The sequence below is a fragment of the Entelurus aequoreus genome, linkage group LG12 (assembly GCF_033978785.1).
Source record: "Entelurus aequoreus isolate RoL-2023_Sb linkage group LG12, RoL_Eaeq_v1.1, whole genome shotgun sequence".
NCBI classification, from domain to species: Eukaryota; Metazoa; Chordata; class Actinopteri; order Syngnathiformes; family Syngnathidae; genus Entelurus; species Entelurus aequoreus.
In genome coordinates, this window is record NC_084742.1 from 46,571,915 (window position 1) to 46,644,003 (window position 72,089).

At 41.7% G+C, this 72,089-nt stretch overlaps 3 protein-coding genes across 3 annotated transcripts in view; 2 read left to right on the forward strand and 1 right to left on the reverse strand.

Moving 5' to 3' along the window:
• ankrd46b (ankyrin repeat domain 46b) overlaps window positions 1-14,798 on the forward strand; it is a 22,411-nt gene extending 7,613 nt beyond the window's left edge. Inside the window, exon 4 of the mRNA XM_062067036.1 lies at window positions 14,167-14,798. Coding sequence (XP_061923020.1) covers window positions 14,167-14,383 — 217 coding nt within the window. The 3' untranslated portion in view covers window positions 14,384-14,798. The remainder of the gene's footprint in view (window positions 1-14,166) is intronic.
• Window positions 14,799-30,923: 16,125 nt separating this feature from the next.
• On the forward strand, window positions 30,924-38,983 carry tada2b (transcriptional adaptor 2B). Its single transcript, XM_062066126.1, has 2 exons — window positions 30,924-31,239; window positions 34,478-38,983. Exons 1-2 carry the CDS (start codon window positions 30,970-30,972, stop codon window positions 35,663-35,665), a joined length of 1,458 nt encoding a protein of 485 aa, XP_061922110.1. The 5' UTR covers window positions 30,924-30,969; the 3' UTR covers window positions 35,666-38,983.
• grpel1 (GrpE-like 1, mitochondrial) lies at window positions 38,356-44,448 on the reverse strand. Its single transcript, XM_062066127.1, has 4 exons — window positions 44,290-44,448; window positions 43,090-43,237; window positions 39,956-40,037; window positions 38,356-39,876 (listed from the first exon to the last, which is right to left on the reverse strand). The coding sequence occupies exons 1-4, from the start codon at window positions 44,355-44,357 to the stop codon at window positions 39,530-39,532; spliced, it is 645 nt and encodes a 214-aa protein (XP_061922111.1). The 5' UTR covers window positions 44,358-44,448; the 3' UTR covers window positions 38,356-39,529.
• Between the last annotated feature and the right edge of the window lie 27,641 nt (window positions 44,449-72,089).

Sequence of the window (72,089 nt, forward strand, 5' to 3'; positions counted from 1 at the left end):
CAAAGTATATTAAGTGGGATTTTTCAGAAAAACAAATATATACAGTAACACAAAAACAACCTGTCTGTGTGATCACTATAGGTGTATAAATAATAATATAGTGTTAAATAAAATCAGTCCCTTGGGCATAAAACTGAAAATAATACAGCTCTCCAAAAAGTGCACTTCTGCTGCTATTGGAACATACTAACTACACACACAGGCAGACAGCTAATAAACAATCCAAGACGTCTAATAAAGTTCCAAAGCAGATTAATCCATTTAGACTCTTTATTGTTGTTGATCTTGCTTTGTCTTTTCCTATCTTTACTTTTGTCTTGCACTGAACTGTTATTTTTTATTTTTTTAAACTGAAATACACACAATGACAAATGTATAAGCTATGTGAATCAATTAACATACTGAAATGTATTACACAATATGTAAATATTAGCTTCACACAAATATACAGTAATATCATCAAACAAATACTTCTGAGTGTTGAAACTATTTCGATGGTGGAAATACACGACTGGCAGCCATTTTAAGTCCTCAAAACATCCATTGAAAAAGTGCACAACATTTTTTTTTCAATAAACATCTTAGTTTTAAATGTAACCACTTTCCAATATTGAGTTACATAAACAAGTTAAACAGTTTACTTACAGACTTATCTTTTCCAAGGCTTGTAGGAGCTAACACAACTTGTCTACTTCTCAATTGTCTCATGAACTGAACTGACTCGCCAACCCCGGAAGTGGCCAGACTAATGACACGTAGTATTTTCATATCGCCACAAGGTGTCAGTAAGAGTCTACAATCAAATGGGCATAACATTGCCCATTTGGGATTCGTTCCCAGGGATTCGAATAAAGAACCAACTCTTTTTCTTTACTATAGTGGTCTCGATAACGGGTACCGGTTCTCAAAAAGGGATTTGAGTCTGAGGACTCGGTTCTTTTCTTATCGAACAACCGGGAAAACCGGGTTCGAGCATCATCCCTAGTGTGACTGTGAAATAAATAGTGGATACTGGACACCGCAGGTGAAGTTTACTATATTCTTATTATTTATTGTAATGTAATTATGTATAAAGGAATTATGGATACAAACAAGCAAGTAAACAACAATTAATGGCCAATTCATTCACATTTTATTTGAATAAAGTGCAACGAACACTTTAGGCGACAACGACTTAGTTTTTACCATGAATTGATTAACGTGGACCCTGACTTAAACAAGTCTAAAAACTTATTCGGGTGTTACCATTTAGTGGTCAATTGTACGGAATATGTACTATACTGTGCAATCTACTAATAAAAGTCTCAATCAATCAGGTTGAATTAACAGGAGGAAACACTTACTGCTATAATTTTAAACATTCAAGCAATTTTCAATAAAAGTACAGTAACCAACATTTTAACAGTTGATTTACCTGCTAAATAAAGTTCGCTGACCCGGAGGATACGATACAGTTTCTGGTCTCAAACGGTATCTGTACTTTGCCCTGGCGTTGCCGATGACGGACAGCGTCCCCGGTGTGTGGACATTTATGTCCCCTCATTCCTGTTGATGGTGTTGGCCCTCTCTTCCTAATTTCCATAACGTCCTTCATCCATCTCTTCTATTGCTTTCTTTCACATCAAATGACTTCTTGTGTTCCGGAAGTCGTGGGTTGCGGTCAATTGCAGCGCTGTCACTTTCGTTGTGTCTTTTGTGGTTTAAAGTTGTTTGGTGGCTTTTTTATTAGCTGCGTTTCCATTACCCTTAGAAAAGTGCAAAACCTAAATCTCGCTACAAAAAAAAGGTAATGGAAACTCCCATATTTCGCAAAACCTGTCAAATATCACAGAAACATTTCTGCGCTCTCATGAGGTGGTTTTGGAGACGTCGATTTTGCAGTTTTCAAGCAGGACGACCGGGGCAGACTTGTCGTCTTGCTCTCGCTTCCGATCGGTCGGGTAACGTAGAAGGAGAAACACAGTTGGACATACACTCTCAGACGCTTTCTTAACAAGCAGTAACAAATTCAGTGAGTCAAAACATTTATATACAAGAGTTGCTGTTCGCCTCAACTCACGTTTAATATCAATCAATCAATCAATGTTTATTTATTTAGCCCTAAATCACAAGTGTCTCAAAGGGCTGTACAAGCCACAACGACATCCTCGGTACAGAGCCCACATACGGGCAAGGAAAAACTCACCCCAGTGGGACGTCGGTGAATGACTATGAGAAACCTTGGAGAGGACCGCATATGTGGGTAACCCCCCCCCCTCTAGGGGAGACCGAAAGCAATGGATGTCGAGTGGGTCTGACATAACATTGTGAAAGTCCAGTCCACAGTGGATCCAACACATCAGCGGGAGTCCATTCCACAGCGGGGCCAACAGGAAACCATCCCGAGCGGAGACGGGTCAGCAGCGCAGAGATGTCCCCAACCGATGCACAGGCTAGTGGTCCACCCGGGGTCCCGACTCTGGACAGCCAGCACTTCATCCATGGCCACCGGACCTATGCAACTCCCCCTCGCAAGGGACAGGGGAGAAGAGGAGAGAAGAAAAGAAACTGCAGATCAACTGGTCTAAAAAAGGGGGGTCTATTTAAAGCAGGGGTGTCAAACTCATTTCGCATCGTGGGCCACATACGGCCTAGGGAGATGTCAAGTGGGCCGGACCATTAAAATTATACCATACTCTGCTATAAATAACCAAAATATCATGTCTTTCCTTTGTTTTGGTGTAAAGAAGCACAAGAACATTAGGAAAATATTGAAATTTAATGAACTATCCTTTTACAAAACATTTCATGAAACACCTCATATTTCCTTAGACAAATGTGCAATTTACTTTTATCATTCACAAATATGCATTGCAACTGATCCCACTGATTGTACAAAGGCACAAAACTTTAATTGGTACTGAAAAATATAGTAATGCACTTTAAGATTAAATGAGACTTTTAAAGAAAGGAATTTTTAAACCACTTACACATACGCATATAAAATCTAAATGTAATCCCTGCGTACACCTTACAAACTAAGGAGAGTGATTTTAAATGTGTAATGAAGAAAGTGTTCGCCTGTCTTGTAAATCTGTAAACTTCATACATGAAACATACATACACATACAATACATACTGAAAATGTAGGGAGTTGTATGAACAGTAGAATTCCATCACACAACTTTTGTTTTGAAGCTGCTGACTAACATTAAAGTGCACATTTTTTAAATCACCACAGTAAGGATTCATCTTCACAGAGCTGTATTCTTTCAATGCAAACAGTATCTAAGGCAGCATTTTAAAGGTGTTAGTCTAGTCTGGACTTGTATTTGTTCCTGAAACTTGGCATCTTTTGGCCTGTACAAGTGCATCAACACCAGGTGTCATGTCCTGACTAGCTTCACTTTCAGAATGTCATTTAAGTGCTTGTTTGTGAGCCTTGAACGCATTTTTGTTTTATTGATATTCATCACTGAGAAAATTTGTTCACAAAGGTAGGTTGTCCCAAACATGCACAAAATTTTAGCAGCCAGGGCTGTTAATTAGGGGTACCCTGGTAGTAGATACTGATAAAATCTGTCCAGACCTACAGAGGCAAATTTGCCCTTCAAATCTGCATCACACTGCAAATCAATTATCTCTAGCTGAATTTCGACCGGCAGATCAGAAGCTTTAACTGTGAAAGGTGAGCGAAAAACTGAAAATTCTGTCTCAAGTTCACAAAATACCTGAAAACGTTTCTCAAACTCCCGCAGTAGTCCTGCAATTTTGTCTTTGTACCGTTTCATGTCCGCATCAGGTCTGGTCACACACACATCTCTCAGACAGGGGAAATGAGCAGGGTTGCCATTTGCCAGTTGCATCTCCCACAAAGTCAGCTTCAACTTAAATGCATGTATGTTGTCAGAAAACTGTGTGCAAGCCGTCATATTTTTCGCTGTGATGAGTCTCGTAGTGGCGTCGAATATTATATTCCTTCAATACCGAAACTTGTTGCAAACACACCAAGCACGAAGGTTTTCCGTGCATCTCTGTAAATAAATAGGACGTGGTCCATTTTTCTTTGAAAATTCTACACTCCTTATCTACTTTTCTCCGTTTGGATAACGACATTTTGGCTAATGAGGGTGTAGCGGAGAGGTACAGACCAAGGTATTAACAACGTCGTAACAAGCAGCAGATGGCGCATTGATACCGTCTGCTGTTTTCAGTCTGTCTCAGTGATGCGGCTTGTCTTCTACTCTGATGGAAAGAGTGCGCCCCTTAGCGGATAATCCATGAATTGCAGCGAATTTAAAATATTAATTCCATGTCTTTTATGCATTTTTTCCACTTTCAAATTATCCTGCGGGCCTGATCGAACCTCCTTGGGGGCCGGTTCCGGCCCGCGGGCCGTATGTTTGACACCCCTGATTTAAAGGCTAGATTATACAAATGAGTTTTAAGATGGGACATAAATGCTTCTACTGAGGTAGCATCTCTAACTGTTACTGGGAGGGCATTCCAGAGTGCTGGAGCCCGAATAGAAAACGCTCTATAGCCCGCAGACTTTTTTTTGGCTCTGGGAATCACTAATAAGCCGGAGTTCTTTGAACGCAGATTTCTTGTCGGGACATATGGTACAATACAATCGGCGAGATAGGCTGGAGCTAAACCGTGTAGTATTTTATACGTAAGTAGTAAAACCTTAAAGTCGCATCTTAAGTGCACAGGAAGCCAGTGCAAGTGAGCCAGTATAGGCGTAATATGATCAAACTTTCTTGTTTTTGTCAAAAGCCTTGCAGCCGCATTTTGTACCAACTGTAATCTTTTAATGCTAGACATAGGGAGACCCGAAAATAATACGTTACAGTAATCGAGACGAGACGTAACGAACGCATGAATAATGATCTCAGCGTCGCTAGTGGACAAGATGGAACACATTTTAGCGATATTACGGAGATGAAAGAAGGCCGTTTTAGTAACACTCTTAATGTGTGACTCAAACGAGAGAGTTGGGTCGAAGATAATACCCAGATTCTTTACCGAGTCGCCTTGTTTAATTGTTTGGTTGTCAAATGTTAAGGTGGTATTATTAAATAGATGTTGGTGTCTAGCAGGACCGATAATCAGCATTTCCGTTTTCTTAGCGTTGAGTTGCAAAAAGTTAGCGGACATCCATTGTTTAATTTCATTAAGACACGCCTCCAGCTGACTACAGTCCGGCGTGTTGGTCAGCTTTAGGGGCATGTAGAGTTGAGTGTCATCAGCATAACAGTGAAAGCTAACACCGTACTTGCGTATGATGTCACCCAGCGGCAGCATGTAAATACTAAAGAGTGCAGGGCCAAGAACCGAACCCTGGGGAACTCCGCACGTTACCTTGACATAGTCCGAGGTCACATTGTTATGGGAGACGCACTGCATCCTGTCAGTAAGATAACAGTTAAACCAAGACAAGGCTAAGTCTGACATACCAATACGTGTTTTGATACGCTCTAATAAAATATTATGATCGACGGTATCGAAAGCGGCGCTAAGATCAAGAAGCAGCAACATAGATGACGCATCAGAATCCATCGTTAGAAATAGATCATTAGTCATTTTTGCGAGGGCTGTCTCCGTAGAGTGATTTGCCCTGAAACCGGATTGAAAAGGTTCACAGAGATTGTTAGTCACTAAGTGTTCATTTAGCTGCTGTGCAACAATTTTTTCGAGAATTTTGGAAATAAACGGAAGGTGGGAGACCGGTCGGTAATACTCAACACCCAGACGTGCATGGTGCTAAATCTGGTGCAGCCATCTTAATGTAATTGCACATTGTCCTTCAAATAAAAAATACAATACATCCAAGCTCTGGCGGGACTCCATTCACTAGTCTGTCACTATCGCATCCGTCACACACAACAGAACCACCTCTTAAAGGCACACTGGTACACAACACAGATATTACACTATTGTCTTGTGGCATTTGCGTTAGTTATGACCTTTCTCGACCTCTGTTGATAGCCGCCATTTTCGTTTTGATGACGAGCTACAGGCGGGAATAGATATTAAACATCTTTATTATTAAAAGTGCTAAACTTCAAATAAATCCAATGTTTTCCATTTTCTAGTATCGATAAAATCGATCGACTCCCTTTTAAAACGATCTTGGATCGATATAAGGCTGCAGCTAACGATTATTTTTCTATCGATTAATCTATAGATTATTTTTTCGATTAATCGGTTAATCTATAGATTATTTTTTCGATTAATCTATAGATTATTTTTTCCTTTTGCCGATTATTTTTTTATTCAAAATGAAGATGAAAAAATAAATGTAGGCCCGTTTTTTCAAAAGGCATGGCTTTTATTTACAAAAAAAAAGAAGTATGGCCACTCAGTCAACATTGACAACAACATGACTAAATATTCTGTAACAATGTAAACATTTAAAACTTTTAACATTTAACAAAATTAAAAGTAGCTTATTTGCTTTTTAATGTGCAAATATAAAAGTCAACATCCAGTGCAAATCTTAATATTCTGCAATAGTATAAGCATTTCAAAAGTAAAAGTATTGCTTTTTTTGCTTTAAAATGTACAAAAATAAAGATAAACATCCAATACAAAAAAGTGCAAAACGAAATATTCTGTAACAACAGTGTAAACATTTCAACAAAAGTGAAAGTATTGCTTATTTGCTAAAATGTGCAAAAATAAAGATAAACATCCAATACAAAAAAGTGCCAATCTAAATATTCTGGAGCACTGTAAACATTAAGTATTGCTTTTAAAATGTGCAAAATAAACATCCAGTCCAACACAGTACACAATAACCAATTCTACTCATTCCAGTGAGTGTCTAACAGTTGTAATGAAGAAAGGTTAGCATGTCTACATGCTTTGGTTCTTTTCTTGTTTACAATATTCCCAGCAGCTGAAAATAGGCGCTCAGAAGGGGTCGATGTGGCTGGAACTGAGAGCTAATTAGCCTTCACCTCAAGCCAGGATTGCGAGCGAGCTGAGCTGCAGTTTAAGTTTCTAGAAGGTCAACGGGCTCATAGTGATGTTACTAGTAGTTGACTGGGAGGTGTTTATTATCATTTGGGGAGAGTCTGCTGCCTGATGCTCACCTGCTAAACACCTATCTGCTCCACGCTGAAGCGATGACTACATGCGCTCTGAATACGCACTGCTGATTGGCTGATAATGCTGCGTGTGTACCAATCAGATGGTTGTGTGGGTGGGACAATGCTGCGTGTGTACCAATCAGATGGTTGTGTGGGTGGGACAATGCTGCGTGTGTACCAATCAGATGGTTGTGTGGGTGGGACAATGCTGCGTGCTGAGACAGAGGCAGACGGAGCAAAGCAGCTTGTTAAGACTTTAGCTTAGAAACTCGTTCGGTACACCCCCGTACCGAACCGAAAGCCCCGCACCGAAACGGTTCAATACAAAACACGTACCGTTACACCCCTAGCAGATACAAATGACACATTCATGTTTTTGTGTAATGATGACAACGTATGCTCGCGCGGACGATTGACTAGTTGATGGTTTTCTTTTCAAATGTTCGTTTATAGCCGTTGTGCTGCTATGATAGGCCATTTCCGCTCGACACAGTGTGCATACAACAACATTATTAGGCCGTTTATTGAAATACTCCCACACTATTGGCATGCTTTCCCCCCCCCTCGCTCGCACCGCTCGCATCGTCTTCTTTGATCGTCTGCTTTGCGCTTCGCCATGACGGTAGTGTGACGTCATTATGCGACGCGTCGACGCACAAAAACGGCGTCGACGTATTTACGTAACCGATGACGTCGACTACGTCGACGCGTCGTTTCAGCCTTAGATCGATACCTATTTCTTGAAAGGCAAACAAGCTGAGCACAGGTCGGTATACATTAAATTTAGGAATGTACATCGATATCAATCAATCCGTTACACCCGTATTTTATTATGTTTGTTGGCTCTCATGAAGTCTGCATTGAGTAGTAATCAGTGATGTTGTCGAAGAAAAAAGCAAATGTTGTGATGCGTTTGTGAAATAAATGCGCTGCCATATGCTTTAAAAGAAGCAAAATAGGTAAATATTACATGCTATTATAAATGTTACTGCATTCCAGATATACTTAAAGCATCTATATATAACTGATGGAGGTGTGTAAGTGTTTTTTAACCCCAAATTTCAACTGAATGCGAAATGGCCGCGGACTGGCTTCACCGCGGTAGGGCGCAGCCTTCTGCCGTTTGGCAATCCCTGTTAACATGTTTCTCCATATACTGGGTTAACGCATGCGCAGTGTTTGTGGGCGGGAAATGGGGATTGAGTGCCATCCATCCATCCATCTTCTTCCCCTTATCCGAGGTCGGGTCGCGGGGGCAGCAGCCTAAGCAGGGAAGCCCAGACTTCCCTCTCCCCAGCCACTTCTTCCAGCTCTTCCCAGGGGATCCCGAGGCGTTCCCAGGCCAGCCGGGAGACACAGTCTTCTCAACGTGTCCTGAGTCTTCCCCGTGCCCTAAACACCTCCCTAGGGAGGCGTTCGGGTGGCATCCTGACCAGATGCCCGAACCACCTCATCTGGCTCCTCTCGATGTGGAGGAGCAGCTGCTTTACTTTGAGTTCCTCCCGGATGACAGAGCTTCTCACCCTATCTCTAAGGGAGAGCCCCGCCACCCGGCGGAGGAAACTCATTTCGGCCGCTTGTACCCGTGATCTTGTCCTTTCGGTCATAACCCAAAGATCATGACCATAGGTGAGGATGGGAACATAGATCGACCGGTAAATTGAGAGCTTTGCCTTCCGGCTCAGCTCCTTCTTCACCACAACGGATCGATACAGCGTCCGCATTACTGAAGACGCCGCACCGATCCGCCTGTCGATCACACGATCCACTCTTCCCTCACTCGTGAACAAGACTCCGAGGTACTTGAACTCCTCCACTTGGGGCAAAATCTCCTCCGCAACCCGGAGATGGCACTCCACCCTTTTCCGGGCGAGAACCATGGACTCGAACTTGGAGGTGCTGATTCTCATCCCAGTCGCTTCACACTCAGCTGCGAACCAATCCAGTGAGTGGGGATTGAGTGTTTCCGGTTTTTCCTCTGTGCAGCAGTTGATTAAAAGTTGTGAACCAGAATAAACGTTGTTTATTCACCTCCATTTAACAATCCCCACCGCCGTTCTGTAAAGTTAAAGTACCAATGATTGTCACACACACACTAAGTGTGGCGAAATTATTCTCTGCATTTGACCCATCACCCTTGATCGCCCCTGGGAGGTGAGGGGAGCAGTGGGCAGCAGCGGTGGCCGCGCCCGGGAATCATTTTTGGTGATTTAACCCCCAATTCCAACCCTTGATACTGAGTGCCAAGCAGGGAGGTAATGGGTCCCATTTGTATAGTCTTTGGTATGACTCGGCCGGGGTTTGAACTCACAACCTACCGATCTCAGGGCGGACACTCTAACCCAGGGGTGGGCAATTAATTTTCACCGGGGGCCGCATAAGCAACCCGAGCACTGCTGGAGGGCCACACGACAATATTTCAATTAAATTTTGCTCAATATTATTTTTGATATACCATAAGATAAATAATAATGATGATAATAATTAATAATAATAATAATAATTTCATTTAACCTAACTTAACTTTATACAAAAGCAGATTGCTTTTTAAGGTCACTTTATCCTGCATTATCCAACATTTTTCCCCATCAGATTTGGACAACCATCTGTTGTTAAAAATAGTTTTTAATCATATCTATTGTATATTGTTTTTTATATTGGTTTTATATGTAATTGTTTTTTTCTTTTTATTCAGTCATTGGTGGAGCTAAGGATAATATTTGAATATTGTTTGTAATATTGTTGTGCAGCACTTTGGAAACATTTTGTTGTTTAAATGTGCTATATAAATAAAGTGGATTGGATTGTCACACCTGCCAGCGTGTCCCAACACGCATTTACCTCTGTGAACAAGTCATTACCTGTGGTTGTCTCTTTAATTGACTGCATCAGAGCTCTCATCCAAAGTTAGCGAAAAACAGTCCTGTCTCCGGGCATTATCAGCGCAACAAAGTCCAATAAGCACTCCTTAATAAACTCTCCGTCAGAAAACGCCTTACTTTTTCTGGCGCTTTTGTGAGAAATGACGAAACTTGTCCTGACGGCTGCATCTCTGGGGGTGTGAAATATGGCACAAAGTCCTTGTTGGGTTTGCAGTTTTACCATCAACGCATCAGCCTCCCTTGCGCGCGCTTCATCAGACACATCCCGGTATTTTCCCTCGTGTTTCTTCGTGTAGTGGCGATTAAAATGATATTTAAACACAGCAACCTGTGTACCACACATTAAGCACACGGCTTTACCATTAATTTATGTAAAGAAATACTTGGCAGTCCATCTCTTGTTGGAAACACGCCATTCCTCATCAACTTTTCTTTTTTTAGCGTCTCATCACTTGTCTCTATGCACCTTCCCTCACAGGTTCCCTCCGGACATACGGCATAAATAACACATTTCAAAATAAAAGCAGCACAGTTGTATTGCGCGCACGACATAGATGTTTTTTAAACTTTATTTTGTAATTTGTAATTGCGCCGTTCAATTCACTCACAATCGCACACGCGCATACGTCCACACGGAAGTAATACAAATAACGCTTTTCAAAACAAAAGCAGCACTGTTGTATTGCACACTCGACATAGATACTTTTTAAAATTTATTTTGTAATTTATGATTGGCCTCACGCGGGCCGGACAGGGATGCGCAAAGGGCCGGATGCGGCCCGCGGGCCGTACAATGCCCAGGTCTGCTCTAACCACTAGGCCACTGAGTAGGTTGCGGCTCCGTCTTGCAGCGAAAAATCGCAGACTTTTACAAGATCTCGCAAATCTGCGCGTAACCCTGTGATAGGGGAAGTAGCATTAAAGCAAACCACAAAAAAATAATTCTGTCCTTCCAGAAGTGCAGAAGCAAATAAACTTGGTCCTGTCTTGATGAAAAACGTTATTTTTTGCAGCGAGCAACATTACGACAGTAACATCATCCCTGGCGAGCGTGTCACACGACCAGTCCTCTGCTTTCCCGGTCTCCTTTTCAGCCGATATTTGACACAGTGCCCCCGTATCCCCACTTAGTTGCCTAAGTCTGAAAACTTTGGACAAGTTGATTTCATGTCCGTCGCCGCCCATTAGGACCTTTCAAAGTGTAGAATACAATCCTCTTTGAAGACAGAGTGTTTTATTTTGAAGGTAAACGGGATACTTTATTTTGTGTTTGTTCATAACTTCCTGTGCAACGCTAGCAGATTTGAGCTACATTGAATGGATTTGTTGCGGCGTCCGGCAAAAATAGAAGCTCTCCGATTATTTAGCGCCGGACTGCGAAATGGCATGTCGGTGACATTCCGCAGACGCTGGAAACGGACACATTGACTTGAATTACAACGGAAAGAGTCCGCCAGCGCGTGCATGCCGGTTGGCGGCCATTTCGCATTCAGTGGAAATTCGGTGTCAGCACGTTCTTATCTGTACTGTAAAGTTCAAATTTGAAGGACAATAAAAGGAAGTCTTAGTCTTAATAGACGGAATAGAGCGACTCCCTTAGCTCCATTGTAAGCGTACGTATACAGTCGTGGAATTAACACATTATTATGCCTAATTTGGACAACCAGGTATGGTGAAGATAAGGTCCTTTTTAAAAAAAAATAAAATAAGATAAATAAATTAAAAACATTGTCTTGAATAAAAAAAAAGTAAAACAATATAAAAACAGTTGCTGTACATAGAAACTAGTAATTAATGAAAATGAGTCAAATTAACTGTTAAAGGTTAGTACTATTAGTGGACCAGCAGCACGCACAATCATGTGTGCTTATTGATATATATTGATATATAATGTAGGAACCAGAATATTAATAACAGAAAGAAACAACCCTTTTGTGTGAATGAGTGTAAATGGGAGAGGGAGGTTTTTTGGGTTGGTGCACTAATTGTAAGTGTATCTTGTGTTTTTTATGTTGATTTGATAAAAAAAAAAAAAAAAAAAATACAGATAATAAAAAAAACGATACCGATAATTTCCGATATTACATTTTAAAGCATTTATCGGCCGATAATATCGGCAGGCCGATATTATCGGACATCTCTAGTTAGAATGTATAAAAAAAGAAGAAAAACACGTGTCTTACATGAGGATTGTGAATGATAGGCAAAATTCCAAAAAACAGAGCAGTTACCCTTTATGTTGCCTCCATATCTGATCCATTTTACATGACACCCATCCCTCATTGGAAGGCACATAGGTGTCCATATGGATGCCTGATGGTGCAATATTGTAAATAGATGGAATGCTGTTAAAATAACCCAATTAGGATGACTAAAACTACAGTGAAGTGAACATGTATTTATACATTAACCCCCATACAAAGATATGAGTAGTCCAGAATTGGTTTTGCTAGGTTTATTGTAAAGGAGAGAGGCAGAATGTAAATACACATTTGACCAAACCAGCAAACATTTCAACCCCCACAGACAGGTTAGAGTGCATCTGGAAAGTATTCACAGCTCTTCACTTTAACTGAACTCTTTGGTGAATGCCAGGCATCATGGAGAAAACCTAGCACCAGTAAGCATCACCTGGTCTGTACCTTCCCTACGGTGAAGCATCATGCTGTGGGGCTGTGTTTAGGTGGCAGGAACTATGAAAGGGTGTGAAAACTTATGTACATGTGATTTCCGATTTTTTTAAACAGTGCATATTTGAAAACATTACAAAAAAATAATTCTCGATGTTGTCAAATTGTGGTGTTCTGTGTAGAATTTTGTGATTAGGAAAAAAATTTAATTATACCATTTTGCAATATGGCTATCGCACAACAAATGTGAAAAAAAATGAAGCTGCGTGAAAACTTTCCAGATGCGTTGTATGTGTTCTTGAAGAACACAAATTAGTTCTGGCTTTTAAGGAAAGTAGTCCTAAATCAAACTCGTTATGTGAGATCATTACAAAAAAAATACCACTAATGGCTGTAGAGGCGATCACATATTTTTCTAGTAAACATACAAAACACAAAACCAGTAAAATTGGCACGTTGTGTAATTCGTAAATAAAAACAGAATTCAATGATTTGAAAATCCTTTTCAACTTATATTCAATTGAATAGACTGCAAAGACAAGATATTTAATGTTCAAACTGGGAAACGTAATTTTTTTGCAAATGATCATTAACTTAGAATTTAATGGCAGCAACACATTGCAAAAATGTTTGCACTGGGGCATTTTTACCACTGTGTTACATGGCCTTTCCTTTTAACAACACTCAGTAAATGTTTGGGAACTGAGGAGACCAATTTTTGAAGCTTTTCAGGTGGAATTCTTTCCCATTCTTGCTTGATAGCTTAAGTTGTTCAACAGTCTCCTTGGGGTCTCCTTTGTGGTATTTTAGGCTTCATAATGTGCCACACATTTTCAATGGGAGACAGGCCTGGACTACAGGCAGGCCAGTCTAGTACCTGCACTCTTTTACTATGAAGCCACGCAGTTGTAACACGTGGCTTGGCATTGTCTTGCTGAAATAAGCAGGGGTGTTGACGATAACATTGCTTGGATGGCAACATATGTTGCTCCAAAACCTGTATGTACTTTTCAGCATTAATGTCGCCTTCATAGATGTGTAAGTTACCCATGCCTTGGACACTAATACACCCCCATACCATCACAGATGCTGGCTTTTAAAATTGGCGCCTATAACAATCCGGATGGTTCTTTTCCTTTTTGTTCCGGAAGACACAACGTCCACAGTTTCCAAAAACTATTTGAAATGTGGACTCGTCAGACCACAGAACACTTTTCCACTTTGCATCAGTCCATCTTAGATGAGCTCAGGCCCAGCAAAGCCGGTGCCTTTTCTGGGTGTTGTTGATAAATGGCTTTCCTCAACTTTCTCAGTCTTTTTTGCCACTTGTGCCAGCCTTTTTGAAACATGTTGCAGGCATCAAATTCTGAATAACAAAGTTTTCCAGTTTGAACGTTAAGTATCTTGTCTTGTCTTACATTTACACAACGTGCCAACTTCACTGGTTTGGGGTTTTGTACATGCCTGTGTTATTTGTTTTACCAGTTGTGTTAAAATGTATTTTTGTTTGTATATGTAGCATACCTTGTGGTAATTTTTGGTGACAACATAATAATAAATGCATGGGCGTGTTTGCAGTGCCATGGAGAGCCACTCCTTACTCAACCCCAACCTGCAAAACAGCGAAGGCGTGCTGTCCAGCTTCCGGACCACATGGCAGGAGTTTGTGGAGGACCTGGGCTTCTGGAGGGTTCTCCTGCTGCTGGTGGTCATCGCCCTCCTTTCCCTGGGCATTGCCTACTATGTCAGCGGAGTGCTGCCATTCTCCACCAGCCAGCTCGAGCTGGTTCACTGAGTGAACATCTAAAATTCTACTGGCTGTATTCTGAGCAGTACACCAGAGTGTTGTATTCTAAAGGGGTTACCACCCGCCCAGCGTGCCCTGTTGGTATGTGTCTCATGTCACCATTACTACCTTCTAAAATGAACTCAATTTACGATTCTTTCCATTCCTTTTTGCTGTACCTTTCTTTTGCTCTCCCCTCGTGTTATTATTGATCGTCATCAACCATGTGTAAAGCAGCATTATACATTGCAGGAAGCTGCATCTCCTGCACATACTTTGTGTTTTTTGTGTTCATTATTAAGACATTTCCCGCAAGCATGCCGCTTTGCAGTATAGTTGAGGTAATGGTACTTTTATTTGTAATGTGTACAATGTACAGCTGTGTTGACTGACATGATTAAATAAAATAAATGCCTGATTATAACTGCTAAGATTGCCAATGGCTTAACAACACCGCTGCACGATTTGTACTAGAGCAGGGGTGTCAAACATATGGCCCGTGGGCCGGATGAGGCCCGCAAACAGGTTTTATATGGCCCGCGAGATGAGTTTGCTAAGTATAAAATTGAGCTGAAATTGTTTAAAGAAAGAAACTGCTGATCTAAATGTGTCCACTGGGTGTCGCAGTAACAACTCTGTTGGGCAAGCAAACGCTTGATATCGGGGCCAAGCAAGAGGTACGCAGTAAAGCGCATATAGCTGTGGTAACGCATGGCTGTGGCTCCTCCCCTCGAACAAATGAAACACACAACCTGCAGTTTTAGGTAATCTGCTTCGAACACATTATTCTTTGGCACCCTCATAAGCCCCTAAATGTCTCTGTCAAAAATGAGAAAAATGAGTGTAAGTTAACCATCTTCAACAGTTTCTACATCCATTGAGTTAGAACAGGGTTATTACCTGGACATGGCAAATGAGGTATTTGACACCTGGACGTTTATTTATTTTGTTCAATCCCAGATAGGCTGTGACTTCATGTTTATTGGCTTTGTAGATACACAGAGACAAAGTCTAAATTCGTTGTGTTTTACAAAACCGTGCACATTTTTTTTCCCTCAGCATTTGGAAGTGTTTTGTCAAAAGGATTATTTGTGATTTGTACATTTTCAGAATGTGTTTGTTCTATTTTTAGCCAAAGTGAAACAAAGAAAACAATCTGAAGTCGTCTTTGTTTTTAAGTTATCATGCCATGATTTTACCAGTGCGGCCCACCTGGGAATAGATTTTCCTCCATGTGGCCCCTGAGCTCAAATTAGTTTGACACCCCTGTACTAGTGCCTTACAGTGAAGTGCAAATCTCATCTGACGTCACCATATGAACTTACTAATAGATATTACTTCATATTCTGAAACTGTGCTGCAACCAAGCTTATGAGAAATATTAAATGGCGTCAGCGCCTTTGGAACCGGAGAGATCCATCTCTGGACCTGGTACATTCCTGACAAAAAGACCCAAAAAAACTATCAACCATGTGTGGATGATACTTTATTGAATTTGTCATTGCAGTTAAAACGTACAACACAAGTACATTTTAAGTACAATTTCGTCCGAGAACACATACTTGTATCCCGCCACTGGAAAACATTGGTCACCCACTGCCATGTCTTCCAATAAGCACAACTTTGTAACACAAGACCATCAACTGCGGACAGTCGACCTGCGGTTCAAGCTCAAGGCAGGAGCCTCAGCCAATATGAACTCCTCCCGTCTACTAGACGCGGCTATCATTGAGCGATACAGATGCACCATTGCGAACAGATTTAGCCCGCTCACCAGTGGGATATCCCAGGACTGACCCCACTTCAAAAATGAGATCATCCAGCGAACAAGACCTGCCCCCAAGAACCCATGGATATTTGGCCACCTGCCTTGACTAACATATGAACTTGAAGTGCCATCCCATTCCTAACCCATAGGGTTCAATATAATGTCGGTCCACGTTTTGCAGCTATTACAGTTTCAACTCTTCTGGGAAGGCTGTCCACAAGGTTGTAGAGTGTGTTTATAGGAATTTTTGACCATTCTTCCAAAAGCGCATTGGTGAGGTTACACACTGATGTTGGTCGAGAAGTCCTGGCTCTCAGTCTCCGTTCTAATTCATCCCAAAGATGTTCTATTGGGTTCAGGTCAGGACTCCGTGCAGGCCAGTCAAGTTCATCCACACCAGACTGTCATCCATGTCTTTATTCCTTCATGGAGAGCGGCCCATTCTTTCACGAATGTTTGTAGAAACAGTCTCCATGCCTAAGTGCTTGATTTTATACACCTGTGGTCGGGCCAAGTGATTAGGACACCTGATTCTGATCATTTCGATGGGTGGCTATACTATTGGCAATATAGTGTATCTTCATCTGACACGACAGAGAAACATTCTGGACCAATCAGGCGACAGCCATGGAGTCAGCTTTTCAGGCTTCTCCGCCATGGAAAAGCGGGCCGCCTTACCAGCCACTCCGCCACTAACCTGCTCCATTATCCCCGTCTCCCCAATTAAAATCTAAGCAGCGCTGTCAACGCCCAATGGGCAATAATGGCAATGCCCCTGGCACATGTACCATCACAACAGAGATGCTTGATTCGGGGGGCGACCTCATCATCCATTGGCTCACACAAATTACTAACCTTGTGCGGATATCTGAGTTGCTGCCAGATGACTGGAGGCGAGACATTATACTTCCCTTCTGGAAGCACAAGGGAGACTTTTCACCCGCAGACCTGCTCAGTGGCCTTTCGGTTGGAGTGTCCGCCCTGGGACCCTGGCCGAGTCATACCAAAGACCAGAGGTGGGACCAAGTCATTGCTTTGCAAGTCACAAGTAAGTCTCAAGTCTTTGCCCTCAAGTCTCGAGTCAAGACAGGCAAGTCCCGAGTCAAGTTCAAAGTCAAGACTGGAAAGTCTCAAGTCAAGTCACAAGTCCTGCATTTTGAGTTTTGAGTCCTTTCAAGTCCTTTTAACCACAGACTTAATATTTTTACACAGATTGTGTATGCTTTTAAACCGCTGTATTTATTTATTAAAACAAGTGCATTTGAAATAGCAGGAAAAAAAATAGTACTGACATTGCAATTCATAATAGCACTATTAACCAGTCATTTTAATAGTTTAAACAATTTTAAACATTTAACTCATTCCTTTACAGAATAAACACATTTGCAAAAACAAGTGCAACTGTACTTATTTGTACAAAAGTGTTAACATTGTATTTCCATGGCATATTGCATTGTAACTACTTCCACAGCAGTTTCTATCCTGTTCTTACCTTATCTCATTGATCTCATCTCATACTGTATGTGTGTTTATGTGTGCGTACACATGAAAAACATAACAAATACATGAACATAACAATGAACAGAGTTGTACTTTTTAGATGTCAGGGCCCTATGCAATATGTACACATATTTTTAATATAGTATACATTTTAACTAACCTTTATTTGACTATGTTTGTCTCTTTGTAGGTGGCTAAAATACGCGGTGCGGCTGACCGCCGTCTAACGTTACGTTACTGTGTGTGATACATTGACTAACGTAACGTTAAGTATAGGTACCTCATGCAACCCTGCTTAAAAAAAATCACTTGACAAAAAGTATGAATAAGGTAGCAAACTGCAGTGGACGCAACATATTGCCGTGTTTGCAATGACGTTATAACCATAGACATCTTATAAGTAGAAGCAGCATTGGCTGTTGTGACGCGAGCAATTTGCATCTTGAAGTGGTGATGAGGAGCCGGCGAGCAGCCTAAACTGACAGTTGACAGGTAGAAAACAAAGATGCCGGGCTGGTGTTCAGCGTTTTCCTGCTCAAATGAGCGGACTGTTGAAAATAGGAATCAGGGGATTACTTTTCACAAGTAAGATTTAACATTAATGTACTATTGGTTGTATTTTATGAAAATAACATTACCACAGAGTTGAGAAGGAGCAAAGATCTTCAATATTTGTATGTATAAATCACAAAGAAATCTTCTGGGGGAGGATGACGCCCCTACAGGGGTTTGGTTTACAAACTTTCAGCCCCACCTAAAACAAAATTCACCAGCCGCCACTGATTATGATGCATTCTCATTTTAGGCAAAATATAAGACAATACTTTCTTAACAGTATAATTGTAACCAGGAATAAGTCTTCAAGTAACAATATTCAAATACTAACATTGTTTGGTAAGACAGCATTTGGATTTATTCTGAATCCAGTGAAACAGATTGGTGGTTTTAGCTGATATAAAGACTTTCAGGTGTTTATATATGTTTATGTTGAAGTATTTGGCAGACGCTTTTATCCAAAGCAACATACATTAAAAAATACATATATAACAATCACTGTAAACATGATGATTTAACGGAAGAATGTAATACAAAATATCAATACAAAATGTCAAGACAGAATAAACTCTCTGCTGCTGTAGCAACAGAGATACAGTATATAAGATATATAGATATCTAATGTATTCATACATTGTTTATGTAGGATATACGCATGTATATATAACGTAATCATATTGTTTCTTCAACTTAAAAATAGCTGACCGTTTTTTCCCCCTTCCCTGGGCTTATATTCCCAGTTTTGATCTCGGACGTCTGGTCACTTATAGCATAAGAATATTGTATTACTGTTAAGCAAACTATGAATAATAAAACATGTGTCCGTTATCAGACATAGCTACACGTATGACAAAAAAGCGTGTGAAAATGAGTGGTATTCAGTGAGGTAAAATGAATTAAATGCGCTGACAGTTCATTGAGTTTGAGTTTATTTCGAACATGCAAGCATACAACATGATACATCACAATTTCCAGTTTCTCTTTTCAACCTGTTCGAAAAGGAGCAGGAAGAAGCAGAGCTTATTTAATCCTACCCCTTTTCTTTACAAAACAGTTGCTAAAACTTTTTGTTCACTTCCTGTTCACAATGTATTCACAATAAACTCCATTAGTAATCACAATAAAGCGGAGCCTTTTCCTTTGCGTCCTTTCTCATTGACAGGAAGTGAAGTTCATTGCTCCGGCCAAATGAATTGCGGATCACCACTCCAAGATGGCGGCCCCGCGTCTCGTCTGCGCCAGTAGGCAGTAGCGCTCGATGCTGCGTCTACTTATAAGATGTCTATGGTTATAACGTTAGCAGTGAGTTTACAGCCTCACTGATTTAACTACACAGCAAATAAAAGTCATGTTACTCAGCCAATAAACGTTATCTTACATTCAAAACTTACCCTTCTTTGCAGAGGTGTGGACTCGAGTCACATGACTTGGACTCGAGTCAGACTCGAGTCATGAATTTGATGACTTTAGACTGGACTTGACAAAATGTAAAGAGACTTGCAACTCGACTTAGACTTTAACATCAATGACTTGTGACTTCACTTGGACTTGAGCCTTTTGACTTGACATGACTTGCTACTTTCCCCAAAACCTAAAGCTTGAAAAGTTATTTGGGAGCGCTCCGTAGCTTTCATTTTGTACGTGTCTGTCTATCAGCGTGTGTGCTGCCTGTCAGCGCGTGTGCTCTAAGTACAACAGCCAATCAAATTAGATCTACATTGTTTTCATCACACAGCATTCAGCCAATCAAATTGCAGGACAACCAATGAACAAGAGTTGTCAAACAACGTGCCAGTGAGAAAGATTTATACCAAAGTTGGTTTCGTTCGGGTATAAAAACTACGACTTGGTCAACAAAAAACGAATTGCGTATGCAAATCACGCAGTTTGAATATTACAGACGGAGACGCAACAACTTCCAACTTCGTTCGACATTTGAAGTTGCACAAAGAAGGGTAAGTTTTGAATGTAAGATAACGTTTATTGGCTAAGTAACATGACTTTTATTTGCTGTGTAGTTAAATCAGTGAGGCTGTAAACTCACTGCTAACGTTATAACCATAGACATCTTATAAGTAGACGCAGCATGGAGCGCTACTGCCTACTGGCGCAGACGAGACGCGGGGCCGCCATCTTGGAGTGGTGATCCGCTCCATTCAGTGCAATTCATTTGGCAGGAGCAATGAACTGTCAGCGCATTTCATTCATTTTACCTCACTGAATACCACTCATTTTCACGCGCTTTTTTGTCATACGTGTAGCTATGATAAAGGACACATGTTTTATTATTCATAGTTTGCTTAACAGTAATATAATATTCTTATACGCTATAAGTGACCAGACGTCCGAGATCAAAACTGGGAATATAATCCCAGAGAAGGGGAAAAAAAACGGTCAGCTATTTTTAAGTTGAAGAAACAATATGATTACGTTATATATACATGCGTATATCCTACATAAACAATGTATGAATACATTAGATATCTATATATCTTATAGACTGTATCTCTGTTGCTGCAGCAGCAGAGAGTTTATTCTGTCTTGACACTTTGTATTGATATTTTGTATTACATTCTTCCCTTAAATGATCATGTTTACACTGATTGTTATATATGTATTTTGTATGTATTTCGCTTTGGATAAAAGCGTCTGCCAAATACTTGAACATATATAAACACCTGAAAGTCTTTATATCAGCTAAAACCACCAATCTGTTTCACTGGATTCAGAATAAAACCAAATGCTGTCTTACCCAACAATGTTAGTAATTGAATATTGTTACTTGAAGACTTATTCCTGGTTACAATTATACTGTTAAGAAAGTATTGTCTTATATTTTGCCTAAAATGAGAATGCATCATAATCAGTGGCGGCTGGTGAATTTTGTTTTAGGTGGGGCTGAAAGTTTGTAAACCAAACCCCTGTAGGGGCGTCATCCTCCCCCAGAAGATTTATTTGTGATTCTCACATACAAATATTGAAGATCTTTGCTCCTTCTCAACTCTGTGGTAATGTTATTTTCATAAAATACAACCAATAGTACATTAATGTTAAATCTTACTTGTGAAAAGTAATCTCCCGATTCCTATTTTCAACAGTCCGCTCACTTGAGCAGGAAAACGCTGAACACCATCTTTGTTTTCTACCTGTCAACTGTCAGTTTAGGCTGCTCGCCGGCTCCTCATCACCACTTCAAGATGCAAATTGCTCGCGTCACAGCAACCAATACTGCGTCTACTTATAAGATATCTATGGTTATAACGTCATTGCAAACACGGCAATATGTTGCGTCCACTGCAGTTTGCTACCTTATTCATACTTTTTATCAAGTGATTTTTTTTAAGCAGGGTTGCATGAGGTACCTACACTTAACGTTACGTTAGTCAATGTATCACACACAGTAACATAACGTTAGACAGCGGTCACCAGCACCGCATATTTTAGCCACCTACAAAAAGACAAACAGTCAAATAAAGGTCAGTTAAAATGTATACTATATTAAGAATATATTGCATAGGGCCCTGACATCTAAAAAGTACAACTCTGTTCATTGTTATGTTCATGTATTTATGTTTTACATGTGTACGCACACATAAACACACATACAGTATGAGATGAGATCAATGAGATGAGGTAAGAACAGAATAGAAACTGCTGTGGAACTAGTTACAATGCAATATGCCATGGAAATACAATGTTAACACTTTTGTACAAATAAGTACAGCTGCACTTGTTTTTGCAAATGTGTTTATTCTGTAAAGGAATGAGTTAAATGTTTAAAATTGTTTAAACTATTAAAATGACTGGTTAATAGTGCTATTACGAATTGCAATGTCAGTACTATTTTTTTTCTTGCTATTTCAAATGCACTTGTTTTAATAAATAAATACAGCGTTTTAAAAGCATACACAATCTGTGTAAAAATATTAATCTGTGGTTAAAAGGACTTGAAAGGACTCGAAACTCAAAATGCAGGACTTGTGACTTGACTTGAGACTTTCCAGTCTTGACTTTGGACTTGACTCGGGACTTGCCTGTCTTGACTCGGGACTTGACTCGAGACTTGAGGGCAAAGACTTGAGACTTACTTGTGACTTGCAAAGCAATGACTTTGTCCCACCTCTGCTTCTTTGTGCAACTTCAAATGTCGAACGAAGTTGGAAGTTGTTGCGTCTCCGTCTGTAATATTCGAACTGCATGATTTGCATACGGCAATTCGTTTTTTGTTGACCAAGTCGTAGTTTTTATACCCTAACGAAACCAACACTGGCGCGTTGTTTGACAACTCTTGTTCAATGGTTGTCCTGCAATTTGATTGGATGAATGCTGTGGGATGAAAACAATGTAGATCTAATTTGATTGGCTGTTGTACTGAGAGCACACACGCTGACACGCAGCACACACGCTGATAGACAGACATGTACAAAATGAAAGCTACGGAGCGCTCCCAAATAACTTTTTAAGCTTTATGTTTTGGGGGAAATAGCAAGTCATGTCAAGTCAAAAGGCTCAAGTCCAAGTGAAGTCACAAGTCATTGATGTTAAAGTCTAAGTCGAGTTGCAAGTCTCTTTACATTTTGTCAAGTCGAGTCTAAAGTCATCAAATTCATGACTCGAGTCTGACTCGAGTCCAAGTCATGTGACTCGAGTCCACACCTCTGCCAAAGACTATAAAAATGGGACCCTTCCCTCCCTGCTTGGCACTCAGCATCAAGGGTTGGAATTGGGGGTTAAATCACCAAAATGATTCCCGAGTGTGGCCACTGCTGCTGCTCACTGCTCCCCTCACCTCCCAGGGGGGGGGGAACAAGGCGATGGGTCAAATGCAGAGGGTAATTTCGCCACACCTAGTGTGTGTGTGTCTGACTATCAGTGGTACTTTAACTTTAACTTTATTCTACTCACCCACGCTTTATCCGCAACCAGAAGCAGACGGCGCCAACACCAGGCCATTTTCATGCCCAACCGTTCCACCATCGATCACATATCACTCATTAGAGAAAAGGACCGGCACCTCTTCATCGCCTTCATTGACCTTAAAGGCCTACTGAAACCCACTACTACCGACCACGCAGTCTGATAGTTTATATATCAATGATGAAATCTTAACATTGCAACACATGCCAATACGGCCGGGTTAACTTATAAAGTGCAATTTTAAATTTCCCGCTAAACTTCCGGTTGAAAACGTCTATGTATGATGACGTATGCGCGTGACGTCAATCATTGAAACGGAAGTATGTGGACACATTGAATCCAATACAAAAAAGCTCTGTTTTCATCTCAAAATTCCACAGTATTCTGGACATCTGTGTTGGTGAATCTTTTGCAATTTGTTTAATGAACAATGAAGACTGCAAAGAAGAAAGTTGTAGGTGGGATCGGTGTATTAGCGGCTGGCTGTAGCAACACAACCAGAAGGACTTTGACTTGGATAGCAGACGCGCTAACCGCCGCTAGCCGCCGACCGTACGGATGACCGGGTGAAGTCCTTCGTCCTTCCGTTGATCGCTGGAACGCAGGTGAGCACGGGTGTTGATGAGCAGATGAGGGCTGGCTGTCATAGGTGGAGAGCTAATGTTTTTAGCATAGCTCTGTGAGGTCCCGTTGCTAAGTTAGCTCCAATGGCGTCATTAGCAACAGCATTGTTAACCTTCGCCAGGCTGGAAAGCATTAACCGTGTAGTTACATGTCCATGGTTTAATAGTATTGTTGATTTTCTGTCTATCCTTCCAGTCAGGGGCTTATTTCTTTTGTTTCTATATGCAGTTAAGCACGATGCTATCACGTTAGCTACGTAGCTAAAGTGCTTCACCGATGTATTGTCGTGGAGATAAAAGTCACTGTGAATGTCCATTTCGCGTTCTCGACTCTCATTTTCAAGAGGATATAGTATCCGAGGTGGTTTAAAATACAAATCTGTGATCCACAATAGAAAAAGGAGAAAGTGTGGAATCCAATGAACCCTTGTACCTAAGTACAAGGGTTCATTGGAAAAAAGATACGTCCTGCACTGCACTCTAGTCCTTCACTCTAATGTTCCTCATCCACGAATCTTTCATCCTCGCTCAAATTAATGGGGTAATCGTCGCTTTCTCGGTCCGAATCTCTCTCGCTGCATTGAAAACAATGGGGAAATGTGAGGAGCCTTTCAAACTGTGACGTCACGCTACTTCCGGTACAGGCAAGGCTTTTTTATCAGCGACCAAAAGTTGCGACCTTTATCGTCGATGTTCTCTACTAAATCCTTTCAGCAAAAATATGGCAATATCGCGAAATGATCAAGTATGACACATAGAATGGATCTGCTATCCTCGTTTAAATAAAACAATTTCATTTCAGTAGGCCTTTAAAGCCTGTAACGTGACGGTGGCACAAGCTCAACACCTTGCCCACAACAGACCCAAGTGGAGAGCCTTGGTTGCTACGGTTGGCTCTACGCTCTAATAAGTAAGTCATCATTATAATGCAGTAGTAATCAAACTTATCTAAAAAAAAACACTGGGCTCTCCAAGTACCACCATAATGACTAACATTGAAATACAGTAGCGTAGTAAACCTAAGTATTCATTAAAAACAAGGAAGGAGTTTTATTTGACCAAGTATATGCAATATTTTTGGACACTATAACATTACACAGTTCGAACAGTAACACTGTGTTTCATTATAGGAAAATAAAACCCTATACTTAATGAATTAATAAATACAACACCCAAAACCAGTGAAGTTGGCACGTTGTGTAAATCGTTAAAAAAAAACCTGAATACAATGATTAGCAAATCCTTTTCAAGCTATATTCAATTGAATAGACTGCAAAGACAAGATACTTAATGTTCGAACTGGAAAACTTTGTTATTTTAATGCTTAGTGAAAATGTTCTGGGGTTTGACGAGTCCACATTTCCAAATTGTTTTTGGAAACTGTGGACGTTGTGTCCTCCGGACCAAAGAAGAAAAGAACCATCCGCATTGTTATAGGGTGCAAAGTTCAAAAGCCAGCATCTGTGATGGTATGGGGGTGTATTAGTGCCCAATGCATGGGTAACTTATACATCTGTGAAGGCAGCATTAATGCTGAAAGGTACATACAGGTTTTGGAGCAACATATGTTGCCATCCAAGCAACGTTACCATGGACGCCCCTGCTTATTTCAGCAAGACAATGCCAAGCCACGTGTTATAACAGCGTGGCTTCATAGTAAAAGAGTGCGGGTACTAGACTGGCCTGCCTGTAGTCCAGACCTGTCTCCCATTGAAAATGTGTGGTGCATTATGAAGCCTAAAATACCACAACAGACACCCCGGACTGTTGAACAACTTAAGCTGTCAAGCAAGAATGGGAAATAATTCCACCTGAAAAGCTTCAAAAATTGGTCTCCTCAGTTCTCAAACGTGTTGTTAAAAGGAAAGGCCATGTAACACAGTGGTAAAAATGCCCCTGTGAAAACTTTTTGCTAAGTGTTGCTGCCATTAAATTCTAAGACTAAGTTAATGATTATTTGCAAAAAAAAAGTAAAGTTTCTCAGTTCGAACATTAAATATCTTGTCTTTGCAGTCTATTCAATTAAATATAGGTTGAAAAGGATTTGCAAATAATTGTATTCTGTTTTTATTTACGAATTACCCAACGTGCCAACTTCACTGGTTTTGGGTTTTGTACATAGAATGAGGTTGTCCGGAAATAAACTAAAACAATTATTCTTAAATAAACTGTCAATAAAGTTAAAGTGCAGAGGAAAACACTTTATACTTTTTGCACTTAGGAAACTTCTCTATGATTCAGGCTTTTGGTTTGTTTGCACGGTGGCACGGTGGTTGGTGTGGCACTGACTTCATCCTCTTAACACTTTGCAGTGCATAGTTCTCTCTGTTCTGGGCAAGTCTCCCGCGGCTCAGGGACAAGCGGTAGAAAACGGATGGATTGTAATTGCCATTGCTGCCACAAGTGGTGGAAAACTGCATTACAACTGAGTACCACTGCGGCCCATAAGGACCAGATACTGATGATGAAATCAAAGATAAAGTATTAGTGTATAACACGGGGACGTCGTGGCACAGTTGGGAGAGTGACCGTGCCTGCAACCTGAGGGTTCCTGGTTCAATCCCCACCTTCTACCATCCTAATCACGTCCATTGTGTCCTTGAGCAAGACACTTCACCCTTGCTCCTGATGGGTCCTGGTTAGCTCCTTGCATGGCAGCTCCCGCCATGAGTGTGTGAATGTGTGTGTGAATGGGTGAATGTGGAAATACTGTCAAAGCGCTTTGAGTACCTTAAAGGTAGAAAAGCGCTATACAAGTATAACCCATTTATCATTTATTTATCATTTATAACTAGATAGCGACGTGAATATGTGGCGGCCATCTTACTAAGGGCCACCGGGCAATACAATGTGATTTGAAAATAAATCATAACTTTCTCATTTATCCGCCTATTTTCATGAAGTTTATGTTCTTGTTGATGTAAAAACATTTGCTATTATTACACTTTTTTTGGATAAAAAAATAAAAATAATAAAACCTATTTTTCGTACTGTCTTTGTTTCAGCCATAGGGCATATTTTGCAACAGTATGCATCACAATGAGCTGGCACGCTTCCGACAATAGGATGCCCTTTGACCCTACTAGTTTACTCTCCGTAGCAGGCATCCCAGAGGTACATGACCTATGTCGTTAATTATATAAATGGAAATAATATGTTGGTGATATCGTTCCCGCCCACATATCTGCTTGCTGCATTTATATAATTATAGGATAAATGGTCAATTTCAAAGGCTGGCACACCATTATAGGAGGGTGTGAGGTATTTGCAAGCGCAAATCTCCCACGATCTCATTCATAAACCCTGCAGAGGACCCGTTGCCATGGAAACTTGAGTCAAAATGTGAGATCAAAGGACAAACCAATTTCTTGAGTACAATCTAGCCGCTCTTGGGAAGAAGCAGAAGTCAGGCATTTTGAGAGGAGTCATTACAGGATGTCTCCCTTTCCCAGGTGGGAAGAGGTTGGCACTGCTCACGTTCTCTTGCAAAGCTTGCACAATGCTGGGAGGAAGATATAAGAGCACTCTGCACATTTGTGTCACATTTTCACTGTTCATAATAGTAATTTGAGCCCCACTGATGACACAATGAGTGATGTCATAGTAACTGCAAAGCATTAAAGACCCTCAAACACATTTTTAATTACAGAGCTGAATATTAAACTGTTCAACAAGTGTATAATTTTACATAACTTGGTAATAACCGTAATGAATGTGAGTGTGAATGTTGTCTGTCTATCTTTGTTGGCCCTGCGATGAGGTGGCGACTTGTCCAGGGTGTACCCCGCCTTCCGCCCGATTGCAGCTGGAATAGCCTCCAGCACCCTGACAGGGGCAAGCGGTAGAAAATGAATGGATAGGTGGTACTTGGGTAAGCTTGTCATAATAAATGAATTGGTTGCTTTAATTTGCGTTTGCTCCTAGCTAACAGGTTGGACTTCCTCATAACGCAATGATACTTGGTTTATTTGGTCGTATTTAAGTTCTAAATTGTATGTCATGCATTAGTTGGTCTCTTTCGTCTCTTCTTTCGAGGTAGTTAGCATGATGCACCTTAACTAAGCTTCTGTGCGGCCAACTAACAGACTGTAAAATGTACAAATTCATGTGCTTTACGGGATTTTTTGAATTTGGTGCAGACCACTACACTGCAAGTGAGATCATTATGCTAAATCATTTCTATAATGGTGCCCTTAAAATCAGGGTTTTAGGCGTCCATGTTTGTTTTTGTTTTTTGTGCTGAGGTAGTTAAAAAGCTCCTCGGTGGCAAGGCTGGGATGAGATCCTTAAGGCTCTAGATGCTGTGGGACTGTCTTGGTTGACAAGACTCTGGAACATTGCGTGGACATCGAGGGCGGTACCTCTGGATTGGTAGACCGGGATGGTGGTTCCTCTCTTTAAGAAGGGGAACCGGAGGGTGTGTTCCAACTATCGTGGGATCACACTCCTCAGCCTTCCCAGTAAGGTCTATTCAGGTGTACTGGAGAGGAGGCTTCGCTGGATAGTCGAACCTTGGATTCAGGAGGAACAGTGTGGTTTTCGTCCTGGTCGTGGAGCTGTGGACCAGCTCTATACTCTCGGCAGGGTCCTTGAGGGTGCATGGGAGTTTGCCCAACCAGTCTACATGTGCTTTGTGGACTTGGAGAAGGCATTCGACCATGTCCCCTGGTAAGTCCTGTGGGGAGTTCTCAGAGAGTATGGGGTAACGGACTGTCTGATTGTGGCGGTCTGCTCCCTGTATGATCAGTGTCAGAGCTTGGTCCGGCAGTGAGGGTTGGACCCGCCAAGGCTGCCCTTTGTCACAGATTCTGTTCATAACTTTTATGGACAGAATTTCTAGGCGCAGTCAAGGACATTGAAGGGATCTGGTTTGGTGGCTGCAGGATTAGGTCTCTGCTTTTTGCAGATGATGTGGTCCTGATGGCTTCATCTGGCCAGGATCTTCAGCTCTCACTGGATCGGTTCGCAGCCGAGTATGAAGCGACTGGGATGAGAATCAGCACCTCCAAGTCCGGTTAGTGTTAATCAAGAGGATTTTATTTTGAAAGTACCTTTGCCCTTGGTGCAGCTATTTGAGCTAATGTGATAGACATAGAACTTGCACAGAAATATGATTATTTTCTTCTTAGCCAGGTAGCCAACGTGGGGCATGCCATCATGTCAACCGATCACTTCAGTAGCTCATCATCTGCGGGGTATACAGTTGTACTTTTTGGTACTAAACGTATGTATATACACTACCGTTCAAAAGTTTAGGGTCACATTGAAATGTCCTTATTTTTTAAGGAAAAGCACTGTACTTTTCAATGAAGATAACTTTAAACTAGTCTTAACTTTAAAGAAATACACTCTATACATTGCTAATGTGGTAAATGACTATTCTAGCTGCAAATGTCTGGTTTTTGGTGCAATATCTACATAGGTGTATAGAGGCCCATTTCCAGCAACTATCACTCCAGTGTTCTAATGGTACAATGTGTTTGCGCATTGGCTCAGAAGGCTATTTGATGATTAGAAAACCCTTGTGCAATCATGTTCACACATCTGAAAACAGTTTAGCTCGTTACAAAATCTACAAAACTGACCTTCCTTTGAGCAGATTGAGTTTCTGGAGCATCACATTTGTGGGGTCAATTAAACGCTCAAAATGGCCAGAAAAAGAGAACTTTCATCTGAAACTTGACAGTATATTCTTGTTCTTAGAAATGAAGGCTATTCCACAAAATTGTTTGGTGACCCCAAACTTTTGAACGGTAGCGTATATATATAAATATATATTGTTTTACTTTGGTTTGGCAACATTGCGGCTGCATCCATTGAAAAGTCTATATATTGCTTATTTAGCATTGCTTCGAATCATTGTGACAGTTTTGCGGCCGTACTTATAAAACAACTATTTAAGTTTGTATTGTTCCCCAAAGTTTTGTGTCTAATGAACATTTGTTTTTTGGTACATTTTGACTATTTATTGTGTTTTGTTTACTTTTTCACTTAATGCCCAAGCGGCATAGTAGTTTTGAATTGGCTTCACGGCAGTAGCCACTTTTTTTTCCCCTTTTGGGCCCATCAACTTTTTTTTTTTTAAAGACATTATCTGGAATACAAACACATGAACTTGGACTAGTAAATTTGTAGTCTTTTTTGTTCATACATGATTATTTATGGTAAATATTAGACTTAGACTTAGACTTCCTTTTAATGTCATTCAAATTTGAACTTTACAGTACAGATAAGAACGACGTTTCGTTGCATTAGCTCGTTGAAGTGCAGGATAAAAGAGCAATAAAGTGCAGATATAAATAAATAGATTACTGTACAGATAAATATATCGCACTTTTGCATATGCATCCACGTTTATGTATGTATGTTATATTGTCTTTATATATACTTAATCTGTTTTTTTTTGGGGGGGTGGGGGTTGGGGGGGCGGGGAATTGAGGGGATTATTATGATGCGTTCAAGAGTTTCATGGCCTGAGGGAAGAAGCTGTTACAGAACTTGGAGGTTCTGTTTTTTTGCTTGATTGAGACTTTTATTAGTAGATTGCACAGTGAAGTACATATTCCATACAATTGACCACTAAATGGTAACACCCGAATAAGTTTTTCAACTTGTTTAAGCCACTTAAATTGATTCATGATACAGAAATATACTATTTTCATCACACAAGTTAATCATCAGAGTATACACATTGAATTATTTACATTATTTACAATCCGGGGTGTGGTATCAACACTTCAGTCATCAACAATTGCATCATCAGAGAAATGGTAATGGAAATGTAACAGGTATAATATATAATATATATTATAATCATCACAATGATTCCCGAGCGCGGCCACCGCTGCTGCTCACTGCTCCCCTCATCTCCCAGGAGGTGAACATGGGGATGGGTCAAATGCAGAGGATAATTTCACCACACCTAGTGTGTGAGTATTGTTGGGACTTTAACTTAACTTTAACTTTTAATTGGTTATAAAAATGCTAATAATACCTTTTATTTCTCATTAATACGCAGCATGTTTGGGAAATAAAGTGAGGCAAACAACTTATTTTGTAAGAATCTTGAGCGTTCTTATCACTTTATTATTCGAGGTGGAGACCATTGAGGCTGCACTAACATCTCTCCTCCTGCAGGGGGCAGTGTCGTCCACTCGAGACGGCCTTTACTTCTCACTGCGCATGCCCGGGCATCCTACCCGCCCAACAACAAGAAGCTCGAGCCAGCCAACATGGCCGACCTGGGGAAGAAGTACTGCGTGAACTGCCTGGCAGACGTTACCAATCTCCGGCTCCGCTGCACCGACTGCCCGGATATCGAGCTGTGCCCCGAGTGTTTCTCGGCGGGGGCCGAGATAGGCAACCACCGGCGGTGGCACGGCTACCAGCAAGTCGACGGCGGTCGGTTCTCCCTCTGGGGTGCAGAGGCAGAAGGAGGATGGACGAGCAGGGAAGAGCAGTCGCTCCTCGATGCCATCGAGCAGTACGGCTTTGGAAACTGGGTACATCATTTTTTGTCAAACTTTATAACTTTCATTTACGTCTTGCAGGTACAAATGTTATTTTTTTATTGATAATACACACGAACTTTCGCTACGTAGTCACAAACCAGGTTTGCTTATCTAACACAACTGATAGTTGTACATGTACACTATATTGCCCAAAGTATTTGGCCACCCATCCAAATTATCAGAATCAGGTGTCCTAATCACTCGGCCTGGCCACAGGTGTATAAAATCAAGCACTTGGGCATGGAGACTGTTTCTACAAACATTTGTGAAAGAATGGGCCGCTCTCAGGAGCTCAGCGTGGAACTTTCATAGGATGCCACCTGTGTAACTAATACAGTCGTGAAATGTCCTTGTTCCTAAATATTCCAAAGTCAACAGCTTTATTATAAGAAAATGGAAGAGTTTGGGAACAACAGCAACTCGGCCTCAAAGTGGTAGGCCGCGTAAACTGACAGAGAGGGATCAGCGGATGCTGAAGCGCATAGTGCAAAGAGGTCGCCGACTTTCTGCACAGTCAGTTGCTACAGAGCTCCAAACTTCATGTGACCTCCCAATTAGCCCACGTACAGTACGCAGAGAGCTTCATGGAATGGGTTTCCATGGCCGAGCAGCCTGCATCTAAGCCATGCATCACTAATTCCAATGCAAAGCAGTGGTGTAAAGCAGTGGTCCCCAACCACCGGTCCGTGGATCGATTGAAATAAAATTTAAAAAATGTTTTTATTTTCATTAAAGACCTACTGAAATGCATTTTTTTTTATTTAAACGGGGATAGCAGATCTATTCTATGTGTCATACTTGATCATTATGCAATATTGCCATATTTTTGCTGAAAGGATTTAGTAGAGAACAACGACGATAAAGATCGCAACTTTTGGTATCTGACAAAAAAAAGCCTTGCCCCTACCGGAAGTAGCGTGACGTAGTCAGTTGAACATTTCCCCAAAGTTCCCTATTGTTTACAGTGATGGCGGCCAGAAGTGAGAGCGATTCGGACCGAGAAAGCGACGATTTCCCCATTAATTTGAGCGAGGATGAAAGATTTGTGGATGAGGAAAGTGCAAGTGAAGGACTAGTGGGGAGTGGAAGCGATTCAGATAGGGAAGATGCTGTGAGAGGCGGGTGGGACCTGATATTCAGCTGGGAATGACTACAACAGTAAATAAACACAAGACATACATATACTCTATTAGCCACAACACAACCAGGCTTATATTTAATACATTAATTAATGCCACAAATTAATCCCACATAACAAACACCTAGGTGTTTGTTATGCTAGCTCCTAGCTCCCGTCCATATAACCCGCCAATACAATTCAAACACGTGCACAACACACACAATCACTCAGCCCAAAGGACCGTTCACCTAACCCAAGATTCATAAAGCTTATATATTTACCCAAAGTTACGTACGTGACACGCACATACGGGCAAGCGATCAAATGTTTGGAAGTGCAGCTGCGTACTCACGGTACCGCGTCTGCGTCTGTGTATCCAAATCAAAGTAATCCTGGTAAGAGTCTGTGTTGTCCCAGTTCTCTACAGGCGTCTGTGTATCGAAGTCAAAGTCCTCCTGGTAAGAGTCTCTGTTGTCCGAGTTCTTCGATCTTGACTGCATCTTTCGGGAATGTAAACAATGAAACACCGGCTGTGTTGTGTTGCCGACTTCCCTCGCAAAATACTCCACTTCGCACCGACAACTTTCTTCTTTGCTTGCTCAGCTTCTTTCTCCATAATGCAATGAACAAATTGCAACAGATTCACCAACACAGATGTCCAGAATACTGTGGAATAATGAGATGAAAACAGAGCTATTTTGTATTGGCTTCAATGGGCTACCGATACTCCTGTTTCACTGGCTACGTCACGCGCATATGTCATCATCCAAAGGCGTTTTCAAGCGGAAGTTTAGCGGGAAATTTAAAATTGCACTTTATAAGTTAACCCGGCCGTATTGGCATGTGTTGCAATGTTAAGATTTCATCATTGATATATAAACTATCAGACTGCGTGGTCGGTAGTAGTGGGTTTCAGTAGGCCTTTAAATCAACATAAAAAACACAAGATACACTTACAATTAGTGCACCAACCCAGAAAACCTCCCTCCCCCATTTACACTCATTCACACAAAAGGGTTGTTTCTTTCTGTTATTAATATTTCTGGTTCCTGCATTATTTATCAATATAGATCAATACAGTCTGCAGGGATACAGTCCGTAAGCACACATGATTGTATTTTTTTATGACAAAAAATTAATAAATACCAAACCCCCCCTTCCCGGTCCGTGGGACAAATTTTCAAGCGTTGACCGGTCCGCAGTTACAAAAAGGTTGGGGACCACAGGTGTAAAGCATGTCGCCACTGGACTCTATCTAGAGCAGTGGAGACGCGTTCTCTGGAGTGATGAATCACGCTTTTCCATCTGGCAATCTGATGGACGAGTCTGGGTTTGGATGTTGCCAGGAGAACGGTACATTTCGGACTGCATTGTGCCGAGTGTGAAATTTGTTTGAGGAGGAATTATGGTGTGGGGTTGTTTTTCAGGAGTTGGGCTTGGACCCTTAGTTCCAGTGAAAGGAACTTTGAATGCTCCAGGATACCAAAACATTTTGGACAATTCCATGCTCCCAACCTTGTTGGAACAGTTTGGAGTGGGCCCCTTCCTTTTCCAACATTACTGTGCACCAGCGCACAAAGCAAGGTCCATAAAGACATGAATGACCGAGTCTGGTGTGGATGAACTTGACTGGCCTGCACAGAGTCCTGACCTGAACCCAATAGAACACCTTTGGGATGAATTAGAACGGAGCCTGAGAGCCAGACTTTCTCGACCAACATCAGTGTGTGACCTCACCAATGCGCTTGGAAGAATGGGCGAAAATTCCTATAAACACACTCCGCAACCTTGTGGACAGCCTTCCCAGAAGAGTTGAAGCTGTAGTAGCTACATCATATTGAACCCTATGGGTTAGGAATGGGATGGCACTTCAAGTTCATATGTGAGTCAAGGCAGGTGGCCAAATACTTTTGGCAATATAGTGTATTTCTTGCAACTGACATGTATTATAATTGTTAGAATAGATTTTATGGCAAAATAATGGCAGACACAAACTTCATATCTATAGTCAAGTTTGAATGTCACTCTGCAATAATAGTGACTTGCTTTAATGATGTCATGTATTGCCACTCTGCATTAATAGTAACTTGTTTTAATGATGTTGTGCAGGAGGACATGGCTGCCCACGTTGGAGCCAATCGGACTCCCCAGGAAGTCATGGAGCACTACGTGGCTATGTACATCCACGGCAACCTGGGAAAGGCCTGCATCCCCGACAGCATCCCTAACCGGGTGACGGACCATACGTGCCCGAGCGGGGGGCCGCTGTCGCCCAGCCTCACCACTCCGCTGCCCCCGCTGGACATCAGCCTGGCCGAGCAGCAGCAGCTGGGCTACATGCCGCTGCGGGACGACTACGAGATCGAGTATGACCAGGACGCAGAGAAACTCATCAGCGGGCTTTCAGTCAACTACGACGACGAGGACGTGGAGATCGAAATGAAGCGCGCCCACGTGGACATGTACGTGCGTAAACTACGTGAGAGGCAGCGGCGGAAGAACATCGCCCGGGACTACAACCTAGTACCTGCTTTCCTGGGGCGGGACAAGAAAGACACACGAGAGAAAGACAAGGCAGGTCCACTTGGAGTTGTCGGCGCCGCTGCTGGTGGGATTGGAGCGGTAGCTGGCAGTGCCACGGCGGGACCGGGTTCCACGACGACGGCAGGAACGTGTCCAGTTCCCACCACGCCCAAAAGGAAGCTCACCAAGGAGGAAAAGGATCAGAGGGCGCACCTACGGGGGCTTTGCCAGTTCATGGCCCACAGAGAAGTCGAGGAGCTCTTTGAGAACATGCACAAAGAGCGCACGCTGAGGGCCAAGGTGCGTGAGCTGCAGCGGTACCGCCGCAATGGCATCACCCGCCTGGACGAGTCCGCCGAGTACGAGGCGGCGCGGCACAAGCGCGAGAAGCGCAAGGAGAACAAGAGCTTGGTCATCTCCAAGCGGGGGGGTTGTGTGGGACTCGGCGGGGGGGTGGGCAGTGCGGTCGGAAGCCTCGGCGTCGGTTGTGTGATCAAAGAGGAAGGCAAAGAGGGCGAGTTTGCCGCCATCGAGAACCTGACGGGCTTTGAGCTGCTGTCGGACCACGAGAAGGTCCTGTGTAACTCTCTGAACCTGAGCCCCGCCCGCTACCTGACAGTGAAGACCATTATCATCAAGGACAACCTGCAGAAAAGGCAGGGCATCCCCGCTAAGAGCCGGCTGCCCAGCTACCTGGACAAGGTGCTCAGGAAGCGCATCGTCACCTTTCTCACGGAGAGTGGTTGGATATCCAGAGACAGAGACGCTGCTTAAATGACTGACTTGTGGCCTTTTTGTGCCTTTTTTTATGTGGCATTGTGAATGTGTACATTAGATCCCCGCTATTCCTGGGGTTACATTGCCAGTTACCCTCCCGCGCGAAAAGCACACCCGTAAAACACCCTATAAATGCCTATTTTTGTTACTCTAAAGGTATCGTTTTTTTTCAGGCTGATACCAATACAGACCTACCTGCTTTTCAGGACCGATACCAATGAGTTATTTATATCTAATATTTTATTAAATGTAAAATTAACTGTTATTTTTGCAGCACGTTTCATTAGCAGCACGCGTAGCAAAACACCATCGTAGCAATGCTGGCATTTCAGGTGGCTATAAGGTTTGACGTTTTTTTTCCCCATTCTCGCGGAATGTTTGCAGAACATTTGGTGCAAATAGCACGCAAAATGTCTTCCTCTGAAACGGTGAAGTCCCGCACAATCAGCGCCATGTTTGTTTACAGTGAGCTCGGGGAAAGATTACAACAAGTCCTTTACAGCATGACCAGGAAAAAAGGGATCACTTGATTTGCTCACCCTTACCCACCTGCAGCACAGTGCGGGTAATCACGCCTCATTGGAGTGTTTTTTTTTAATGTTATCAGATTTATTGGTATGTCATAATTCCTCATATCAGCCTGATAATTATCTATTTGATATTTATTGTGCATCCCTACTCTGACACATTTTAAATTCAGTTTTACTTATTAGGAAACCTATAGTATTGTACAAACCCCGTTTCCATATGAGTTGGGAAATTGTGTTAGATGTAAATATAAACGGAATACAATGATTTGCAAATCCTTTTCAACTCCTATTCAATTGAATGCACTACAAAGACAAGATATTTGATGTTCAAACTCATAAACTTTATTTTTTTTGTGCAAATAATCATTAACTTAGAATTTCATGGCTGCAGCATGTGCCAAAGTAGTTGGGAAAGGGCATGTTCACCACTGTGTTACATGGCCTTTCCTTTAGACAACACTCAGTAAACGTTTGGGAACTGAGGAGACACATTTTTTAAGCTTCTCAGGTGGAATTCTTTCCCATTCTTGCTTGATGTACAGCTTAAGTTGTTCAACAGTCCGGCGGTTTCCGTTGTGGTATTTTAGGCTTCATAATGCGCCACACATTTTCAATGGGAGACAGGTCTGGACTACAGGCAGGCCAGTCTAGTACCCGCACTCTTTTACTATGAAGCCACGTTGATCTAACATGTGGCTTGGCATTGTCTTGCTGAAATAAGCAGGGGCGTCTATGGTAACGTTGCTTGGATGGCAACATATGTTGTTCCAAAACCTGTATATGTACCTTTCAGCATTAATGGCGCCTTCACAGATCTGTAAGTTACCCATGTCTTGGGCACTAATACACCCCCATACCATCACAGATGTTGGCTTTTCAACTTTGCGCCTATAACAAACCGTATGGTTCTTTTCCTCTGTGGTCCGGAGGACACGACGTCCACAGTTTCCAAAAACAATTTGAAATGTGGACTCGTCAGACCACAGAACACTTTTCCACTTTGTATCAGTCCATCTTAGATGAGCTCAGGCCCAGCGAAGCCGACGGCGTTTCTGGGTGTTGTTGATAAACGGTTTTCGCCTTGCATAGGAGAATTTTAACTTGCACTTACAGATGTAACGACCAACTGTAGTTACTGACAGTGGGTTTCTGAAGTGTTCCTGAGCCCATGTGGTGATATCCTTTACACACTGATGTCGCTTGTTGATACAGTACAGCCTGAGGGATCGAAGGTCACAGGCTTAAGCAGCTAAGTGATTTCTCCAGATTCTCTGAACCCTTTGATATTACGGACCGTAGATGATGAAATCCCTAAATTCTTTGCAATAGCTGTTTGAGAAAGGTTTTTCTTAAACTGTTCCAACAATTTGCTCACGCATTTGTTGACAAAGTGGTGACCCTCGCCCCATCCTTGTTTGTGAATGACTGAGCATTTCATGGAATCTACTTTTATACCCAATCATGGCACCCACCTGTTCCCAATTTGCCTGTTCACCTGTGGGATGTTCCAAATAAGTGTTTGATGAGCATTCCTCAACTTTATCAGTATTTATTGCCACCTTTCCCAACTTCTTTGGCACGTGTTGCTGGCATCAAATTCTAAAGTTAATGATTATTTGCAAAAAAAAAAAGTTTATCAGTTTGAACATCAAATATGTTGTCTTTGTAGCATATTCAACTGAATATGGGTTGAAAATGATTTGCAAATCATTGTATTCAGTTTATATTTACATCTAACACAATTTCCCAACTCATATGGAAACGGGGTTTGTACTTACAAAACATGAATTCCAGAAAATCAAATCTTGTCAAGTATCTTTCTGCTGCAAAATGAGTTAATTGACTAGTGAGACAGCCGATAACGCCATCTCACCACTTTCTTTTTAAGTTACAATAAGAAAACAGCATTATTTACAATTTAATGCAAGAAAAATTAAATTATATCAGGGGGCAATGTTGAACCATGAATAGGTGGGGATATACTGTATAGGAAATGTCCTTGCTGGAGGATATAGAACAAAAGAGCCATATTTGTGTGTGGATTGTCAGTATTTTGTGTCATCGTTGGGTTTGTTCATGTGTCTGCCTTATTGTTACAATTTGAAAGACATCCACAGAGATCTCAACATGTTTTACCAATTCGATGACATTTATTGTTAAAGGAGCACCTCATAGGCTCCCCATATCAAAAAGACCAGCGACCTGTTTGATGAAATTCACATTTTTTCAGGGTTGGAGTTGCTTTGCACGGTTGACCAGATGAAACAAAGGGATTAGATTTTGCCCCCCAATAGAAAAAAGTCATTTAATTGTTTTCCAGTGCACTTTTGGTTGCGGCTGACTGCCTCTTTTTAGAGCCGAGCCAGTTGAAATAATGTGTAAGGCACAACCAGGTGTGTTTTAGTCACCTGTAAAATGTCAGTGCGGTTGAATGTGACGTCCCTGTCAAAGTGCTCAGTCCTAGTTTTGATTTTACTCCCAATTTTAATTTGCAGTTGATAATAGTCCCCCAACACATATTTATTGATAGTAATTGCATTCTTGTCACCTTGCAACTTTGTGCCCTTAAATTGTGACTCTGAAAATATGAGTAAGGAAAGTTTGCTTACATTATCTACCGACATGTAAATAATTTATGAAATGACAATAACTAGTGACCTGTACATGATTTTGTCATGGAATTTTTGATAGCTTTTGTAATTAAAACTAATTTTATATGGCAAAGATGTCCTTAAACGACATGGTGGTATGTGTGCACAATTTATTAAACATGCATAATGTTGAATATAAAATGTCCTCTGCTGTGATTGACAGGCGCAAACAAGCAAGCCACTGGCATAAGATGACAGTTGTGTCAGTTTTATTTTGATGTTGTCAATGCAAATGTCACTTTAGGTTGAGGTACTGTAACATTGTTCTGCTTGCAGGACCGTAAGAAGAGATCAATGTGGAATGATTCCTAAAGTTTCCCTGCCGCTCAATTGTAAGTTGGTTTTATTCATCATTAGCAAATCTTTTGATGGTTTCGAGTTCACACAGACAATTATGTCACTGTTTAAAAATGCCCCTTGAGGTTTATAAGTTTCTTACTGTTTTTAACAAGGTGCCAACTCAACAGAAACATAGTCATCCTCAAGAAGTTAACATTTCAATTGACACTCACTTTCTACTGAATGGCTTTTGCCAAAAAGTGGCTAGTGATCGCCAGATTAAACTAAAGACAAGTTGTGATGAAATCATTTTTGTTTACTGTCCCATTACAGACGAACACAGCCAATCTTCACCTGGCACAGGAAGCCCAGTGTGCATGGTTACAGTCTCAATCGCCTGCCTAGGGGGCTTTGACCACGCCCACCTCTGCCGGCCTGAGAACACGTTCGTGAAGCGTGTAGCCCACCTTGGTCACTACGGCGACAGTGCCGGGCTCTTTCCCCTCTGTGACCATCTCAAAGATGGCATCGTGCTTGTACGGGTCGAACACCTGACCATCAGGGTTGAGCTTGACGAGGCCGTGCCTGGTGAACACCTTCTGGATCGCCGCCTCCGTCATCACCAGGCCGTCGTAAAGGTTCTTCAGGTGAATGTTGTGGCTTGTCAATTCCTCTTTGGGCACGCTTTCTGTCGCCTTCTCCAAAATGTCGGCCACCTCCAGCAGGTCCTTGCAGAAGTCCTTAATACCTGGTGAAGAACAGATTGTATAAATACTGCATTCATTTCCTTTGTTGAGCCAAAGGGTGCTCATTAGGGATAGGTTTACCAAATAATTTAGCATTCTCAACCATCCCCCGATGCCTCGTCCGGAGGTTCTCTGTATCTGCCAAGGCTCGCTTGTACTTATCCTGAAATGACAGATTTGTTATCAAAGTACAGCCAAACTTGTCTTTAGCAACCTCTTAAGGAAAACGACAAAAGGTTGCCATGACAAACTCACACATTGAAACGGGATTTGATGGGAAGCTTCAAATTAGTAAAACACATGCGATGAAATGTTAAGTAATGGCGATGGATTTGTTGAGATGGCAGGAGTATAGAGCTGCTGCTTGGTGAGTCGTTCAAACTTTGAAAACAAATGAGAAAGGGTGCTTGTTGGCGCAAGAATATAAGTATGCGGACGTAGGTGTAGTACGTACACCACCGTAACATAGATGTAACGGTACAGTCTGTCCCATATGCAAACATCCATAGTAGTTTATGTCGACCCCAATTTAAATTATTTATTAATTGATCAAACTTAAACATTATGGAAAAAAGCACAATCGATAAATTACGTAGCAAGTTTATCCTTAAAGTACTAAATAGGTACATAACTCAAATTATGCAGCAATTTTGCACAAATAGAGTACAGCAGGAGAGGCAGTACATAAAATCACAATAAATCCGGTTGATTTTCAGATGAAACGTTCTGGATTTAATAATAGGTTATGTATCCATCCATCCATTTTAAATCAATCAATCAATCATCCATCCATCCATCCATTTTCTACCGCTTATTCCCTTCGGGGTCGCGGGGGGCGCTGGAGCCTATCTCAGCTGCAATCGGGCGGAAGGCGGGGTACACCCTGGACAAGTCGCCACCTCATCGCAGGGCCAACACAGATAGACAGACAACATTCACACTCACATTCAATCAATCAATGTTTACTTATATAGCCCTAAATCATGAGTGTCTCAAAGGGCTGCACAAGCCACAACGACCAGATCCCACATCAGGGCAAGAAAAAACTCAACCCAATGGGATAACAATGAGAAACCTTGGAGGCCCCCCACTGGTCGACCAGTGCAATGGACGTCGAGTGGATCTAGCATAATATTGAAAGAGTCCAGTCCATAGTGGATCTAACATAATAGTGAGAATTTTCTACCGCTTGTCGCGGGGGTGCTGGAGCCTCTCTCAGCTGCATTCGGGCGGTAGGCGGGGTACACCCTGGACAAGTCGCCAGCTCATCTCAGGGGCCAACACAGATAGACAGACAACATTCACACTCACATTCACACACTAGGGTTCAATTTAGTGTTGCCAATCAACCTATCCCCAGGTGCATGTCTTTGGAAGTGGGAGGAAGCCGGAGTACCCGGAGGGAACCCACGCAGTCACGGGGAGAACATGTTAACTCCACACAGAAAGATCCTGAGCCCAGGATCGAACCCAGGACCTTTGTATTGTGAGGCACACGCACTAACCCCTATATCACCGTGCTGCCAATAGGTTATGTAAACGCAAAAAAATCAGGAAAACGGGCAAGTCTCCCGCTCTTCTTCTCCAGTTGGCTCTTCTGCCTGTTTTAGAATAGGATAGAGGTTGCTTATCCCACAATGAGGAAATTATGTGGTTGCAGTGCAGATACAAAAAATTACGGAAAAAAACCCCCACATGAGAACAAGAAGAAAACAGAGGACATAACAGAGCTGATGCAACCAGCTGCCACTTCAGCGGCATTATTTCTACATACAGCTACAAGAGTAAAACAACGAAATAAAACAATTTTCACCTAGAACTTGGTGTTGACTGCTGTCTGGTAGCACTAAGCAGCAGCTGGTGAATATTGGAGCAGTAACAAACTAGCAGTGCAAAATGCACTCAGTGGAATTTAGCAGTATGACCTGATCTATTAACATCACGCATCATTGCAGAGCATGTTTGATGTCAGTGGCCGCTATATGGAGTAAAAAATGAAGGTTTATTACATCATATTTCTCAGCAGGAGACATTTTTTGTGGCTGCAAACACTGTTTTGCAGTAAAAACCTGGGGCCGTACTTATCAAGCTTCTTAGAGTGCCATTTTACACTTAAGTCCTGAGAATTTGCGAAATTTAGTCCTACTCTCAAACTTGAAGTGAATTGTGAATTATATTTTATATAGCGCTTTTCTCTAGTGACTCAAAGCGCTTTACATAGTGAAACCCAATATCTAAGTTACATTTGAACCAGTGTGGGTGGCACTGGGAGCAGGTGGGTAAAGTGTCTTGCCCAAGGACACAACGGCAGTGACTAGGATGGCGGAAGCGGGGATCGAACCTGCAACCCTCAAGTTGCTGGCACAGCCGCTCTACCAACCGAGCTATAGAATAAAAGCTTTTTATCAACGTTCTTAAGTCTAAGAATCACTCCTACTCTCCACGATATTTAAGAGACCTTCAGAGGTGTCTTAAGTGGTTAGGAGTTGCCAGCAGGGGATGGCACTGAGGCGAGAGAGACGTGCGCGAACGTTCAGGGAACGGAACAATGTTTTGTTTTTTTTGATGACGAGCAGCTGATCAAACGGTATCGTTTAGACAGAGCGGATATTATTTTTGTCACAGATTTAATACTTTTCGATTCCTTGTTGATTTCTGCATGTGTCTGCAGCGGGCTAGTATATATAGAGCCACCCACACCAGTTTCAAATTAGTTGCCTAATTAATGAATTGGAAAGAAAATGTTATGACAGTAGCGTATGTGTGTGGCCGTGAGGTGAGTGACGTCAGTGAGTGTGTGGGCGATAGAAGAGAGGGAGCGGTAGCGTGAGTGCCGGCGGGGACTAGTTTGTTTTGTATTATTTTGTAGTTTATTGTCAAAATATACACTCCCATTGTCCACTTAAATATTTCCAAGATATTTCTTTATTCTTAGACAAGGGATTCCCTTCCGTGATTGGTCATTTCTATGGACACAGAAATGACGTCACCTAAAATTCCGTTTACGGCACATAGTAATGTCGTAATTCAGCTCTGAGTGTGACACTTAAGATTCAGTCCTACACTTCGCTGAAAGTGTGAGTAAGATGCTTGATAACTAACTTTTAAGTGCAGCTTTCAGCGAAGAATTTATTTACTCTTAAGTCAACTCTTAGCAGACTTCTTAGGAGTAATTCTAAGAAGCTTGATAAGTACGGCCCCTGATGCTCACTCACAGTCATTTCCCTGAGCTGCTCCTCCAGCTGGGTCTTCTCCGCCAGGACCTTCTCCACCGCACTCTGCTCGGGCTTCTCACTCTTCTCCCCTGCACTGTTGCCGTCCTTCAGCCCGGAGGCTGCTGTGCATAACCGCCGTGGGGATGCTCTAAATGTGAAGAAAGGGAGACATCCCGGTTACTACTTCTTGTAGAACACCAAAGACAATGCACCTGGGGATAGGTTGATTGGCAACACTAAAATTTGCCCTAGTGTGTGAATGTTGAATGTGAGTGTCAATGTTGTCTAACTGTGTTGGCCCTGCGATGAGGTGGCGACTTGTCCAGGGTGTACGCCGACTTCCGCCCGAATCCCCTGCGACCCCGAAAGGGACAAGCGGTAGAAAAATGGATGGATGGACCCGTAAACCCATGTTACAAGGCTAGCATAACCACTTAAGGACACCATGAAACATACTAAACATATGTATTGTTATATTTAGCTATAACCAAATCGATACATTTATTTGATCTCTCACGAATTGATTTAAGTTGAAAAGTTGAAAAACTTATTCGGGTGTTACCACTTAGTGGTCAATTGTACGGAATGTACTGTACAATCTAGTAATAAAAGTTTCAATCAATCAAACGGGAGCATTGTTGGCAGTGGTCCCCAACCACCGGGCAGCGGCCCGCTACTGGTACGTAGATCGATTGGTACCGGGCCGCACAAGAAATAATCAAAAAATAATAAAACATTTTATTTTTAATTAAATCAACATAAAAAACACAAGATACTTACAACAAAAAAAACCTCCCTCCCCCATTTACACTCATTCGCACAAATGGGTTGTTTATTTGTGTTATTAATATTTCTGGTTCCTACATTATATATCAATGTAGTCTGCAGGGATACAGTCCATAAGCACACATGATTGTATTTTTTAAGGCAAAATTTACTAGTGTTGACCGGTCCGCAGTGACAAAAAGGTTGGGGACCACTGATTGTTGGTCATTAGCAACCCTTCGGCTGTTTACTAGTACTGACGTAACCACACTCATTACTACAAAACGTCATGCAATGGAGGACAATAGTAGCAATGTACACTAATATTTAGCTTATACATTGTAAAACGGAACTATGTCGAGGTATGTCGTCAGACGATGCCATGCTAACAACGCACACGTTACACGCATTAAGGTAATTTGTTAGGGTCCTAACCTCCCAATGGTGGCCAGGGTGGCGTAGGAGAAGCTCTGCCGCGCCGCTCGCACACACAAACTCGCCATTTTCCTCTCGAATGAAACAAGCTCCTTGCGGTGCACGCTGACAGGGACACCCTAGTATGGTGCGAGCTGGCCTATCGGGAGAGAGAAAAGGCGGGGCTTGTTTTCCCCGACCAATTGCCTGGGGAAGCGGATATGACAACGGCAAGTAGTTCGCTTGCGCTGGAGTTAAAGGTGAAAAGCACACACGTGATCAAGGACGAGCGTATGTAATAAGGTTATTACATAAAACATTGAATCATGATTATACAATTACATACTCAAGGGTATTCATGATTTAAAATTATTGGGGGTGATTGTTATGAAAGAGTAATGTGAACTTTAAAAATAAATTGGGAAAAAATCGATTCGAATTCGAATCGCGATTCTCACATTGTGCGATTCAGAATTGATTCTCATTTTAAAAAAATCTATATTTATCTATTTATTTTTAAATATTTTAAAAAATGGTTTTTTTAAATTAATCAATCCAACAAAACAATACACAGCAATACCATAACAATGCAATCCAATTCCAAAACCAAACCCGACCCAGCAACACTCAGAACTGCAATAAACAGAGCAATTGAGAGACACAAACACGACACAGAACAAACCAAAAGTAGTGAAACAAAAATGAATATTATCAACAACAGTATCAATATTAGTTACAATTTCAACATAGCAGTGATTAAAAATCCCTCATTGACATTATCGTTTGACATTTATAAAAAAAAAAGAAGAAAAAAAGAACAATAGTGTCACAGTGGCTTACACTTGCATCGCATCTCATAAGCTTGTGTCCAATATTTTCACAAAGATAAAATAAGTCATATTTTTGGTTCATTTAATAGTTAAAACAAATTTACATTATTGCAATCAGTTGATAAAACATTGTACTTTACAATTATAAAAGTTTTTTTTTACAAAAATCTACTACTCTGCTTGCATGTCAGCAGACTGGGGTAGATCCTGCTGAAATCCTATGTATTGAATGAATACAGAATCGTTTGAATCGGGAAAAAAATCGTTTTTGAATCGAGAATCGTGTTGAATTGAAAAAAAAAAACGCTTTTAAATCGAATCGTGACCCCAAGAATCGATATTGAATCGAATCGTGGGACACCCAAAGATTCACAGCCCTACTATACAGTATTCCTAGCTCTTCACTTTCCCCACATTTTATTTTACAGCCTTATTTCAAAATGAAACAACTTTATTTTTGTCCTAAAAATTCTACACAGCCATAATGACAATGAGAACATGTTTTTATATACATTTGCACATTTATTAAAAAAAAAATCACATGTGCATAAGTATTGTTGTTATTTATGTTATGTTAGCTACCTCTCTGTGTATGTTAGTTACCTCTCTTTTTTTATAATGGATATTTTCTGCTGGATCTACTCTCTATTTTATGCTGCAGCTGTTATATATATACTTTAATATTGTACATGGTAATTGTTATATATTGTATATATTATATAAAAATATATTTTAATATAATGATATAATATATCAGTGCATATCATATACTGTACATATAATATGCAAATATTACATATATGCTGCGATGAGGTGGCGACTTGTCCACGGTGTACCCCGTCTTCCGCCCGAATGCAGCTGAGATAGGCTCCAGCACCCCCCGCGACCCCAAAAAAGGGACAAGCGGTAGAAAATGGATGGATGGATATTACATATATGTTATATTTTATATTGCTACTGTGGTACATTTTTAGTCTACTTTATACCTGCATTATCCTTTCCATCCTTACACTTTCCATCCTTTGTAACTGAGCTACTGTGTGGAACAATTTCCCTTGTGGATCATTAAAGTTTGTCTAAGACTAAGTATTCACAACCTTTGTTCAATACTTGGTTGATGCACTTTTGGCAGCAATTACAGTCTTTTTGAATACGATGCCACAAACTTGGAACACCTATCTTTGGACAGTTTGACCCATTTCTCTTTGCAGCACCTCTCAAGCTCCATCAGGTTGGATGAGAAGTGTTGGTTTTCATGCAGGTTATCTCTGTATATTGCTACATTCATCTTAGTCTAGTCAGGGAGGTGACCAAGAACCCAATGGTCACTCTGTCAGAGCTACAACATTCCTCTGTGGAGAGAGGAGAACGTCCCAGAAGGACAACCGTCTCTGCAGAAATCCACCAATCAGGCCTGTGTGGTAGATTGGCCAGACGGAAGCCATTTCTTAGACCCTGAGAAACAAAATTATCAGGTCTGATTAGACAAAAATGGAACTCTTTGGGGTGAATGCCAGGCGTCATGCTTGGAGGAAACCAGGCACCGCTCATCACCAGGCCAATACCATCCCTCATACCTCGGCACCCTCATATCTGCTGACCTCTCCTGGACCCAAAATACAACTGCGGTCAAGGCCCAGCGGAGACTCCACTTCCTGAGGGTGCTGAGGAAGAATAGACTGGAGAGGCAGCTGATGGTGACCTTCTATCGCTCGGCTGTCGAGAGCCTGCTGATGTACTGCATAACAGTGTGGTACGCCAGCTGCACTGAAGCAGACAAACAGGCGATTCAGAGGGTCATAAAGTCTGCACAAAAAAATCATCGGCTGCCCCCTCCCCTCCCTGAAGGATTTACACAACTCCCGCTGCCTCAACAGAGCAAAAAGCATCACCAAGGACAGCACACACCCTGACTTCCACCTGTTCGACCTGCTACCATCGGGCAGGCGCTATAGGTGCATCAGAGCCAGGACAAACAGGCTCAGAGACAGCTTCTTTCCCAGAGCTGTCACCATCTTGAACTCTAACTTATAATAATAATTCACCCCTATACAATATCCTACCCTAATACCCTACTGTGCAATATTACCCTTCAAGTGCAATACGTCCGACACTGATTGTTATTTATTAATCCGGTACTCTTGTCTTGTTCTGTATATTGTACAGTATTTTGCAGAGGTGGGACCAAGTCATTGCTTTGCAAGTCACAAGTAAGTCTCAAGTCTTTGCCCTCAAGTCTCGAGTCAAGTCCCGAGTCAAGACAGGCAAGTCCCGAGTCAAGTCCAAAGTCAAGACTGGAAAGTCTCAAGTCAAGTCACAAGTCATGCATTTTGAGTTTCGAGTCCTTTCAAGTCCTTTTAACCACAGACTAATATTTTTACACAGATTGTGTATGCTTTTAAAACGTTGTATTTATTTATTAAAACAAGTGCATTTGAAATAGCAGGGAAAAAATAGTACTGACATTGCAATTCATAATAGCACTATTAAAGGCCTACTGAAATGATTGTTTTTTATTTAAACGGGAATAGCAGATCCATTCTATGTGTCATACTTGATCATTTCGCGATATTGCCATATTTTTGCTGAAAGGATTTAGTAGAGAAAATCGACGATAAAGTTCGCAACTTTTGCTCGCTGATAAAAAAAAGCCTTGCCTGTACCGGAAGTAGCGTGACGTCACAGGAGCTAGTATTCCTCACAATTCCCCATTGTTTACAATGGAGCGAGAGAGATTCGGACCGAGAAAGTGATGATTACCCCATTAATTTGAGCGAGGATGAAAGATTCGTAGATGAGGAACGTTACAGTGAAGGACTTGAGAGACAGTGATGGACGTATCTTTTTTCGCTCTGACCGTAACTTAGGTACAAGCTGGCTCATTGGATTCCACACTCTCCTTTTTTTTATTGTGGATCACGGATTTGTATTTTAAACCACCTCGGATACTATATCCTCTTGAAAATGAGAGTCGAGAACGCGAAATGGACATTCAGTGCCTTTTATCTCCACGACAATACATCGGCGAAATGCTTTAGCTACGAGCTAACGTGATAGCATCGTGCTTTAACTGCATATAGAAACAAAAAAATAAACCCCTGACTGGAAGGATAGATAGAAAATCAACAATACTATTAAACCGTGGACATGTAAATACACGGTTAATGCTTTCCAGGCTGGCGAAGGTTAACAATGCTGTGCTAACGACACCATTGAAGCTAACTTAGCAACGGGACCTCACAGAGCTATGCAAAAAACATTAGCTCTCCACCTACGCCAGCCAGCCCTCATCTACTCATCAACACCCGTGCTCACCTGCGTTCCAGCGATCGGCAGAAGGACGAAGGACTTCACCCGATGCGTTTGGCGGCCCGGAGACGTAGGAAGTCAAGGTGAGGTCGGCGGCTAGCGCGGCTAGCGCTCCAACAAAGTCCTCCTGGTTGTGTTGCTGTAGTCCGCTGCTAATACACCGATCCCACCTACAACTGTCTTCTTTGCAGCCTTCATTGTTCATTAAACAAATTGCAAAAGATGTCCAGAATACTGTGGAATTATGAAATGAAAACAGAGCTTTTTGTATAGGATTCTACGGGTACCATAACTTCCGTTACTCTGACTTCGTCACGCGCATACGTCATCATACCGCGACGTTTCAGCCGGATATTTCCCGGGATGTTTTAAATGTCACTTTATAAGTTAACCCGGCCGTATTGGCATGTGTTGCAATGTTAAGATTTCATCATTGATATATAAACTATCAGACTGCGCGGTCGGTAGTAGTGGGTTTCAGTAGGCCTTTAACCAGTCATTTTAATAGTGTAAACAATTTTAAACATTTAACTCATTCCTTTACAGAATAAACACATTTGCAAAAACAAGTGCAACTGTACTTATTTGTACAAAAGTGTTAACATTGTATGTCCATGGCATATTGCATTGTAACTAGTTCCACAGCAGTTTCTCTTCTGTTCTTACCTTATCTCATTGATCTCATCTCATACTGTATGTGTGTTGATGTGTGCGTACACATGAAAAACATAACAAATACATGAACATAACAATGAACAGAGTTGTACTTTTTAGATGTCAGGGCCCTATGCAATATGTATGTAATATAATATAATATATAATATATGTATATTATATATATATATATATATATAATATACATATTATATATAATATAATATGTAATATAGTATACATTTTAACTGACCTTTATTTGACTATGTTTGTCTTTTTGTAGTTGGCTAAAATATGCGGTGCTGCTGACCGCCGTCTAACGTTACGTTATTGTGTGTGATACATTGACTAACGTAACGTTATGTATAGGTACCTCATGCAACCCTGCTTAAAAAAAATCACTTGACAAAAAGTATGAATAAGGTAGCGAACTGCAGTGGACGCAACAGATTGCCGTGTTTGCAATGACGTTATAACCACAGACATCTTATAAGTAGACGCAGCATTGGTTGCTGTGACGCGAGCAATTTGCATCTTGAAGTGGTGATGAGGAGCCGGCGAGTAGCCTAAACTGACAGTTGACAGGTAGAAAACAAAGATGCCGGGCTGGTGTTCAGCGTTTTCCTGCTCAAATGAGCGGACTGTTGAAAATAGGAATCGGGGGATTACTTTTCACAAGTAAGATTTAACATTAATGTACTATTGGTTGTATTTTATGAAAATAACATTACCACAGAGTTGAGAAGGAGCAAAGATCTTCAATATTTGTATGTGAAAATCACAAAGAAATCTTCTGGGGGAGGATGACGCCCCTAAAGGGGTTTCGTTTACAAACTTTCAGCCCCACCTAAAACAAAATTCACCAGCCGCCACTGATTATGATGCATTCTCATTTTAGGCAAAATATAAGACAATACTTTCTTAACAGTATAATTGTAACCAGGAATAAGTCTTCAAGTAACAATATTCAAATACTAACATTGTTGGGTAAGACAGCATTTGGTTTTATTCTGAATCCAGTGAAACAGATTGGTGGTTTTAGCTGATATAAAGACTTTCAGGTGTTTATATATGTTTAAGTATTTGGCAGACGCTTTTATCCTAAGCGACATACATAAAAAATACATATATAACAATCACTGTAAACATGATCATTTAAGGTAAGAATGTAATACAAAATATCAATACAAAGTGTCAAGACAGAATAAACTCTGCTGCTGCAGCAACAGAGATACAGTCTATAAGATATATAGATATCTAATGTATTCATACATTGTTTATGTAGGACAGGGGTGTCAAACGTAAGGCCCGTGGGCCGGATCAGGCCCGTGAACAGGTTTTATCCGGCCCGCGGGATGAGTTTACTAAGTATAAAATTGAGCCGAAATTTTTGAATGAAAGAAACTGCTGTTCTAAATGTGTCCACTAGATGTCACAATAGCAATTATTTGTGTCTTTCTAGATTATGCTACATATGTAAAAAAAAATTAAAAAAATATACCACACGATGTAAGCAAACTACATAAATAACATCCTGTAATTTGATTTTTATATATTTTTTTTAATAATAATAATAATAATAATAGATTTTATTTGTAAAAAGCACTTTACATTGAGTAAACAACCTCAAAGTGCTACAGTGTATTAAAAAAATAAAATAAAATAAATAAATAAATTTGAAAAAATAAAAAGATAATTAAAAAAAATAAAAACTAGAACAGCCAAATAGCTAAAACTAGTATGCATATATCTAAAAAAAAAAAGAGGCTTTTTTAAAAAGAAGGGTTTTAAGCCTTTTTTAAAAGCATCCACAATCTGTGGTGCCCTCAGGTGGTCAGGGAGAGCGTTCCACAGACTGGGAGCAGCGGAGCAGAAAGCCCGGTCTCCCATTGTTCACTGAAGTTGTCTTTATTTTTAAGTTATCGTGCCGTGATTTCACCAGTCCGGCCCACTTGGGAGTAGATTTTTCTCCATGTGGCCCCCCATCTAAAATGAGTTTGACACCCCTGATGTAGGATATACACATGTATATATAACCTAATCATATTGTTTCTTCAATTTAAAAATAGCTGACCGTTTTTTTCCCCTTTCTCTGGGGATGATATTCCCAGTTTTGATCTCGGACGTCTGGTCACTTATAGCGTATAAGAATATTATATTACTGTTAAGCAAACTATGAATAATAAAACACGCCAAATCAATCAATCAATCAATCAATGTTTATTTATATAGCCCTAAATCACAAGTGTCTCAAAGGGCTGTACAAGCCACAACGACATCCTCGGTACAGAGCCCACATACGGGCAAGGAAAAACTCACCCCAGTGGGACGTCGGTGAATGACTATGAGAAACCTTGGAGAGGACCGCATATGTGGGTAACCCCCCAACCCCTCTAGGGGAGACCGAAAGCAACGGATGTCGAGTGGGTCTGACATAACATTGTGAAAGTCCAGTCCACAGTGGATCCAACACATGTGTCCTTTATCATAGCTACACGTATGACAAAAAAGCGCGTGAAAATCAGTGGTATTCAGTGAGGTAAGATGAATTAAATGCGCTGACAGTTCATTGCTCCTGCCAAATGAATTGCACTAGTGGAGCGGATCACCACTCCAAGATGGCGGCCCCGCGTCTCGTCTGCGCCATAATGACAATAAGAAAAGCTTGTTTTATTTTCATTTTGCAAATGTATTAAAAATAAAAAAAGTATTTAAAAAGAAATGGTGTTCTATACATTGATCCGGAAAGTATTCATAGCTCTTCACCTTTCCCACATTTTATGTAACAGCCTTATTTCAAAATGGAATAAATACAATTTTGTCCTAAAAATTGCATAAGTATTCACATCATTTGCTCAATACTTTGATGATGCACCTTTGGCATCAATTACAGCCTCAAGTATTTTTGAATACGATGCCATAAGCTTGGCACACCTATCTTTGGACAGTTTCGTCCATTCCTTTTTGCAGCACCTCTCAAGCTCCATCATGTTGGATGAAAAGCATTGGTTCTCATCCAGGATGTCTCTGTACATTGCTGCATTCATCATTCCCTCTATTCTGACTAGTCTCGCTCCATGCTGCGTACACTTATAAGATGTCTATGGTTATAACGTTAGCAGTGAGTTTACAGCCTCACTGATTTAACTACACAGCAAATAAAAGTCACGTTACTTAGCCAATAAACGTTAGCTTACATTCAAAACGTACCCTTCTTTGTGCATCTTCAAATGTCGAACGAAGTTGGAAGTTGTTACGTCTCCGTCTATAATATTCGAACTGCATGATTTGCATAGGGCTATTCGTTTTTTGTTGACCGAGTCGTAGTTTTAATACCCGAACGAAATTAACTTTGGCATAATTGTTTCTCACTGCCGCATTGTTTGACAATTCTTCTTCATTGGTTGTCCTGCAATTTGATTGGATGAGAGCTGTGTGATGAAAACAGCGTAGATCTAATTTGATTGGCTGTTGTACTGAGAGCACACCAGCTGACAGGAACAACACGCTGATAGACACAGACAAAGAAAAGGAAAAATACGGAGCGGCGCGCTCCCAAATAACTTTTTAATCTTTGGGTTTTGGGGAAAGTAGCAAGTCATGTCAAGTCAAAAGGCTCAAGTCCAAGTGAAGTCACAAGTCATTGATGTTAAAGTCTAAGTCGAGTTGCAAGTCTCTTTACATTTTGTCAAGTCGAGTCCAAAGTCATCAAATTCATGACTCGAGTCTGACTCGAGTCCAAGTCATGTGACTCGAGTCCACACCTCTGGTATTTTGTAGTTCTATAGTGTTTTGTATATTGTACAGGATTGCTTATTATTTTTATTGGATAGTAGTCTGTTTAGTTCAATTGTTAGTTTTTTCTTTATTACCCGTTGTGTAATTTAATTTATGTTTACCCCATATTTGTTCCCACTACCGCACCTTAAGTTGGAGTCCTTAATCTTGTTATATGCAAATATAATGACAATAAAGTCCATTCTATTCTATTCTATTCTATCCCTACAGTGAAGCATGGTGGTGGCAGCATCATGCTGTGGGAATGGTTTTCAGTGGTAGGGATTGGGAGACTAGTCAGAATAGAGGGAATGATGAATGCAGCAATGTACAGAGACATCCTGGATGAGAACCAATGCTTTTCATCCAACATGATGGAGCTTGAGAGGTGCTGCAAAAAGGAATGGACGAAACTGTCCAAAGATAGGTGTGCCAAGCTTATGGCATCGTATTCAAAAATACTTGAGGCTGTAATTGATGCCAAAGGTGCATCATCAAAGTATTGAGCAAATGATGTGAATACTTATGCAATTTTTAGGACAAAATTGTATTTATTCCATTTTGAAATAAGGCTGTTACATAAAATGTGGGAAAGGTGAAGAGCTATGAATACTTTCCGGATCAATGTATAGAACACCATTTCTTTTTAAATACTTTTTTTATTTTTAATACATTTGCAAAATGAAAATAAAACAAGCTTTTCTTATTGTCATTATGGGGTATTGTCTGTAGAATTGATTCCATTTTGGGATAAGGCTGTAACATAACATGTGGAAAAAGTGAAGGTCTGTGAAAACTTTCCGCATGCACTGCATGTCTACACAAGTGCAATAGGTGTAGAATGCCTTTTGATTCGACAATGACCCGTATTTATTACTTTACCGACTGCCAATAATTAAAAAGTTTAACTCAGGAGACAGTTTGGAAGACACAGAGACGCCGAGATGAGCGGTCGCACCCTCTTTCGCTCCCGATCGGGAATCCAAACAACTGCTCGGATTATCCCACACTTCCTCCTTTTTCTACTGTGGATCACAGATTTATATTTTAAACCTCCTCGGATACTCTACTCTCTTGAAAATGAGAGTCGAGAACGCGAAATGGACATACACAGTGACTTTTATCTCCACGACAATACATCGGCGAAGCACCTTGGCTTTGGAGCTAACGTGTTAGCATCGTGCTTGTCTGCACATCGAGGCAAAGTGAACATGCCCCTGACTGGAAGGATAGACAGAAAGTCAATAATACTACTATTACTTCTACTATCAGGAGACACTGAACTCAACCCTGGACCTGCAACAACACGGTTGATGTTGTCCCGACTGGCGAAGACTAGCAATGCTACTACTAGCGTCGCCATAGAAGCTAACTCGGCTACCGGCTCATCTCAGCTCAAGCTCACCTGTGCTCCAGCGGTCGGCGGCTCGGCGGAGGACTTCGCCCCGTTCATCGACACGGTCGGAGGCTCGGCGGCGGCGGTGGAGGACAACCCGGTCATCAGAGAAGGCAGCGACTCAGCGGCGGTGAACGACGCGGCGGCTGCGGTGGACGGCGACCCAGACATCGGTGATTGCGGGGAACTGCACGAGATGGCGGGGGTCCACGCGACCTCTCCCCGGTCACGGACGGTCGAGGACGCGGCATACACAGGATTTAGAGCCGCCTTTACACAAACATTTTCGTTATTCTCTTTCTCTTTGTCTTCAAAAAAGCCCGCCAAAAGGAAACCCAACCCATCCCCCAGCAACCCTACCTGGCCTCCTCCTCCCTCTCCCTCCCCTCTCCCTTTCTCTCCCTCCCCCTTCACCTGGAGGACGATCAATATGCCTCTCTCTCTTCTCTCTCCTTGCTCTTCAACTGCAACAGCAATAATAACCAACAATTTTTCTGGTCAGTACCACAACACAGCGGACTCTGACGCTCTTTTTGGTTCCAGTGGACTACACATCATCCACCTTAATGTGAACAGCCTCTCTGGAGCCAAACTCGACCAAATCAGAGAAATGTTCCTCAACACGAAGGTAAAAATCTTGTGTTTCTCTGAAACCAAATTTGATCAAAGTATTTCTGACTCAGAGATAGAAATACAAAACTTTTCGGTTATCAGAAAGGATAGGAATAAACACGGTGGGGGCGTTTGTATGTATATTCACCAGGATATTAAATACATAACTCGCACTGATCTTAACCACAATGACCTGGAATCTGTGTGGGCGGAAATCAAATTTAAAAATGCTAAGCCGGTACTATTAGGGACTGTTTATAGACCCCCTAATCAGAGTGATTTCTATGGGGCTTTGGAAGAATGCTTGGCGGGGACAGACAACATGGAGAAAATTATAACTGGGGATCTGAACACAGATATTCAACGCAAAGATGCGCCTGTCTTCAGATACTTCAGCAAGTTTTGTAATCTGCACGGTCTTTCCCAGCTAATAGCGCTACCCACAAGGGTGTGTGATTCCACCCAATCAACCATAGATCTCATTCTCACTTCAGACCGGCCTAAAATAAAAAATAGTGGGGTCATGATCTGTGGTCTTAGCGACCACTATCTAACCTTCTGCACCCGTAAAATAGCTAAACCTAAAGCCAATGGCCACATAACAGCCCAATCCAGATCCCTCAAAAAATACTCCAATGACAATTTCAATTTAAAATTAGATGAGTGGGACTGGTCCCCTGTGCTCGCGAGCAACCTGGTCGATGTCGCTTGGGATCGCTTCAAAACGGCGTTCCTAAAGATACTAAATGACATGGCTCCCGTGAAAACAGTCAGGATCAAAGCCCGCTCGGAACCATGGATGAATCCGGACCTATTAGCTGCCATAAAAGACAGAGACAGGAAATACTCTGAATACCAAAAATGTAAAACAGAAGTAGATAAACAACCCAATAATATCAACCTCAAATTACTCCTTTCAACTCTCAAAAAGCAATGCAATAAATTAAGAAAAAAGTCAACCAACCTGACTAAATCCTTTAAAAAAAATTACATTAACGACAAAATAGAGGAAAACACGAATAAGCCACGTGAGCTCTGGAAAATTCTCAACAACCAGCTTCCTGGTTGCAGCCAGAAACTTAAAACAAGACTCACCAACATCAGCATCAAGGAGGGTGACTCCCTCATTACAGACAAAATGGAGGTAGCTAGCAGACTTAACATCTTTTTCACCAGCATAGCCGCAACTCTTGTCAACAAGCTGTCCCACCACTCTGGTCGCTTTGGTGTAGAACACATTAAAGCCTTCTACAGAAAGCTAGGAGTATCCAACGATGATTTCAAATTAGAAATGGTCACAGCTGATGAGGTGTTTAAAAAATTGAGCGCGCTCCACCCTAACAAGGCCACCGGCCTTGATAATATTCCCTCCAGATTCCTCAGGGACTCTGCCTCCATCATTGCCCCGATCATCACGCACATAATAAACCTATCAATTACACAAGGCCAAGTACCAAAAGATTTTAAGATAGCAAGAGTAACTCCCCTCTTTAAAAAAGGAAGCAAATTGGAACCTGGCAACTACCGACCTGTTTCTATTCTCAGCTCCATTTCGAAAGTAATAGAGAAAATAGTTTATGAACAGGTCGATAGTTACCTTGCCACTAATAAACTCATGTACAAATTCCAATCCGGCTTCAGAACTAACCACTCCACTGACACATGCCTTCTCTATCTGACCGACCACATCAAACATGAGGTGGACGCGGGCAAATACTGCGGCTTGGTCATGCTGGACCTTCAGAAGGCCTTTGACACCGTTAACCACGCTATACTGTTGGATAAGCTCAGAGCAATCGGATTTAACAAAACCTCTTGGAGCTGGATGCAATCTTACTTGGAGGGGAGGGAGCAGGTGGTAGAGGTGAACGGCACCGTGTCCCCCCCCCCCCCCTCTCGGTGAGCTGTGGAGTCCCCCAAGGCAGTATATTGGGACCTTTACTGTTCCTAATATACATAAACGACATGTCATCGGCATGCGACTGTGAATTGTTTTTGTTTGCGGATGACTCTGCCTTGCTGGTATCCGGCAAGGACAAGTCACAGGTGGAGAAAATCCTCAGTGCTGAGCTCTGTAGAACTTGCACCTGGCTCACTGACAACAAGCTATCCATCCACTTGGGTAAAACAGAATCCGTCCTGTTTGGGTCCCACATCAACCTTAAGAGAGTCAATGACTTCACCATAAAAGTAGGTGACAGTGTCATCACCAGGAAAGATGAGGTCACCTACCTAGGTTCCATTCTAGAGGCTAACCTTTCCTGTGATAAAATGGCAACCAAGGTAATCAAAAAGGTTAACCAACGAACGAGATTTCTCTACAGAATTTCCTCTCTGGTCAACAAAAGCACCTTGAGGATTCTGGCGGGAACTCTCGTTCAACCCTTTTTCGATTACACATGCACCTCCTGGTACCCTAGCACCTCCAAAACCCTCAAATCTAAACTCCAAACATCTCAGAACAAGCTAGTCAGGTTACTTCTAGACCTCCACCCCAGATCCCACCTCACTCCTACCCACTTCTCTAAAGTGGGCTGGCTCAAGGTGGAGGACAGAGTTAAACAACTTGCACTGAGCCTAGTCTATAAAATCCGCTACACCTCCCTGATACCGAAGTACATGTCAAACTACTTCCTTAACGTAAATGACCGCCATAACCACAACACCAGGGGGTGCTCCACTAACCACATTAAACCCAGATTCCGAACTAACAAAGGTCTTAACTCATTCTCTTTCTATGCCACATCAATGTGGAATGCGCTCCCAACAGGTATAAAAGAAAGGGCATCTCTATCCTCCTTCAAAACCGCAATAAAAGTTCACCTCCAGGCAGCTACAACCCTAAACTGACACCCTCCCCGGATTGCTAATAATCAAATGTAAATAATCAAATGCAGATACTTTTTCTTTTTCTTATGCCTTCTGATCTCTCTCTCTCTCTCTCTCTCTCTCTCTCTCTCTATGTCCACTACTTGATGTCCATACCCCCCCCCCCCTCCACACCCCTGATTGTAAATAATGTAAATAATTCAATGTGATTATCTTGTGTGATGACGGTATTATGATGATAGTATATATGATAGTATATATCTGTATCATGAATCAATTTAAGTGGATCAATCAAACGTGCCTTGTGGTTTCTTAGGTTAATCACTTTCCTCTTATTAACAGTCATTGGGAGTTTTCAGCCTGGGGATATAATGTTTTTTACCAAATATGTTAGATGCCTACGATAATAATGTCACATAATAGCACAACGGAAAAAAAACCCGATTGAATGCTTTGTACATTTCTTCTTTGTTATGGTGGAACAGTTAAGATTTGGTCCAGTGTGATTGTTTTTTTTTTTTTTTAGAAGAAGAAGTAAACATGACTATCCATCCATCCATCCATCTTCTTCCGCTTATCCGAGGTCGGTTCGCGGGGGAAGCAGCCTAAGCAGGGAAGCCCAGATTTTCCTCTCCACAGCCACTTCGTCCAGCTCCTCCCGGGGGATCCCGAGGCGTTCCCAGGCCAGCCGGGAGACATAGTCTTCCCAACGTGTCCTGGGTCTTCCCCGTGGCCTCCTACCGGTTGGACGTGCCCTAAACACCTCCCGAGGGAGGCGTTCGGGTGGCATCCTGACCAGATGCCCGAACCACCTCATCTGGCTCCTCTCGATGTGGAGGAGCAGCGACTTTACTTTGAGCTCTCCCCGGATGGCATAGCTTCTCACCCTATCTCTAAGGGAGAGCCCCGCCACCCGGCGGAGGAAACTCATTTCGGCCGCCTGTACCCGTGATCTTGTCCTTTCGGTCATGACCCAAAGCTCATGACCATAGGTGAGGATGGGAACGTAGATCGACCGGTAAATTGAGAGCTTTGCCTTCCGGCTCAGCTCCTTCTTCACCACAACGGACCTATACAGCGTCCGCATTACTGAAGACGCCGCACCGATTCGCCTGTCGATCTCACGATCCACTTTTCCCTCACTCGTGAACAAGACTCCTAGGTACTTGAACTCCTCCACTTGGGGCAGGGTCTCCTCCCCAACCCGGAGATGGCACTCCACCCTTTTCCGGGCAAGAACCATGGACTCGGACTTGGAGGTGCTGATTCTCATCCCAGTCGCTTCACACTGGGCTGCGAACCGATCCAGTGAGAGCTGAAGATCCTGGCCAGATGAAGCCATCAGGACCACATCATCTGCAAAAAGCAGAGACCTAATCCTGCAGCCACCAAACCGGATCCCCTCAACGCCTTGACTGCACCTAGAAATTCTGTCCATAAAAGTTATGAACAGAATCGGTGACAAAGGGCAGCCTTGGCGGAGTCCAACCCTCACTGGAAACGTGTCCGACTTACTGCCGGAAATGCGGACCAGGTTCTGACACTGATCGTACAGGGAGCGGACAACCACAATCAGACAGTCCGATACCCCATACTCTCTGAGCACTCCCCACAGGACCTCCCGAGGGACACGGTCGAATGCCTTCTCCAAGTCCACAAAGCACATGTAGACTGGTTGGGCAAACTCCCATGCACCCTCAAGGACCCTGCCGAGAGTATAGAGCTGGTCCACAGTTCCACGACCAGAACGAAAACCACACTGTTCCTCCTGAATCCGAGGTTCGACTATCCGGCGTAGCCTCCTCTCCAGTACACCCGAATAGACCTTACCGGGAAGGCTGAGGAGTGAGATCCCACGATAGTTGGAACACATCCTCCGGTTCCCCTTCTTAAAGAGAGGAACCACCACCCCGGTCTGCCAATCCAGAGGTACCGCCCCCGATGTCCACGCGATGCTGCAGAGTCTTGTCAACCAAGACAGCCCCACAACATCCAGAGCCTTAAGGAACTCCGGGCGGATCTCATCCACCCCCGGGGCCTTGCCACCGAGGTGCTTTTTAACTACCTCAGCAACCTCAGCCCCAGAAATAGGAGAGCCCACCACAGATTCCCCAGGCACTGCTTCCTCATAGGAAGACGTGTCGGTGGGATTAAGGAGGTCTTCGAAGTATTCCCTCCACCGATCCACAACATCCGCAGTCGAGGTCAGCAGAACACCATCCGCACCACACACGGTGTTGACAGTGCACTGCTTCCCCTTCCTGAGGCGGCGGATGGTGGTCCAAAATCGCTTCGAAGCCGTCCGGAAGTCGTTTTCCATGGCCTCGCCGAACTCCTCCCATGTCCGAGTTTTTGCCTCCGCGACCGCTGAAGCCGCACACCGCTTGGCCTGTCGGTACCTGTCCGCTGCCTCAGGAGTCCCATGAGCCAAAAGAACCCGATAGGACTCCTTCTTCAGCTTGACGGCATCCCTCACCGCCGGTGTCCACCAACGGGTTCTAGAATTACCGCCACGACAGGCACCAACTACCTTGCGGCCACAGCTCCAATCAGCCGCCTCGACAATAGAGGTGCGGAACATGGTCCACTCGGACTCAATGTCCAGCACCTCCCTCGTGACATGTTCAAAGTTCTTCCGGAGGTGGGAATTGAAACTCTCTCTGACAGGAGACTCTGCCAGACGTTCCCAGCAGACCCTCACAATGCGTTTGGGCCTGCCAGGTCTGTCCGGCATCCTCCCCCACCATCGCAGCCAACTCACCACCAGGTGGTGATCGGTAGAAAGCTCCGCCCCTCTCTTCACCCGAGTGTCCAAAACATGAGGCCGCAAATCCGATGACACAACTACAAAGTCGATCATGGCACTGCGGCCTAGGGTGTCCTGGTGCCAAGTGCACATATGGACACCCTTATGCTTGAACATGGTGTTCGTTATGGACAATCTGTGACGAGCACAAAAGTCCAATAACAAAACACCACTCGGGTTCAGATCCGGGCGGCCATTCTTCCCAATCACACCTCTCCAGGTTTCACTGTCGTTGCCAACATGAGCGTTGAAGTCACCCAGTAGGACAAGGGAATCACCCGGGGGAGCACTCTCAAGTACTCCCTCGAGTGTATCCAAAAAGAGTGGGTACTCTGAACTGCCGTTTGGTGCTAGAGTTGTTTAATTATTCATGTCTGACAAACCTTGGCCTCGTCAGACAACAGCAGAGTACTAGCAAGTACATAACAGTACGATCAAGAGGATGCTTGGTTACGCGGATCACAATCAGCCAAGCTCATTGGGCGTGTTCCCCTGGCCCAGGGGTCGGCAACCTGCGGCTCCGGAGCCGCATGCGGCTCTTTGATGCGGCTGAACTGCATACTTGCCGACCCTCCCGAGATTTATGGATTTCAGAGCCTCTCCCTGTAATCTCCCGGGGCATTTATTCTACGATTTTCACCCTGTCAACTATAATAAGGGGGTGCTGCGATGACACAGCATTTAGCGCCCTCTACAGCCAACAGTATCAACGTGCCAGTCCAGCTTCTGCTTGCACACGTATGAGACAGCAAGGCATACTTGTTCCACAGCCATACATGTTACACGCAATATAAACAACTTTAACACTCTTACTAATATGCGCCACACTGTGAACCCACACCAAACAAGAATGACAAACACATTTCGGGAGAACATCCGCAATGTAACACAACATACACACAACAGAACAAATACCCAGAATCCCATGCATCCCTAACTCTTCCGGGCTACATTATACACCCCCCCGTGCGTCGGGCCCACAAACGCCGCCGGCTTTGCTGGGCCCGAGCTCATCTAAGATGGACTGATGCAAAGTGAAAAATGTTCTGTGGGCTGACGAGTCCACAATTAAATAGTTTTTGGAAACTGTGGACGTCGTGTCCTCCGGAACAAAGAGGAAAAGAACCATCTGGACTGTCGTAGGCGCAAAGTTCAAAAGCCAGCCTCTGTGATGGTATGGGGGTGTATTAGTGCCCAAGGCATGGGTAACTTACACATCTGTGAAGGCACCATTATTGCTGAAAGGTACATACAGGTTTTGGAGCAACATATGTTGCCATCCAAGCAACGTTATTGTGGACGCCCCTGCTTATTTCAGCAAGACAATGCCAAGCCACGTGTTATATCAACGTGGCTTCATAGTAAAAGAGTGCGGGTACTACACTGGCCTGCCAGTAGTCCAGACCTGTCTCCCATTGAAAATGTGTGGCGCATTATGAAATCTAAAATACCACAACGGAGACCCCCGGACTGTTGAACAACTTAAGCTGTACATCAAGCAAGAATGGGAAATAATTCCACCTGAGAAGCTTAAAAAATGTGTCTCCTCAGTTCCCAAACGTTTACTGAGTGTTGTTAAAAGGAAAGGCCATGTAACACAGTGGTGAACATGCCCTTTCCCAACTACTTTGGCACGTGTTGCAGCCATGAAATTGTAAGTTAATTATTATTTGCAAAAAAAAAATAAAGTTTATGAGTTTGAACATCAAATATCTTGTCTTTGTAGTGCATTCAATTGAATATGGGTTGAAAAGGATTTGCAAATCATTGTATTCCGTTTATATTTACATCTAACACAATTTCCCAACTCATATGGAAACAGGGTTTGTAAGATGGACTGATGCAAAGTGAAAAATGTTCTGTAGGCTGACGAGTCCACATTTAAATAGTTTTTGGAAACTGTGGACGTCGTGTCCTCCGGAACAAAGAGGGAAAGAACCATCCGGATTGTTATAGGCGCAAAGTTCAAAAGCCAGCATCTGTGATGGTATGGGGGTGTATTAGTGCCCAAGGCATGGGTTACTTACACTTCTGTGAAGGCACCATTATTGCTGAAAGGTACACACAGGTTTTGGAGCACCATATGTTGCCATCCAAGCAACGTTATCGTGGACGCCCCTGCTTATTTCAGCAAGACAATGCCAGGCCACGTGTTACAACAGCGTGGCTTCATAGTAAAAGAGTGCGGGTACTAGACTGACCTGCCTGTAGTCCAGACCTGATTATTTGCAAAAAAAAAACAAGTTTCTCAGTTCGAACATTAAATGTCTTGTCTTTGCAGTCTATTCAATTGAATATAAGTTGAAAATGATTTGCTAATCATTGTATTCTGTTTTTATTTACGAAATACACAACGTGCCAACTTCAATGGTTTTGGGTTTTGTATAATAATAATAATTGGATTTATATAGCGCCCTTTTTTGGACACTCAAAGTGCTTCATAATGAAACCCATCATTCATGCAGGCTACAGTCACATTATAGTGATGGTAAGTTATGGACTATATGGAATGCTTCCTGGAATATTGATTCTTTATGTCTTAGCATAATTCAATCAGGCTACATATTGCGTCGTAAACATAGGCTTCAACTTACCCGCGGCCCTAAGCAGTATAGAAAATGGATGGATGGATTGAGTTGTAAACCATTTATTCATGAAGTGAATATATTATATACATTATTGACTATATTTATTTGATATTCATTCAATTTACCAGATGTATGCATGTGGACTCTTATTTATTTTTATTAGGTTACTTTCTAGTTATCTACCCGCTCCCTGAATCCTGCCAATGGGGGCCAGCATTCGTGCACTCCCTGGCCTTGCTGTGTGAATGTGTGAATGTGTGTGAGTGTGTGTGTGTGTGTGTGTGTGTGTGTGTGTGTGTCCAGTGGGAAAGGTAGGTTTGATTAACCACATCACTTCTAATTGATTGTGACAGCTGGGGTCAGGCAGGGGCTCCCTGATGTAAGCGTGCACACCTTTTTAATGTGGAAAGAGGATGTGGATTACCTTGAGAGTGGAGTGAGGTCGCCTCATTATCTCCACGGAACATCTGGTTAAAGCGTGTTCAGTGTATGTCTTCTATGGCGTGCAAGATGGTGTGTTGGAACGTTCCTGCATGATAATGGGACGCTTTGAGAGGCTAATGCTCGTAAAATAGGTTAATTATTCGCTTCATTGTGGTTTCCCAATTTATAAGCTGGCCGCATGATTTATCCATCCATACTTTGTCCTCAGTAAGAAAGCTGGAGCCTACTCCAGGCGGGGTACACCCTGGACTGGTCGCCAGTCAATCCCAGGGGACGTATGGACACTTTAAAGTCCGACCCTTTGAAAGATTTAATGTAGAGATGTCCGATAATGGCTTTTTTGCCGATATCCGATATCCCGATATTGTCCAACTCTTAGTTACCGATTCCGATATCAACCGATACCGATATATACAGTCGTGGAATTAACACATTATTATGCCTAATTTTGTTGTGATGCCCCACTGGATGCATTAAACAATGTAACAAGGTTTTCCAAAATAAATCAACCCAAGTTATGGAAAAAAAATGCCAACATGGAACTGCCATATTTATTATTGAAGTCACAAAGTACATTATTTTTTTTAACATGCCTCAAAACAGCAGCTTGGAATTTGGGACATGCTCTCCCTGAGAGCGCAAGAGGAGGTTGAGGTGGGCGGGGAAGGGGGGTAGGGGGTAGCGGGGGGTGTATATTGTAGCGTCCCGGAAGACTTAGTGCTGCAAGGGGTTCTGGGTATTTGTTCTGTTGTGTTTATGTTGTGTTACGGTGCGGATGTTCTCCCGAAATGTGTTTGTCATTCTTGTTTGGTGTGGGTTCACAGTGTGGCGCATATTTGTAACAGTGTTAAAGTTGTTTATACGTCCACCCTCAGTGTGACCTGTATGGCCGTTGACCAAGTATGCCTTGCATTCACTTGTGTGTGTGAAAAGCCGTAGATATTATGTGACTGGGCCAGCACGCAAAGGCAGTGCCTTTAAAGTTTATTGGCGCTCTGTACTTCTTTCCTACGTCCGTGTACACAGCGGCGTTTTAAAAAGTCATACATTTTACATTTTGAAACCGATACTGATAATTTCCGATATTACATTTTAAAACATTTATCTGCCGATAATATCGGCAGTCCGATATTATAGGACATTTCTAATTTAATGCAATAATGATATCTAATGTATGCTAAGCTATCTGAACAAAGCACAGACAGCTTTGCTTAAATTATGTGACAAACTAATGTTTATTAATGTACCGTATTTTTCGGACCATAGGGCGCACCAGATTAAAAGGCGCACAGAAGTCGTGCTAAAACCATTTTAACAGATTTTTGAGCGCTCTGTGTAATGTTCTATATTCTCAATGGAACATTTAAAGTTTTGCTGATGTTTACTGCCATCATATTGCAGTCTACACATATCTCTTATGTATGACTGCCATCTACTAGTCACACTTATCTTTACACCATGCACCAAATAAAATTGCTTCGAGGTCAGTAAGCACAACCAGAATTATGCCGTACATTAGGGTTATAAGGCGCTCTGTCGATTTTTGAGAAAATGAAAGGATTTTAAGTGCGCCTTATAGTCCGAAAAATACGGTAATATCGATCTCTACTGTATAGTTTATTAGTAATCAATTAATTAAATTTTCAGAGCCAATAGAAAACGACTTTGGGGCTAAAAAAACCCACAACAGCACGGGAGCGAACAAACAAACTTCGGAATTGGACATTTTTAACGGACAGCCTTTTCAATAAAAGGACCACAACTATGGAACTCTCTACCTGACACTTTGAAATGTATACCTGCACTTGTCACTTTCAAAAAACAAACAAAATTGTGGCGAGTTGAGCAACAATTGTGTTCCCATGTTTAGTTTTTACAAATTTTTACTAATTGGTTTTTATCTAGTCTGCACTTTGTGTGTGTTATTGTTATTATTATTGGTTTTTATCTAGTTTGCACTTTGTCTGTATTATTACCAGAGGTGTGGACTCGAGTCACATGACTTGGACTTGAGTCAGACTCGAGTCATGAATTTGATGACTTTAGACTCGACTTGACAAAATGTAAAGAGACTTGCAACTCGACTTAGACTTTAACATCAATGACTTGTGACTTCACTTGGACTTGAGCCTTTTGACTTGACATGACTTGCTACTTTCCCCAAAACCTAAAGCTTAAAAAGTTATTTGGGAGCGCTCCGTAGCTTTCATTTTGTACGTGTCTGTCTATCAGCGTGTGTGCTGCCTGTCAGCGTGTGTGCTCTCAGTACAACAGCCAATCAAATTAGATCTACATTGTTTTCATCCCACAGCATTCAGCCAATCAAATTGCAGGACAACCAATGAACAAGAGTTGTCAAACAACGCGCCAGTGAGAAAGATTTATACCAAAGTTGGTTTCGTTCGGATATAAAAACTACGACTTGGTCAACGAATTGCCGTATGCAAATCACGCAGTTGGAATATTACAGACGGAGACGCAACAACTTCCAACTTCGTTCGACATTTGAAGTTGCACAAAGAAGGGTAAGTTTTGAATGTAAGATAACGTTTATTGGCTAAGTAACATGACTTTTATTTGCTGTGTAGTTAAATCAGTGAGGCTGTAAACTCACTGCTAACGTTATAACCATAGACATCTTATAAGTAGACGCAGCATCGAGCGCTACTGCCTACTGGCGCAGACGAGACGCGGGGCCGCCATCTTGGAGTGGTGATCCGCTCCACTCAGTGCAATTCATTTGGCAGGAGTAATGAACTGTCAACGCATTTAATTCATTTTACCTCACTGAATACCACTCATTTTCACGCGCTTTTTTGTCATACGTGTAGCTATGATAACGGACACATGTTTTATTATTCATAGTTTGCTTAACAGTAATAGAATATTCTTATACGCTATAAGTGACCAGACGTCCGAGATTAAAACTGGGAATATAATCCCAGAGAAGGGGGGAAAAAATGGTCAGCTATTTTTAAATTGAAGAAACAATATGATTACGTTATATATACATGCTACATAAACAATGTATGAATACATTAGATATCTATATATCTTATAGACTGTATCTCTGTTGCTGCAGCAGCAGAGAGTTTATTCTGTCGTGACACTTTGTATTGATATTTTGTATTACATTCTTCCCTTAAATGATCATGTTTACAGTGATTGTTATATATGTATTTTTTATGTATGTCGCTTTGGATAAAAGCGTCTGCCAAATACTTAAACATATATAAACACCTGAAAGTCTTTATATCAGCTAAAACCACCAATCTCTTTCACTGGATTCAGAATAAAACCAAATTCTGTTTTACCCAACAATGTTAGTATTTGATTATTGTTACTTGAAGACTTATTCCTGGTTACAATTATACTGTTAAGAAAGTATTGTCTTATATTTTGCCTAAAATGAGAATGCATTATAATCAATGGCGGCTGGTGAATTTTGTTTTAGGTGGGGCAGAAAGTTTGTAAACCAAACCCCTGTAGGGGCGTCATCCTCCCCCAGAAGATTTATTTGTGATTTTCACATACAAATATTGAAGATCTTTGCTCCTTCTCAACTCTGTGGTAATGTTATTTTCATAAAATACAACCAATAGTACATTAATGTTAAATCTTACTTGTGAAAAGTAATCCCCCGATTCCTATTTTCAACAGTCCGCTCATTTGAGCAGGAAAACGCTGAACACCAGCCCGGCATCTTTGTTTTCTACCTGTCAACTGTCAGTTTAGGCTGCTCGCCGGCTCCTCATCACCACTTCAAGATGCAAATTGCTCGCGTCACAGCAACCAATATTGCATCTACATATAAGATGTTTATGGTTATAACGTCATTTCAAACACTGCAATATGTTGCGTCCACTGCAGTTTGCTACCTTATTCATACTTTTTGTCAAGTGATTTTTTAAGCAGGGTTGCATGAGGTACCTATACATAACGTTACGTTAGTCAATGTATCACACACAGTAACATAACGTTAGACGGCGGTCAGCAGCACCGCGTATTTTAGCCACCTACAAAAAGACAAACATAGTCAAATAAAGGTCAGTTAAAATATATACCATATTAAGAATATGTGTACATATTGCATAGGGCCCTGACATCTAAAAAGTACAACTCTGTTCATTGTTATGTTCATGTATTTGTTATGTTTTTCATGTGTACGCACACATCAACACACATAAAGTATGAGATGAGATCAATGAGATAAGGTAAGAACAGAATAGAAACTGCTGTGGAACTAGTTACAATGCAATATGCCATGGAAATACAATGTTAACACTTTTGTACAAATAAGTACAGTTGCACTTGTTTTTGCAAATGTGTTTATTCTGTAAAGGAATGAGTTAAATGTTTAAAATTGTTTAAACTATTAAAATGACTGGTTAATAGTGCTATTATGAATTGCAATGTCAGTACTATTTTCTTTCCTGCTATTTCAAATGCACTTGTTTTAATAAATAAATACAGCGGTTTAAAAGCATACACAATCTGTGTAAAAATATTAGTCTGTGGTTAAAAGGACTTGAAAGGACTCGAAACTCAAAATGCAGGACTTGTGACTTGACTTGAGACTTTCCAGTCTTGACTTTGGACTTGACTCTGGACTTGCCTGTCTTGACTCGGGACTTGACTCGAGACTTGAGGGCAAAGACTTGAGACTTACTTGTGACTTGCAAAGCAATGACTTGGTCCCACCTCTGATTATTACTATTATCATTATTATCGACTCATCTTTGCCTTATTCTATTTTTTATTTTCCTATTTTAATGATGTTGGATCTGTGTTGTTGTTGTTGGGGACAAGTGTTGGCTACAAACACTATGATGCATACATTGAATAACTGTTTCAGATGTCTGTGTTTCTGTATCTGTCCCTATTTCAAATAAACCTTTATATATATAAAGCTCGATGGCCTGACTGCTAGACGACAAGGCAACACATTCATATTATTTTAAAGTAAAATATAATCGAAAAAGGTGCTTTCATTTCTTACGGTCACTTGAAGAGAACATACTTTTGAAATTTATTTATTTATTTATTTTTAACTAAAACACCTGTGTGACAAAAGGCAAATTATGCTAAGGCCATTTTGAACTGGCACACACACACACACACACACACACACACACACACACACACACACACACACACACACACACACACACACACACACACACACACACACACACTGGTTATCATTTGGAATGGGGACCAAGTTTTTGATCATCACTTGTGGGGACCACCCTTTCTACACGTTGTAGAGGCATACAAATAATTAGGTAAAATGGCCACTGCCCAGTTAGCTCATACACGTCTTTAAATCTCTGGATTGATGAAGTAATGTGCTGATCATTCTTACTGGGGACCCTGGGGAAAAAGAGTTCATATGGTTCATGGGGACCACATTTAAATAATTTTGCATAATTCACACAAATTTGTACGTGACTACTAAGGACCATTTAAAAAAAAAAAAAAAAAGTTTTTATGAGGGAGCTGCTGTGCAAATGTCTCACACTCAAACTAACCAGTAAACATGTTTTATGGGCCAAAGCTTAAAGATCACTTAGGCATCTTCAGAATGGATCTGACGATCATATAAAAAGGTTTCCCTTTGGGGCACCTGTTTTTTTGTCCCCATACCGTCAGAGGTCCCCTAAAGGTGACTGTGTAAACAGAGCGATGTCCCCATTAAGTAAGCATTGCCAGAACACGAACGCACACACACACACACACAGTAGTGGAATCAGGGTGTGTGATGTCTTGAGATCATGCAAGGTCAACCTTCTGTCATCGTCTGCTCTTTCTCAAGCGTGTGTGTGTGTGTATACCTCTTTTAATACGGCAAGCATCATTTTTATGACGAAATAGACAGAATAGTGATTTGCTTATGCTGTTGTCATATGCTGTTCCCTGGAAAGCAGCTTTCAATAACATATCAAATGCAGGTCTAAAAAAGTACGAAAAAAAGGAAGAGAGAAAATGTGAAGATGACTCTGCGCTCCTTCTTCAAATATTAACAGCCTCTCCTCTCACCCCCATTAAATATTCACTCTGCTGCTCGCCTTTCCTCGCTGGTAAGCCGACAACCTTCTTGGGAAAATGTCACAGAAGCCTTTAAATGCACGCAAATGTTTTCCATGTCCCAATAAAATGTGTCTGGGTCAGTTTAAAAAAAACTAAACTAAAGCACACTAACATTTAACATTTGCCATCAGCAGGTCATGTGACACTTGCATGCATAATCAAAGAGAGGAAACAGGTGAGTCATGTTTGCATTCAACATTTAAACAAGCTGATTGTGTGGAAAAAAAACACACACACCAAAAAGCAGAGCTTCTCATTTATTTTCTGTTACGCTCCTCCAGGAAGAACAAAAGATTTTGCGCCACCCCCACTCTCTGCCGCGACTATAAATGCTATCATTTGTGTATAAAATTGTTGTAAATACACCTCTGCATAACATTGTATGCCTTTTAACATTGAATAAAACAAACAAGAAGGAAATATAGATCTACTTACGACAAGTAATAATGTTACTAACATTTATTTAGTCCGTAACAAGAAAGATATAAAGTGCAGCAATTTGCCTGAAATTAAATATAAATCTAACCCTTATTTAAATGGGTTATACTTTTATAGCGCTTTTCTACCTTCAAGGTACTCAAAGCACTTTGACACTATTTCCACATTCACCACAACCCAGTGTCTTGCTCAAGGACACAACGGACGTGACGAAGTTGGTAGAAGGTGGGGATCGAACCAGGAACCCTCAGGTTGCTGGCACGACCACTCTCCCAACGCCGCCCTGTCCCCATTTATTTAAACATATATTTAAACTATAAACATTTTTGACCGACTTAAACCATTTGATAGTGAAAAATAAAATTTTAAAAACTCATAATAAATTCAGATTGATCAGCAACATTAAAACAGGAGCAAGAATTTAACCTACAAAATATAACAATTTGTGCTGTTTTTTTATTTTTTATTAACAAAACCCAAAACCAGTGAAGTTGGCACATTGTGTAAATGGTAAATAAAAACAGAATACAATGATTTGAAAATCCTTTTAAACCTATATTCAATTGAATAGACTGCAAAGACAAGATACTTAATGTTCAAACTGAGAAACTTTGTAATTTTTTGCAAATATTAGCTCATTTGGAATTTGATGCCTGCAACATGTTCCAAAAAAAGCTGGCACAGGTGTCAAAAAAGACTGAGAAAGTTGAGGAATGCGCATCCAACACTTATTTTGAACATCCCATAGGTGAACAGGCTAATTGGGAACAGGTGGGTGCCATGATTGGGTATAAAAGCAGCTTCCATGAAATGCTCAGTCATTCACAAACAAGGATGGGGCGAGGGTCACCACTTTGTGAACAAATGCGTGAGCAAATTGTCGAACAGTTTAAGAACAACATTTCTCAACGAGCTATTGCAAGGAATTTAGAGATTTCACCATCTACGGTCTGTGATATCACCAAAAGGTTCAGAGAATCTGGAGAAATCACTGCCTGTAAGCGACTATATTACGAACCTTCGAACCCTCAGGCGGTACTGCATCAAAAAGCGACATCAGTGTGTAAAGGATATCACCACATGGGCCCAGGAACACTTCAGAAAACAGTTGGTCGCTACATCTGTAAGTGCAAGTTAAAACTTTACTATACAAAGCCAAAGTCATTTATCAACAACACCCAGAAACTCCGCCGGCTTCGCTGGGCCCGAGCTCATCTAAGATGGACTGATGCAAAGTGGAAAAGGGTTCTGTGGTCTGACGAGTCGACTTTTCAAATTGTTTTTGTAAACTGTGGACGTTGTGTCCTCCGGACCAATGAGGAAAATAACCATCTGGACTGTTATAGGCGCAAAGTTCAAAAGCCAGCATCTGTTAATGGTAACTTACACATCTGTGAAGGCACCATTAATGCTGACAGTTACATGCAGGTTTAGGAGCAACATATGTTGCCATCCAAGCAACGTCTTTTTCATGGACGCCCCTGCTTATTTTAAGGCGGGCCACATTTTACAAAAGTGTGGCTTCGTAGCAAAAGAGTGCGGGTACTAGACTGGCCTGTCTGTAGTCCAGACCTGTCTCCCATTGAAAATGTGTGGCGTAATATGAAGCCTAAAATACCACAACGGAGACCCCCGGAACAACATAAGCTGTACATCAAGCAAGAATGGGAAAGAATTCCACCTGAGAAGCTTAAAAAATGTGTCTCCTCAGTTCCCAAACGTTTACTGAGTGTTGTTAAAAGGACAGGCCATGTAACACAGTGGTAAAAATGCCCCTGTGCCAACTTTTTTGCAATGTGTTGCTGCCATTAAATTCTAAGTTAAAGATTATTTACAAAAAAAATATGTTTCTCAGTTCGAACATTAAATATCTTGTCTTTGCAGTCTATTTAATTGAATATAAGTTGAAAAGGATTTGCAAATCATTGCATTCTGTTTTTATTCACAAATTACACAAAGTGCCAACTTCACTGGTTTTGGGTTTTGCATATAAAACAATTTAACCTATAGAAATAATAACAATTTGTGCTGTTTTTTTATTCAAATCA

What these genes read in the sequence shown, in the direction of transcription:
- tada2b (XM_062066126.1), top strand. Translation starts at nt 30,970, where the DNA reads ATGGCCGACCTGGGGAAGAAGTACTGCGTGAACTGCCTGGCAGACGTT. An exon ending in AGTACGGCTTTGGAAACTGG is followed by an intron (nt 31,240 to 34,477) that starts GTACATCATTTT and finishes GATGTTGTGCAG; the next exon opens with GAGGACATGGCTGCCCACGT.
- grpel1 (XM_062066127.1), bottom strand. Translation starts at nt 44,357, where the DNA reads ATGGCGAGTTTGTGTGTGCGAGCGGCGCGGCAGAGCTTCTCCTACGCC. An exon ending in ACCCTGGCCACCATTGGGAG is followed by an intron (nt 43,238 to 44,289) that starts GTTAGGACCCTA and finishes CTTCACATTTAG; the next exon opens with AGCATCCCCACGGCGGTTAT. An exon ending in AGCAGCTCAGGGAAATGACT is followed by an intron (nt 40,038 to 43,089) that starts GTGAGTGAGCAT and finishes CTGTCATTTCAG; the next exon opens with GATAAGTACAAGCGAGCCTT.